The sequence below is a fragment of the Aquarana catesbeiana genome, linkage group LG04, assembly GCF_042186555.1.
Source record: "Aquarana catesbeiana isolate 2022-GZ linkage group LG04, ASM4218655v1, whole genome shotgun sequence".
Classification (NCBI taxonomy): domain Eukaryota; kingdom Metazoa; phylum Chordata; class Amphibia; order Anura; family Ranidae; genus Aquarana; species Aquarana catesbeiana.
Window position 1 is genome coordinate 231226005 of NC_133327.1, and position 72089 is coordinate 231298093.

The following is a 72089-nucleotide window of genomic DNA, read 5'->3' on the forward strand; positions in this document are numbered from 1 at the left end:
CTTTGGATCCAGTTCAGGTCCGAATTCAAGCAAAAGTTTTGACCTGAATCGCACCTGAACTGGTGAACAGGAATGCACCAGACCCCATTCTGGGAACTGCAGCCACACATATGAACCCGGCCTTCATCTCTGAGTATCACCAGAGACTATTCTGAAGGAAGCAAAGGAGAAATACAGGACCCCTCTAACATTACAGTGGCTTTGCTCACACTGCACACTTGACCAAACAATACGCCCCATTACCTGGCCATATGTCAGTGCAAAGATTGTGCTATTTTATTCATTCATTTTAAAAGTTGTTTTTATTGCACCATATTGTTTCACTCTGTCTTCATTTTTTTCTTCTTTAATATCCATTTTACATCTGTTTAAAAGATGTACATTCATTAGTTCCTTAGTTTTTCAATACTTTCTAAATCAATCATGCAGCCAGTGAAGTCAGAGCTCTGGATCTGCATGCTTCCCTAAGGTCAGCATCAAAGCTGTTGGATGAGTATAACAGCCAGGAAACTAACATACATGTCTCAGTGCATGTTCCCTTTAAAATAACCATGTCACTTTGTTTAAAAATATAGGCAGCTGCACCCTGCAGATAGAAGAGGATGCATGCTCTCATCTCCAGCAGGCAGCAAGTCCATTCTTCACCCTGGTGCAGAGCTAGCAGTACTACCGTTATTTGATGCGCCTGTGTTTGTCGGATAGATGTTCCCCATTGGTCGATATAGTTCCTTCCACTATCTTCTACATTATTACAGGAGCCAGTGGCCAGCAGTAAGAATCATTTTGCTCAGTGGGGGACACACTATCTGGCCCTTGGAGAAGTATTAGGTAGCAGTGATGCTGCTAGCATTGCAAGACAGCAAAGTATAGCCTTACCACCTGCTGGAGAGGTAAGCATTCATCCTTTTCTTTTACTAAGTGCACCCAGGGGCGGATCCAGGGAGGGGCAATTGCCCCCCCCCCCCGAGAAATTAGTGATGGCCAGGCAGGTGAGCCAGTCAGTGGGCCGGCGTGTGAGCAGGCGAATCAGTCAGCAGGCCTACGGTTGAGTGGGCGGGCCAGTCAGCGGGCCTGTGGGTGAGCGGGCGGGCCAGTCAGCGGGCCTGCAGGTGAGCGGGCCGGCAGGTGAGGGGCGGGCCAGTCAGCGGGCCAGCAGGTGAGCGGGCGGGCCAGTCAGCGGGCCAGCAGGTGAACGGGCTGGCCAGTCAGAGGGCCCGCGGGTGAGCAGCCGAACAGGCCAGTCGGCAAGTGAGCGAGCAGGTGGGGGAGCAGAGAGATTATTGATGACATCATCTCTCATCACCCGCCCTGCATCACAGTTCCATCCTCACTGTGCAGCCACGGGCAACAGAGAGATTACATCATCTCTCTGCCCGCCTTCACTCTAGGACACAGCAAGTGACAATCCGCACCTTGTAGCAGGCAAGTGACACAGCAAGTGACGATCCACAACATGTGGCAGGTGACGGGGCAAGTGACAATCTGTATCTGGTGGCAGGACGATGTGGCAAGTGACAATGCGCATCTTGTGGCAGGGGATGTGACAATCCGCAACTTGTGGCAGGTGATGTGGCAAGTGAAAATCTGTATCTGGTGGCGGGTGATGTGGCAAGTGATAATCTGCATCTGGTGGCATGTGACGTGGCAAGTGACAATCTACATCTGGTGGAAGGTGACGTGGCAAGTGACAATCTGCAACTTGTGGCAGGTGACGTGGCAAGTGACAATCTGCATCTGGTGGCAGGTGATGTGGCAAGCGACACACTCAGGGCTCCCACTAATTCTGCATTAGGGTGGGTTGAACTATTTAATTTTATATTCCAATGTAATAATAGAAATAATGCGCTTCAATCATCCTGACACCATATCAACCATGGAGCTGTGATGATTGAAGCACCAACACCAACTATTGCCCAGATAAATTGACTGCAAAAAAAAATATTTTCTGGCAGTGCCCCTCCCAAGACTAGACTCTGGATACGCCCCTGGGTGCACTTGGATGTTTTAGAAAGCAACAGGGTCACTTTAACTTTCTTTTGGTTACATAATAATATTTCATTATTTCTTCAGTTTGTACAATGCATATTTAGTAGATACAGTAATCTCAGTTAATGCATAGCAGAGGCATTGGGCACCCATAATGCCGCACAGGCATGCTTGAAAAGAAAGGAGTTCATGCTCTATAAAGAGAAAGCTACATATCAAAATGTTCACTTTGTACAGATACTTCCTTTCTCTTAATCTACACTGAGTTGTACTCTTTGAACCTATTATATTGTTATTAATGAATAGGGCAGCAGTTGCTTTTTACACTGAATAATTGTGATTTTAGAAAAATGAGCAGATTTTTCTAAAGTTTCCACAAGCCTGATGGATTGCTTATAACAAATGAAGCTTAGGAACAAAACACATTAAAAAGAAATGTTTAAAGATGTTCAAGCTGCAGGCATGCAAGAGGAATATATGATTATCTTTGAAATTTTTCATCATCATCCAGAACAGTGATATAATATTACTTTTGTGCCACATAAAATAATTCAGAAAAAAGTGTCAGACTGGCTGGTCTCATTTTCGACCCATTAGAAATTTACTGTTACCATATATGTGGTGCTGCAGGTGGTGTTTTATCTAGTTATGAATTCTATTCAGAAATCATATAATTGACTTCTTGCTTTACTGATTGCACCCTTTCAAATAAAAATGAAGGGCTGTGCGTTCCCTAGTATCCTTTCTAGCCTGGAGGTACAGCAACACATTCCTCTGAAATACATTAAAGTTCGTTCTTCAAGTAAATGCCTTAATTCCCAATTTCTTCATTTCCGTTGCTAATCCAACAGCTTCAGTTAATTCCTGTACAAAATCTAAATAAAGCTGAGGACAGAGTCTATATACAATTAAGAATACGATTTATCTTTTAACTAAACCTTCTAAGGTGCCATCCTTACCTTCTGAAAATGCTAGTTGCCTGGCTGGCATATTGATCCTTGTGCCTTAATATTGCAAGTATTTGCCTTTCCCAATCAGTATACTTGTGCTGGATCAATGACTCAGAAGGCACTGATGCCAGCGGGGTGGGTTTCCTGATGAAGTAGAAACTTTTTAATCAAGTTAGTGAACAAGATAAAACTATGTTCACTATCACTATCTGCTCTACAGGTCATTCCTCTGTGTTACTCAATACTGTGACCTGCATTTTGCAGCACATTTATGAAATTCATGAAGTAGGAGTCATTGAAGTTAGGGTTCCTCTCTGCTGCATAGCCAGTCACTTAGCATTTCCTTCATTCACTCAGACACAGAAATCAGTCCTTGGCTTGTTTTTGTTGTTTTATCAGGAGATGATAACTTGGATGGGGTAGGGAATTATGGGATACCAAACTTGAAAAATGTCCAGAACACCGTAAAAGGGACAACTTCCTCCCTATTTACACAGATCTTCTTCTTCCTTTCTCCTGCACAAACTTGGTTTCTTTGTACAGCACCTGCTGCTCAATCCTGAGGGAACTAACAGTTTTAGCTAGTTCAGCCTAGCCCCATTACAGGCAGGGACTCACAGCCTCCTTTTTACACAGCACAGCACACAAAATAGCAAACACACTTCCTTCTGCCTTCCCGTGGCCACTGATCCCAGCTCCACTTGCTCGTAGAAATGCTAGCCAACCTGACTGCCACCAGCCATGCCTGTCTGACTCCCCCCAAGTCCTCCTGACTGGCACACATGCATGGAGACATCCCAGGGCAAGGTTAGATGAGGACTTAGCACAACGCAGTCTTCAAGAAAGCACTATTACAGCTGACAGACTTTCCCCTTGTCTTGTCCCTGCACTGTACTGATCTGCTTACTGTCTCTGCTTGCTCCTTCCCGCTGCCTCTTCAGCATGAATCCTTCTACTGCCTACTGTGTTAGGATCCTTCCAGGCCAGTTTTCCTGAGCTCCCAGCCCGAGGCAACCCCCCTCCCAGTAAGGGGTCCCTCAAGGGCCGCTGACAACCTCTCCTTAGCACTGCTTCTCCATCTTCCACCTGACTCCCCTCCTGGCATGGACTCTTTAGTCCCCTGCCAGGCCCCCAACCTTGGGATTGGTTAAAGGCCTCTAAATATTCATAGCAGCCCCTCCTAGCCTCCGCTCACTAGCTCTAGAACATTCTCCAATGTCCCAGAAACAGGGGGAGGCACCAGAGAGCTGCTAGGATGAGTCATTCATTAAGCCCTGGCCTCTAATAACCCTGACCCAATTAGTTGACTCAGGTTTTAATCATAGAGCCAGGCAATGCTTTTTCCTACACTATTCTACTGGTAGCACACACTAGAGGGTACTACACCCAGATCACTGTATTGAAGCTGTGTTACTTTTCTTGGAGTGAATTATGCATAGTGCAGCTGAGAGAGCTTCATAATTGAAAGAGAGCCAACGATGTGACAGGGATCTCTTTTTCACTCTTTTGCAATTTTTTTTAATTAGAACTAAAGGCAAACTTTTTCCATTTTGGAGTAAGAAAGAGTTATAACAATGTGTTTTTGTTCATTCCATTAGGGAGATTTTCTTTCACTTCCTGTCTCATAGCCAAAACAAGAAGTGAGAGGAAATCCCTCCAAATGGAGGCTGTCACCAAAGTTACCAGAACTAGTGTCCCCATTGGAAGATCCCCCCTATATTCCTATTCTGGTGACAACCCAAAATTTGAAAAAATATAAAAAAAATTAAGGGCTCATTCACACTGGTTCTCTGGCCCATACAGTGTGAATAAGCTGTTTGTGCAGCTGAAGCTCATGTTACTCTATGAGGATGCAGTGGCTGTACAAGCACAGCTGCAGGTCCTAATTTGACAGGTATGCAGGTTTGTATTCGGGGCCGTACAACCTGCAAATTTACTGTGACTTGTAGCTCCTGAATAACAAACCATATCTGCAAAGATGAGGTGCAACTTTTGGATTGAAAAACATTCAGTTTCTTTCTTCACACCTTTTGACTTTTTTAGTTTGTTTTTCCATGGGAAATGCAGGCTGCACTGTACCCCCCAATATCAAACCTTACATTCCCCAAAGACAATAGGGATGAGCCCGATGTTCAAGTCGAACGTGAGTTCGAGTCAAACATCGGGTGTTCACATGTTCGCTGAACAGCAAACATTATGCGGTGTTCGCGGCAAATTCGAAAGCTGCGGAACACTGTTAAAGTCTATGGGACATTAACATGAAAAACCAAAACTGCTCATTTTAAAGACTTATATGCGAGTTATTACCATAAAAAAGTGTATGGGGACCCGGGTCCTGCCGCAGGGGACATGTATCAATGCAAAAAAAAGTTTTTAAAACGTTTTTTTCAGGAGCAGTGATTTTAACCACTTCAATACTAGCTACTTATGCACCTTCCCGCCCAGACCAATTTTCAGCTTTCAGCGCTCTCACACTTTGAATGACAATTACTCAGTTATGCTATACTGTATCCAAACTAAATTTTTATAATTTTCTTCTCACAAATAGAGCTTTCTTTTGGTGGTATTTAATCACCACTGGGTTTTTTATTTTCTGCGATATATAGCAAAACAACAGCGAATATTTTGAAAAAAAAACACACTTTTTTTTAGTTTCTCTTGTAAAATTTTGCAAATAAGTCATTTTTTTTCATAAATTTGTGCCAAAATATTTACTGTTACATATCTTTGGTAAAAATAACCCAAATTAGTGTATATTATTTGGTCTTTGTGAAAGTTATAGAGTCTACAAACTATGGTGCCAATCACTGAAAATTGATCACATCTGATTACACCTGATGTACTGAAGGCCTATCTCATTTCTTGAGACACTAACAAGCTGGGAAAGTACAAATACCCCCCAAATGACCCCTTTTTTTTTTTTACACAAACTGGTCATATTAACAGGTTATTTCTCTCACACAGCATATGCATAATTGCAACTACACCCCAAAATACATTCTGCTACTCCTCCTGAGTATGACGATACCACACGTGTGAGACTTTTACACAGCCTGGCCACATACAGAGGCCCACAATTGAAGTAGCACTTTCAGGCGTTCTACAAGCATAAATTGCACATATCCTTTCTCAACCACCTATTACACTTTTGAAGGGCCTGGAGCACCAGGACAATGGAATTGTCCAAAAAATGGCCCCATTTTGGAAAGTGCACACCCCAATGTATAATCTATGAGGCCTAATGAGTCTTTTGAATGGTTCATTTTTTTCCAGAAGGTTTTAGAAAATGTGGAAAAAAATGAAAATGCATTTTTTTTACACAAAGTTGTCCATTTATAAGATATTTCTAACACATAGCATGTACATAGCAAAAATGACACCCCGAAATGCATTCCACTACTCCTCCTGAGTATGGCGATACCACATGTGTGAGATTTTTACACAGTCTGGCCACATACAGAGGCCCAACATTGAAGTAGCACCTTCAGGCGTTCTACAAGCATAAATTGCACATCTCATTTCTCAACCACCTATTACATTTTTAAAGGCCCTGGAGCACCGGGACAATGGAATTGTCCACAAAATGACCCCATTTTGGAAAGCGCACACCCCAATGTATAATCTATGAGGCATAATGAGTCTTTTAAACGGTTCATTTTTTTCCAGAAGTTTTTGGAAAATGTGGGAAAAAAATGAAAATGCATTTTGTTTACACAAAGTTGTCCCTTTATAAGATATTTCTAACACATAGCATGTACATAGCAAAAATGACACCTCAAAATGCATTCTGCTACTCCTCCTGAGTATGGCGATACCACATGTTTGAGACTTTGACACAGCCTGGCCACATAGAGAGGCCCAACATCCAAGTAGCACCTCCAAGCATTCTAGCAGCATTAATTACACATATCATTTTCTGACTACCAATCACATTTTTGAAGGCCCTTCATATTTCTAACACATAGCAGGTACATACTAAATAACAAAAGATTACCTGTGGTTTTAGAAGTGCAGTGGTCCACAGAGGAGAGCATTGGTGAAAGCAGCAGGCAGGAATGAGGTCAGCGACAGCAAAAGCAATCATCTAGGCAGCAAGCAGGAATACTTCCATAGTTCGTACAGGCAGAGATACTGTCAGCACAGCCAGAGCACAGCCAGAGCACAGCCAAAGCACAGCCAAAGCACAGGTCCAGGTAGCAGAAATACTGTCCAAAGTCAGTAGAGGAAGCAGACAGATATATGGCCAACACAGCCAAAGTATTGCTCCAGGCAGCAGGAAGGACCATCAAGCTTAGGGCCAGGGGACATGGGTAGAGGCTTCTCCCACCCAAATCGGTTTGAAGCCTCTGGGCAACCAGACCCTTTTATGGGAGCACAGAAAATGAAAAACTGCTTTTCTCTACTCAGAATGCTATTCTGAAGCCCCTCACATATGTGAGACCCCTGTGTACTAAAGTAGATGGCCAAAAGATGAGTCCAAGTGGCAGGCAAAAACATGGTCGACTAACAGGCCAAGGTCGGTGCACGTGGAAGTCAGAAACGTAGTTTAAATCGGCAGGCAGAGGCATCGTTGGTAAACAGGCTGAGGTTGGCGCACGTGGAAGTCAGAAACGTGGTTTAAATTGGCAAGCAAAGACATCGTCGGTAAACAGGCCAGGGTCATTTGATTAACATGGAAGGTAGTAACATGGTAGCAGGCAAATGGGGAAATGGCAGTCTGTTAATAATAAGGGGAACTAATATTGGATGTATGTATGATAATTTTTGAAGCAATCTCCAATACACAGGCCAGGTTGGGAGGGACATTGGGGACAATAATAGCTGGTATCTCTTCTTACTCCTCCTCTGCTGCATACACGGCATTTCTTTTGGCGTCTTCTTCCAGATTCTGTGGGGGGAATGCTATAAGGAAAGTGTTGCTCGTGAAGTCGACTCACACCATCAGAGCGAATGCTTCCTGGGGCAGGACCTTGTTGGTAAATGACTATACTTGAGGTACGTGATTTGTTGGTTTTGAGTTGCTTTTTGGTAGCAGACAAACAAATTAAAAAGGGCCATGTGAAACAGGTGAAACGCAACTTTCTAGTACCAATAACTGGACTTTCTGGATGATAAAAAGGGCTGTAGCATCTGAATGTTTAAATCCACCCCCCCATGTATATCTTGTAGTCATGGAAACATTTGGGCTTTACAATGGGACCATGTCCTCTTTGGATCTCCATCACAGTGTCATTGTGGATGGTAGAGAGGATGTGGACATCTTTCTCATCCCTCCACTTCATGGCCAACACCTCCTCATTCCTCATGAATGCCAATTCTCCGTTTTGCAATTTTTTGCAAATGTAAAGGGACACTCTGATGACAGCACCTAATGTAAGGGGACACTGATGGGGACAAATGATGTAAGGGGGCACTCTGATGACGGCACCTAATGTAAGGGGACACTCTGATGGGGACAAATGATGTAAGGGGGCACATTGATGGGAGACACCAGATGTAAGGGAGCCTTCTGATGAATAAACCTGATGGGAATATCTGATATAAGGGTATACCCTAACGGTGGCAACTGATTTATGGGGGTAGTCTGATGGGGGCACCCAATGTAATGAACTACTCTGGTGGGGGCACCAGATGTATGGGGGGACACTATTGGGGACATTTACATTCACAGAGTATTACCAGAGCGTGTGGAGGAAACCGTAAGAAAAGCACCAGAGAGTGCGGCTTGTGCCAAAAAAGGTAAAGAGGACATGTACATTCTTTCAGGGCACAGACTTGTGATTCTGACCTCGGCCGGAAATTTTTTTTAGTGACCCAGACCTACTTGAATTTTAATTCACTACCCCTGTTATATAGTAAAGACAGATTTTAACCATGGATGCAGCTACAAACCTATAAACACTGCCATCTAATGTTGTTGCACAAAATACATGAACAATGTATTCCAACACTTTATTTGCAGCACATCACAGCAGGTGATACACTTCAGTGCACCAAGTCACCACATTGCTAAGTTCACCAAAGCACCACATCCTTTATAATGGCATGCAGGTCTTTTTACAAGATTTGCCTCCCATAGACTTTAATAGTATTTGGGGTTTGTGGACTTCCCACTGGGTTTATTGCACCTTCTGTGAAACAAACTTGGCCTGGAGCACTCATCCCTAAATAATGAGAAATTAGAAAAGAAAAAAAAAACACTTATTGCAAACGTTTGGATCTCTTCAACAGAACTTTTCTAAAGAGCATCAGTGGGGAAATAGTGTTTTATAAAACATTATAAATGCCATCAGAAAGCAATTTAAGATTTGCATGTCAGTTTAACACAATCATTAACCAATTATTCTCCCAGTGGAATTGAGAAAATGATTACCTGTATTGTTTTTCTGCTTCCCTTGTTAATTATACATGCTACATTGACGAATCAAGTGAAATATAAACTATGACCAGGGAGATGGTGTAAAATCTTACAAATGCAATTAGACTAATTTGTTTTCCACACATTACTGTCACTTGCAATAAACAGAATGCAAAATTACCTGTGTTCTAGATTTATATTTCAGCTTCCTGTTATCTCAAGACAACAAGCTTTCATGATTAGTCCTTTACATAGCAATTAAATGCTTGTTCACATTTCTGTGATACTGCATTACCACCCTTTGCAGAAGATTATCATACTTAAACTTTGTTACAAATAATCAGACATTCTTTGTGCTACCTCAAACATGGCAATTACTCCGTGGGTAAAAATGCTACAGTGATGCCTTTTTACTTATTATATTGAACTTGAAAAAGATGCTGAATTTGACATACAAATGTCCCTGGGAAAAGGCGACATGAGATTTTTTCTATTTTCCAAACCTTTGATTACAGTTCTGCCCCAATGAAGAAAGCAATATATTTTAATTTTAAGGGAAGAGATGGGTTCTGTCACTCAGTTGTTTTATCTGCCAGTCAGGGAGCATTGGTGGAATTTAATGCCTGAACCTTGGCAGCTCTACCAAAAATGCTCTTCTTACCCCCAAAAAAGGGTAGTGGTCTCCACTGAGTAATCCAAGGGTAACAGACAAAAAAGCACCAAAAAAGTAGTAGTAGCAGAGTAAAAGGGTCACTTACTGTCTGTATAGTGGAAATTGCCAGCAAGAAGAAATGTAATATTAGCATAGCTTTTAAATGCTTTTGATAGAGTAAGTTATCTTTTTTTATCTGCTTAGCTGTTTTAACAAGCCAACAGTTACAGTATTTAGTGTAACTTCAAATCTGCCAGTTTTCAAGGGTTAAATAATTAAACTAAATCTCCACACTATCAGAATACAATAGTGTAGAGATTTGAGTAATTTTGTTTTGTTCAACTTGCTGTATGTATTGCCAGCCTAAATACCCATTTTATTATTATTTATTTATTTATTTATCATTCTATTCTCCACAAAAAAAAAAAAACATATTTTTTTTTTAATCATGAGTGCCTGGATTCCTATATTGTGTGATTTTCCACAGGTAAGACATATCTATTTTTCCTGACGGCTCCATGTCAGCACAGCTGGGTGAGGCCCCACCCACCCCCTACGTAATCAGGACTTAACTATACATTTTTAGCTCTCCTCAACCTCAGTGTTTCTTTTTCTTCCTCCTAGGTCAGGACTAATGGTGTCTCCCCTTCTAGCTGGTATAAAGTGGTGGCTGTCCATCCGGATTTGTCTGCTGCTGGACGCGGTCCCTGCTTCCTAAGCTGCTAATAGCAACCTTGTCAGGGAGCCCTGATCCTCGAGGTGGCTTCATGCTGCCTTAAACAGTCAGCTTGTGGGATGTTGGGCGGCGTACTGTGTCTCTCTCCTCCAAAGCGGCGGATCGCTGTGCCTGTTAGGGGCTGTCTGTGTCTCCTGTGCCCCTCATGTATTCCTTGCAATTGCAAAGTTCATTCCTAAATATTGCCTGCTATGGGGTTTTTTGTTCTTGACATAACATGTTCTATGCTTTTAAAAGATTGAAATGCAGCACTAAAGTAAAACAAATTTATCAGGTGAATATAATAGTCCATAAAAAAATATTTTTTGAAGAGTAAAGATGACGTGAAGCCTCCACCAAACTTCAGTGTGCAAAAATAAAGCACACCACACCCACGTGCTGCCAATCTGCTTACCAGAAAAATATGTGTAGCACTAACTCACGGTGGAGCTGCTGGTTTAAAGCGGGCTGTTGCCGTCACCTTCGTTACCTCAATTTTACCAGAACCGGGTCTAGGGTCCCGTTGAGTTTAGTCCCAGACAGTGTAGACACCAGACACTTGAGTATCTTTTCCAATGCTTTAATAAAGAGTACCTGAAGGAAGTAGCAGGAAAGAGGTAGAAGAAGAGTTGCAGGGAAGTTCAAATACATTTTCTTGATGTAGTATTATGAATTAGAATCTTGTAGATGAATGTACTCTCCTTTTAGAGTTAAATCTTTCCCGGATAGGTTTCTCTCACTAACCTAGCAACCGGCACGCAGCACGAACAAAAGTCTCTGCCACAGACTTGAATGGAATAGAAACCCATACTATCCTCTGCCACAGGATGTAATGGTTTACGATGAACAGCACACACAGCACTAGAACCTTTAAGCCGACCTGGCATTACTATGCGGTAGGTTAACTTTAGGATGCGTCCTCCAACTGAGTCACCAGGCCCCTCTCCAGACCAGCACTCTGCATGATCCTTCCATGACGGGTCCTCCCCTGGGATCTTCTCAGTTGTCCAGCTTCTTCCCGCAGGACAGACAGCACAGGATCATTCCCTCGCGTCTGTGGCAGGCCCCAGACAGGCTTCTGGGCCTACCAACATGCTGCAGCAACATGGTCCTCCCGGTCGGAGGACCACGCGGTAGTACTCCTAACACATACCTGTCGGCCAGGAGGGCCAGCAGGTGGAACAAAAAAACCCCCTAAAACATGGCGTCTGTCCCATAAATACTCTCTCCCAGAATGCAACCCAGAGGACCACCTCCACCGAGTTATCTCCAGGACAGAAGAGCATCCATACGCTTCAGCGCGTTGCCTTTCCAACACCGGCCCATGGCGACAACGACACCCACAGGCACAGTGTGAAACTACATGCAACACAGCCAAACTGGAACAGAGGCTAAATCTGACTATGTATAAAACAGATAACCCACTAAATTCACCTATAAGCGGTAGATGAAAATCTACCAGCGCTATACATGAAAAACATGCAATGTAATCATATGATGCAAAGGCTCAACAGTAACTCCGAATGGCACACTCCATCACAGACAGCCAGAAAATGGGAAAAGCCAGGTAGTCACATATCATCAGGGCATCAAGATTCACATGATAAGATGAATGGATTATGCAGTCACCAGCAGGATAACCCAGTAGGGAGAAAGTAATAATAGCGAAGCCCATATAGGTAAAACATAGGCATTTATTGTAGTCTACTTACAGTTATAAAATGTACATCATCACAGAAAGCAAATAATCCGCGGCTCACAGCGTGCTTGCATCAGCCAGCCTGACATGTTTCGTCCTATGTGGATATCATCAGAGGCGCCTCTGATGATATCCACATAGGATGAAACATGATGTACATTTTATACCTGTAAGTAGACTATAATAAATGCCTATGTTTTACCTATAAAGGCTTCACTATTATTGCTTTCTCCCTACTGGGTTATCCTGCTGGTGACTGCATAATCCATTCATCTTCTCATGTGAATCTTGATGTCCTGATGATATGTGACTACCTGGCTTTTCCCATTTTCTGGCTGTCTGCGATGGAGTGTGCCATTCGGAGTTATTGTTGAGCCTTGGCATCATATGATTACATTGCATGTTTTTCATATTTTTCTGGTAAGCAGATTGGCAGCACGTGGGTGTGGTGTGCTTTCTTTTTGCACACTGAAGTTTGGTGGAGGCTTCACGTCATCTTTACTCTTCAAAAAATATTTTTTTATGGACTATTATATTCACCTGATAATTTTGTTTTACTTTAGCGCTGCATTTCGATCGTTTACATGTGTGTTTGATGAATCAACAAACTATGCTGGCTGCTAATCCTTTTTCTAGTTAGCGCAAATATTCGTTCACTTTTTTTATTATGTCCTATGCTTTATTCCAGCAGGATCCAGCAGGATCAGAATGCCTACCCCCTCTAAAGATCAATGCTCGCAAAGAAGGTAGGGGAGATACCAAGGAATATATTCATTTAAATTCTCCAATATTGGCAGACTAATTCCTCACACGTATTTCTGCTGCTCCAGCTCCTCAGGTCTCGGTCATGGCTCTTCTAGGTGATCAGAAGATAGAAGCTCGGGAAGGAATAGGAGACATTCATCCTCACGTGAAGATCGACGCTCCCACAGAAGGAGAGAGGCTTCTTGTTCCCGCTCCCCCTCAAGGTGTCGGCACTCTCCATCGCGTCAATGCAGGGATACGAATCATGAACAGCCCAGGCCAGGAGGTTGCTGGGCTTGCCCTAAAAACCTATGGCAGGTAAGATGGCTTGTGCGGATTGCTTTGAAACGATGAAAACCCAGGAACCTGATAAGACCGAGCTGGTATCATTAATGAAACAGGCGTTTGAGGAAACACTGAAGTCTTTTGCAACACAGACGCAGGCTTCAACTGCTCCAGTTCCTTCTACCTCTCGCTCCCTATCACCTCAAATACCTCCAGCCACTCAGTGAAACCCAGAGGCACAAGTGCCTTCAGCTTCAGACACATCTTCTTCCAGTATGATGGATTCGACTTCTCCTTAGTCCAACCTTTTGTGAACTAGATAAGGCAGGCCCTGCTGTGGGAAGATGTGGCGGAAGGACCACAGAAAAGCAAAGGAAGTACTTTACAAAAATGAGGAGGGAGGCAGTGAATTTTCCCTTCATGGAAGAGATGCAGGATGTGATCTATAATGAGTGGAAGCAATCAGATAAAAGGATTACATTCAAAAATCAGTTCGCAAAGCTGTATCCGTTTAAAACGAAGGTGGTGAAGGTTCTGGAGGAGCCTAGTAGACGCGGCACACATGCGTCTAGCCAGACACGTAATCCTGCCACTGGATGACGCAGTATCCTTCAAGGACATACTAGATAGGAGAGTGGATGTAGATCTCAAAAAGATCTACGTACTGGCTGGTGGGGCATGTAACCTGTCAATGGCATTGGCTGCCATTTCTAAAGCCAGGGAGGTCTGGATTCATAAATCCGAAGGGGCGGTGGAGAATGACCTGGGCAAAGCCAAGGTCCTGGCCTCGTTAGCAAGTTTGAAGCTAACAGCTTCATTTATAGCCAAGGCATCCATCCACTTGATCAAGATTCTGGCAAAAGTTATGCTAAACACAGTAACTGCCAGAAGAGCCCTGTGGCTGAGGCCCAGGGTGGCTGACCCTGCATCCAAGCAGGGATGGTGTAGGATAACATTCGAGGGTCACTCCCTGTTTGGAAATAAATTAGACACGGCCATCGCAAAGGCAACTGGTGGGAAATCTGGGTTTAAATCTTTATTTAATTTTTCAAGACTTCATATAAAAAACCAACCCCAGACAAATAGGGGGGATACAGTAAGATTTACAACAAAAAATTTCCAATTCTCTTAAACTTATGTCTTACATACTCCCCCAAATGTAATCTCTCCCTTGCCCCCCCCCCCCAAAAAAAATCCAAACCCCCTCTTGTGCTGCTATTTCTTGAAAAGTGCAAATTTTTCCTCGCTTAATAATACCCCTAACTTGTGCCTCTCTATCCAGTATCCAATTACCACCCACTTTCTCCATCCCCGGAGGGAAGAGTAAGTTCTCTTTTAGAAACATTAAAGGAGAATTGTATTCCCACTTGTTATTTATGTGTAACTGATCCCAAATTTTAAATGTGAGGTGTGTAATATAATGTGTATCCTTTCCCAACTTCCTGAAGTGTGGGGGTTCCAAATCAAGTGATTTAATTGTGTATTACTCAACCTTTTTTCTAGATTAACCCATCTTTTGTTTTCCCTACTATTTGCCCAATCCAGTGCCCGTGCTAAAACTACTGCTTTATGATACATCCTAAAATCTGATAGGGCCAGCCCTCCACTTGCTTTTTCTCTCCTCAACATCTTAAGGGCAATCCTTGGTTTTTTGTTGTCCCAAACATATTTATTTATAAGACTGGACAGTGTTCTAAAAAAATTGTCCGGAAGGGGGATCGGGAGCATCTGCATCTTATATAGGACCTTTGGGGCTAGCACCATCTTTACTAAGTTGATTCGCCCCATCCATGAGACGGGGCAATATTTAATTCTATTTATTTCCATTTTTATTTCATTTAATAGGGGAATAAAATTCTGCCTATACAACTTCTCTCTGTCGCCTATTAGATTAACCCCCAGGTACTTTAAACTGTCTTTCCATGGGAAATGGAACACTTCACCAAATCTATGCGCTTCCAGTTTTTTAATATTGATTTTTAAGGCTTCTGACTTTTCTATATTTATTTTAAAATTTAAGAGCTCACTGTAAATCCTCAGTATGGACAGCAAATTTGGCATCGTAATTCTAGGGTTGGAAACATAAAAGAGCACATCATCCACAAAAGCGGCCAGTTTGTGTTCCTCCTCTCCCACTGTACAGCCACTTATATCCGGATTTTTCCTGATCATAGCTAGGAGGGGTTCTAGGGCCAGGACAAACAATAGAGGAGACAGAGGACAGCCATGCCTCGTCCCATTTTTCATAATGAATTGTGCTGAGGGGATATTATTGACCTTTACAAATGCTGAAGGCTGATTATATAAGATTTTTATCCATTTTAGCATTGTGGGCCCTATTCCCATTACTTCGAGTGTACGAAACATGAATCCCCTGTCGAACGCTTTTTCAGTGTCAATCGACAGAAGTAGACTGGGGACCCCACTCGATTTAAATGCCTCCATTATCAGGAGGGACCGCACCCCGTTGTCCCTACCCTCCCTCCCAGGGACAAATCCCACCTGGTCTGGGTGGACCAAAAAGGACATTTTCTCTCTAAGCCATGTTGCCAACACCTTTGCATATAACTTGGTGTCCGCGTTTAAAAGCGCGATCGGTCTGTAACTCGTGCACGAAGTCCGGTCTCTCCCCTCCTTTGGAATAAGTGTTACTGCAGCCAACAAGGCATCTCTACACAATTCTCCCTGCTTCCCTAGACCATTTCATATTTGGCACAGCCGAGGGACCAGGGTACTGCTAAATTTCTTGTAGAAGCTGCTTGTAAAACCATCTGGCCCCGGGCTTTTGCCCGGGGGGGAAGACTTTAGTACCAAATAAATCTCCTCTTCCGTTATCGGGCGCTCTAGCTCTAATGTATCAGCTTCCGACAGTGTAGGAAGTCCTGCCCTTTTTATAAACTCTTTCATCTTCTCTTCCTTGTTTCCCCTATTTTTTCCTTCCTGGCCAACCGAGTAGAGCGATGCGTAAAACTGTCTGAATTCCTCTCCTATCTTTTGGTAGTGTACCTCATTTCCCCTTTGCGATTTTTGATCTTCTCTATGTAATTCTCATCCTTTTTTTTCCTAATGACTGATGCCAAATGTTTCCCTACCTTATTACCTTTCAGATGGAACCTTTTTAGCTGTTTGTTCTTAATTTTCGCCATCTCTTCTTCTAATAGCTCCCTGAGTTCTTCTCTTTTTAGTGCCAATTCTTTAAATGTGGCTTCTTCACTTCCCAGCGAGGCTTTATGGAGTTGTTCTAACTGGTAGATTTTAGTGACAAGACTTTCTTTCTTTTTTCCCCTTTCTCTCTTCTCACCTGAGCTTATAGAAATTATAACCCCCCTTATGTATGCCTTGAAGGCCTCCCATAGGACCGCCCCCGTTATCTCACTTGACTCATTATTAATAAAGAACTCATCAATTTCCCTCTAAATTTTCTAGACAACTGTATCTTTCATAAGAAGGACCTCATTAAACCTCCATGAGAACGGGACCCTTAGAAGGCCCCTGAGCTTTACCGTCATCAGAATTGGGGCGTGGTCTGACAGCGTCATAGCCTCAATGCCTACTATGCACTCCAGCAAGCTATGGTCGACCATCAAGTAATCTAGCCTTGAATAGGTCCTATGGACCGGGGAAAAAAAAGAGTAGTCCCTCACCTTGGGGTGCTGTACCCGCCAGACATCAATAAGATGGCTATCATGGAGCTTTCTCCCTAATCTCAGCAATGACCTCTTCCCCGTATCCCAGGTCCCAGAGGACCTATCCAAGGCTGGGTCCAAACAAAAGTTAAAATCACCTGCTAAAATTGTTTCCCCCTCCTTAAATGCATTCAAACGGGAAAGGGTCCGGGAGAGGTATTTTATCGGGTCTCTGTTCCGGCAATAAACATTAGCCAATGTGTACTTCCTATCCCCTAGGTTAATTTTTACAAACAAAAACCACCCCTCTTCATCCACCCTCTTCTCGATCAGTGTGAATTTGATCCTTTTCGAGAACCCGATAGCCACTCCCTTCGCCCTTTTAATTGGTGAATCACAGTACATCCAGACTGGAAAATTCTTTGAGTTCAGCTTGATGTTTTCCTCCTGCACCAGATGGGTCTCCTGCAGGAAGACCACATCTGCATCATACCTCTGTAATTCATTCAGAATTTTCTGCCTCTTTCCTGGTGAATTTAACCCCTTCACATTGTAGGACAAACACCTAACCTCTATCCCAACCTTCATCCACCTTACCAGTTATCGTGCATCTGCAAGGGCGACCCCCCCACCATTCCACCCCCCCACCCCCCCAACAACCCACCCCCCCTCCCCCCTCTCGTCCCCCCCGAACCAACCCCCCCACCACCCCCTCCCCCCTCTCCCCCTCCACCTCCCCCTCCTCCCCACCCCCCTCCCTCCCTCCCTCGGCCACTACTTGGCCTATGGGATGCAGTATCAAGAATAACATACTCCCGACCTGTTTCCCCTCGTGCTCTAGGGTGGAGCTCTGGTCATGGACAGCCATGGTGGCCCCACTCCCTGAGGTGGGGACATGCCCCTAGAGGTCCACTTTCTAACCACCCGTTCACTCCACTTCCCCCGCCTCCCCCACCCCCCCTCTCGACAACCCAACCCCCCGACCCACCCCCCAACCCCCCTCTCCATCACCCCCCCTTTCATTGTATTAGATATGATCTATGGCCCTTTTAACAAGGCATAACCCCATCTGGTATAATTGGAACTAAGATCTCTAAGTTCCTACAAAAGTCCTGCAGGTCCCCCATGTGTTTCATTTTAAACGTCCTGCCTTCCTTTGTCACACTCAGCGACAACGGGAAACCCCAACTATATTTTAAGTTGGCTCCCTTCAGTAAGTCCAGTAACGGTCTTAATTGGCGTCTTCCACCAGAGTTCCGGCCGAAAGATCTGAGAATATTTGGATCTCTTGATTATTAAATTTCACTGGTTGTACCCCTCTTAGATTTCTCCAAATCTTTGCTTTGTCCTCAAATTGGTGGAACTTTACTATAATGACCCTGGGCACATCTTCTCTGACATTAGGGGGTTTTCTTATCCTGTGGACTCTGTCGATTTTAAGTTCACCATCTGGACTCCTTCCCAGAAGTGGGTTGAAAAGTTCTTTCATCACTATAAACAAGTCTTCCCCTCTCTGCTCTGGTATGGATCTAATTCTTAAATTTTGCCGCCTGTTTTGGTTTTCTTGTTCCTCCAGTCTGTACTTCAAATCATATTGGTCCCCCTGGAGGGTTTTTACTTGTTTTTTAAGGGTCTCTATATCCTGGACCTGCTCTTCCACCACCCTCTCCGCCTCTTCTACTCGCTTTAGGAGATGTCCCAGATCTGTCCTGACATTAAGGATTTCTGCCTTAATTGAGTTTTCCAGCCTGATAAACATATCTTGTATCTCAAATTTAGTTGGAAGGGCTTCTGCTGCAGGATCAGCTTCCATACTTGGGCCTGGTTCAACTTCAGCTTGGGCCTCTATGTTGGGGGTCCCCCTTGCACACCTTTGTTCTTAGCTGTGGCCTTTTTTTGTTATCCGGTCCTGGGCTTTTTAAATATTTTTGGATTGTGCTGGAGTTCAAACTATCTCTGGGCTTGTTGAGCTCTGCTTGCTTTTGTGAGCATCCTCTCATGTTCCCCTCTTCCCAGCTCTCCGCTTCTTCACCTTTTACCCCAGCTTTTTACTTCTGTAGGGATAGCCCACCTCCCACTCACTTCTGCTGTAGTGGAAACTTAGCGTGCAGTGTCAGTCCACAAGGTTCGCCCTGGTGGCCCCTTTCAGCTTCAAATCGCTGTACAATTGTATATCTACACAGTTCTATTAGATTTGCCCTGGATCACTCCGATCCCTTAGACCACTCATCCCACCTCCTATATTTTGATGTTTATATCACGCCAGTAGACTGCAGGGGGGTCCGCTCTCCCTCCGATCTGTATGATATACACTTTATCTCTTGATTAAAAAGTGTGTGGTCATACGATACAATTCCACTGAGTATCCCCTAATCACCACTCCTTTAGATTTTTGATTTTACTTTGGGTGATCTCTTTCACAGTCCCACAGATCCAGTAGGTAGAAGTATTCTCAATACATTTTTCAAAAAGAGAAAAGATCATACCTGTGTCCTGTAGACCTCTTCGGACTTAGTCTGGGTTTTCAGTGGGGGTTGGTGAGGATTAAAGCGCTCTGCCGTGTCAAACCGCTGTCTGTACACAGGGGAGTCTTTCGTCAGCTGATCTTCACTGTTCCGCTTCTCATACACTAAGACCGCTGATGGCTGCTTTCTCCCTTCACAATCGCTTTCCTGGTGTAAGTAGATCAGCCACGCCAACTGGGGGGATGGATCGGGGGGTGTGCAGGAGGCCCCAGGGACCGAGCCGGAGATGCCGGAGCTGGGGATGGATGCGGGAGATGCTGTGGCGGCGAGCGACCTGACAGCTGGCCGTCCTGTCCTGTTCGCTGTGAGGTATGCCCTTGGTCTTCTGTGTGACCCGCTGCCTGGCGTACACCCTCGCCACCTCGGAAGGGGGTTTAAGCGGCTGGCCCCGGGCTCTCACCCCGTGCCTTCAGAATAGCCGCCATCATTCAAACCTCCGACCTCCGCCTTCCACCGCCCCACTACCAGGCCCCTCCCCCACACACAGCACGTCACATCACGTCTGCCTCAGCTGAGGCCCCTACCTTCCAGAAATCTGGGTTTATCCCGCAGGATCAGAGGTTGCTTCATAAGAAAAACACAACCTTCAGAAACACAGCAAGACCTAGAGGCAGAAAAGCCAGGTCCTACAGGCTAGGAAGGGAGTTTCGCTGGCATTGGCAAACTCTGCGGCAAACTGCAAATCTAGTAGACCAACCTCTTCTCTGGAGCAAGAGCCTCAAAAGTCTTTTTGACTATCCACAGGCTCACACTTGCCAGGTAGGAGCCAGGTTAATCAGGTTCCGTCAAGTGTGGGCAAAGAGGATAAAGGAGCCGTGGGTGATATCGACCATCAGGTATGGTCACAGCTGGAGATTCCTCAAACAGCCCCACAGAGCCTTTGTCTCAACAAAAATGCCTGCAGAAAATGAAAAACAGAATGTCTTTTGGAAATACATAAAGACCCTCCTGGAGCAAAAAGCGATAGTCGCAGTTCCTCAACAGGAGCGTTTTTCTGGAATCTACTCGTCTCTGTTCTTGGTTCAAAAAAAAGTCGGGGACTTGGAGGCCAGTAATAGACCCTGGGGACCTCAACAGGTTCATCAAGAAGGATTGATTCAGGATGGAGTCGTTTCAAACAATCCTGAAGGTCATTCAACGGGAGATTAGCTACTGTCGGTGGATCTCAGGGGTGCGTACTTCCACATGCCCGTGGCTCCGTTCTACCAGAGATTTCTTCTGTTCGCAGTGGGACAACATCACTATCAGTTTGTATGCCTGACCTTTGGGCTGGCCACATCTCCCAGAGTGTTCACGAAGATCTCGGTGGCCCTGGTGGCACACCTACGATTGTAGGGAATCAGAATACATCCCTATTTGGATGACATTTTGCTCCTAAGCCAAGACAAGGACACACTCCTGGCACACCATAAGACAACCTTGTTGACATTGGAGAGCTTTGGTTGGCTGACCAATCAAGAAAAGAGTCACCTTGTGCCTACTCAATCTCTGGTGTACTTAGGTGCAAAAATAGATACTCGGATAGCATCAGTGGCCAAAGACAAGATGTCCAGTATCCTGAAGACGATGTCGGAAGCTCGAAAGAAGTTGTACCTACCAACAATAGACTGCATGCGACTTCTCTGTATAATGATCTCAACCATTCCGGTGGTCAAATGGGTTCAATGGAACTCGTGCCTCTTCCAAGTGGGTCTCCTAGATCAATGGAGATCAGAGGATCTTGGTCGGAGAATCCAGATCACAGCCCAGATGAGGGTCAATTTGGACCAGTGGTCGAAGCAGCAGAATCTTCTTCGGTGCCACTCCTTATTCACAACGAGGTGGCAAATAGTCCAGTCAGATGCCAGCGGAATGGGCTGGGGAGCTCTATACAAGGATCACTGGGCCCAAGGCCATTGGACATTTCAGACTGCCAATGTGGTTTCCAAAATACTGGAATTGAGGGCAGCGTTCCAGGCTCTCCTGGCTTTCAAGAGGCAGATTCAAGGAGCACCCATCCTTTTGAAGCTAGACAATGTGACGGCAGTGACTTACATCCACAGGCAGGGAGGCACTCGCAGCAGTGCTCTCCTGACTGAGGTGACCCTGATTATGGATTGGGCTTAAGCCAATTTACAGCTATATGTGCCCGGTCATCTGAACACTCAAGCAGACTACCTATCCAGAGCAGACTTGGACAACAACAAGTGGGCTCTGTTACCACAAGTCTTTCGTAACCTGGTGGCATGGGCCTTCCTTCCAGAGATGAACCTGTTTGCCTCTTCAGGCAATACCAAGCTACCACTTTTTTTTCCAAGTCCAGTCACCCGCATGCAATGGGGGTAGATGCACTAACAGTGGAATGGGATTTCAAGACAGCGTATGCCTTCCCTCCAATCCCAGTGATCCTCTGTTTTCTGCGCAGATTGTGACAGGAGAGGGTGTCCATTCTTGCAGTAGTACTGGACTGGCCAAAAGAGACCTTGGTATCCTCTGCTCCTCTGGCTGAGTATTAGAGAACCACATCCTCTACCAGTAACACTGGACCTGCTGATGTAGGGGCCAATCTGCCACCCGGCCGTAGAGAGTCTGAAGTTGATGGCCTGGGTCTTGAAAGGCGAAGGGTAATCGGTCCGTGATGCTCAACCAGGGTCACGAATACCCTAATGAAAGCCAGAAAAGACAGTACCAACAATGCCTATACCAGAATTTGGAACAAGTTTGTGGAACTTGCATGCAGACATGACTTTTTGCCAGATTCACCAAGGGTCAGCCACATATTGGAATTTCTCCAGGCAGGATAGGAACTAGGCCTCTCCACAAGTACTTTAAAGGCCCACGTGTCTACCATTTCATCTTTCACTGGTACCCAGTGGGCCGTAGATAAGTTGATGATCTGATTCTTCAGAGCGGCCATCCGCCTAAGACCGCTGAGGTCTCTAAGATTTCTGGACACCTTCATTTCCCCTGTCTCACTATGGCATCTCTCATTGAAGACCGCCTTTCTCGTGGCAATAACTTCAGCCAAAAAGGTGTCTGAGATAGCGGCCTTGGGGTTTAAAGAGCCCTTCCTCTCTTTCTTCCCAGATAGAGTGGTGCTCAGGCCAATGCTGGGATTTTCTTCCGATGGTACCCTCTAGATTTCATACTGTATGACACAAGAAATTACGCTCCCAATGTTTCTCGCAGAGAACTCTCAGAATCCAAATCCATCGGATGTGGGGTCTTCACTGAAAACCTGGACGTGATGACCGAACTCAGGAAGTCAGACCATCTCTTCGCCATCCCTAATGGTGCTCGGAAGGGCCTGAGGGTTTCTGGTAGAGTAATTGCCTTGTGGCTAGTCAAGACTATATTGTTGGCCTACAAAGCGAAGGGTTTGCCTGTGCCTGAGGCGGTCACAGTGCATTCCACTACAGGAGTCTCAACCTCCTGGGCAACGCAGGGGAAATGATGGAAATGATTTGCAAGGCAGCCACATGGACATCCATACATACCTTCATGGTGCACTATTGCATAGAGCCGGCAGCTCTGACTACTGTAGATTTTGGCAGGAGTGTTCTGGCTTCCGCCTCCAGTGTAGATTAAAAAAAATTCTCAAGCCTTACCCTCCTGTGTGTGGCTTGTTAATTCCCATCTGTGCTGACATGGAGCCATCAGGAAAATTGAATTCAAATACTTAATAGTAATTTTCCTTTCCTGACGAGCTCCATGGCAGCACAATGCCCGCCCAGTTAAGTAGTACGAGTTAAGGAATGCTGAGGCTGAGATGAGCTAAAAATTTATAGTTAAGTCCTGATTACGTAGGGGGTGGGCAGGGCCTCACCCAGCTGTGCTGCCATGGAGTACACCAGGAAAGGAAAATTGAGGTAAGTATTTGAATTAAATTTTTAATTTTTTGTTATTTAGGTTTGCTGACAAAAGATCTTAAAGGGTAAGTTCACTTTTACAGAAAAATCTGTAAGGTGATCTTACACAGGACCCCACCCCAGTCCCACTAACCTGCATGGTGGCGATCGCTCATTCTGAGCCCTCTCAGCCCTTTCTAGCTGCCGCACGGCTCTGGCACTTAGAAATCCCCAGAGCTTAATTTCCTGAACGTACCCCGTCAGCAGGTACATTTAGGAGCTTTCTAATTGGTTGGTGCCAACACATGGGCAGCATCGCGTAGCCCGTCCTTTCAGCGGGGAAGAAGAAGAGAGAAAGCTGAGAGGATTTATAAGTGCCGGAGCCATGAGGCGGATATCCCGGGGCTCAGAATGGGCGATTGCCGCCATGCAGGTCAGTGGGACGGGGGGGGGGGCGAGATGGGGGTCCTGTGTAAGTTCACCTTACAGATTTTTCCGTGAACTTACACTTTAAGGAAACTTTCCTTCAAGATTTAAAGTGTGCCCCCCCCCCCCAATTGCTATAGTTCCCAAGATCTCACTGCCAGGCCTGCAGCATTGTTACATTCTTCTTGATTCCAATGTCTGCATGTGTGTACTCCTATAGACTTTTATGTAAGAAAGGGACAGGTTAGGTAGAAGATGGGGACAGGTGTTCCTTTCTGTCAAGGGAAATTTGATAGTAAATATGAGGGATGATATTGATAACAGGGCTAGTGATGAAATGGAGTTCATAATCGATATAGAGGTTGGAATAAATAGTTCAGCCTCAGTGTTTCTGATGACACAAGGCTTAGCAGAGCAATAACTTCACAACAGGATATAACAACTTTACAAGAAGACCTAGTTAAAATAGGCAGCTATATTGCAGATGATGTTTAATATAAAAAAAAATGCATTTGGTAGTTAAAAATATGCATGCAAGTTAATCGCTAGGGGAAGAACCTTGAATTGAGAATTAAAAGAATCTGGGGTACCTAATAGAGCACAGACTGAGCAATAGCATGCAATGCCAAGCTGCAGCAAGCAAGACTAGTAGACTCTTATGCCGCCTACACACGATCGGACTTTCCGACAACAAAACCGTGGAATTTTGCTCGAAGGGCGTTGGCTCCAACTTGTCTTGCTTACACACAGTCACACAAATGTTGGCCAACAATTACGAACGTAGTGACGTACAAGACGTATGATGAGCTACTAAAAAGGAAGTTCAATAGTCATGCACCACCCTTTGGGCTCCTTCTACTAATCTCGTGTTTATCTTATGTTAGTAGAAGTTTGGTGAGTGACGATTCACGTTTTATAGCCTCGTGCTTTTCAGTTCGTTGTGCTTGTCGGTTCGTATCTGTTTTTCAGTGTGTGCTTGTCAGGTTGTTTGTTTTTCAGTGCGTTCCATTTATAGTTCGCTTCTGAGTTTCAGTGCGTGCTTTTCTGGATGTTTCTGATTTTCGGGTCGTGCTCGTCAGGTCCTTTCTGATTTTCAGTGCGTTCTGTCAGTTCGTTCTGAGCAGCCATTCGTTTACTAGCCATGTGGCGTTCTCGTCTGAGAGATTGTGCTATTCTTGAGCTTGGAGTTATTGCTATAATCCAAGTCCAGTCCAGGAACAGGGGGAGGAGGAGTTCTTGGACCAAGAATTGATACCTAAAACTATGTACCATTTTTATAAGCAGGAAAGTCTCAGCCTCAGCCAAGAGGAGGCCGTGGCAAGCAGGCTGACAGAATCGCAGGTTCCTCCCCTCCGCCCTGCAACCAAAAGGGCCAGGAAGTCCAGGAACCTGGAGGAGGCCACAGCTGCTTTTCTTCGCCATGCTACAGCTGCAATTAGCATGCCTCCTGATGGCCAGGAGGCATTTGGATGCCTGAATGGCAATAAATTAAAACAGATGGAGGTGGACCAGCGCACTATATGCAAGGAAATTCTTCAGGCCCTAAACAAGGGGACGAGGGGCAAAATCCCCCGTAAAACGCACCTCTGCGAGTTGGACCATATTCCTCCACCACCTCCACCAACACAGCCACCACAGCAGCATGGAAGGAAGTGTTGAGAGTGATGGCCTGGGTTCGGTGTGGTCTGGCAAAAAACGCAGGCTGTTGTAAGACCACAGCCTCGGGACATATATGTCCTCTGCTGCTGCTCCCGATCTCTAGGAGTCCTGGACCATATTGTGCTCCCTATTAAATGGACTCCTCAGGTTACCAATTTAGACAGTCAAATAATTGATGTCTGCCCTGGGGTACAAAGGCTTCACCAATTCCAACTGTTTCTCCATCATTGCCTTCCTCTTTATTTTGATATGACCTTGTGCTCCTTATTGAAATAAACATTTTTGTTTTGACAAATACTTGGTGTTAGAGAAATTATACTTTAAATGTCAGTTATGAAAGACGCCATTTTGTTTATCGTGGCTTAGAAATAATCTATAGTGATAATATAGACTCAGCAATATAAGATGCTTAGATTTGCAGTTTTTTTAATATATCCTGTATTTTTGTGTTGGCTTGGGGAGTTTTCAAGTCAGTATCCTGTAACCATTGTTAGATGAAGATAAAGTCTGTAACAGACACTTCCACCTTTCCTGTCGTGTCCAGAATAAAGTTTAAAATACATGAGACTGGGCATGTTTTAAGACAGGAAAGGGGAGTGTCCAGGGCTTATAAAAAAGACACGTACCACAGTATTTTCCTTAGAAATGACGATGACTGCATGAACATTTAATGCTATTCATTTCTCTTGCATATGCAATAAATATTACCTTGATTCCCGAGGACGGTCTGAGATGGTGATTTCTGTAACAATTTGGTCCTCCAAGCCGGAAGTCCAAGTTCCGAGACGCACTGGACCAACTCAGTGACCGATGACCGTACGGCAAAACTGTAAGTCCTCCGTCTTAAATTAGATGTTAAAGAGAGGCCGGTCCGCTGAACTAGTGCCTCCCGGGCAGCAACTTAGCGGATCAGCACAAGAGACCGCTCTCGGGACAAGGTAAGATTTTTATTTTTATTTTATTATTAACCTTTTATGTTAGACTTGATTAGGAATTTGATGAATAAGGGATTTGAATACATACATACAATATAGAGATTGATCGAATGTTTATCTGTTTCTATCCTATCTGCTTTACTCTTGTTGAGGGGAAATAAGTGGTCACGTATTCCCCGTATAGATCCGTCTGTGGCCATCCTGGATGGGGAGACCTAGTGACTAGCCCGCGTTTTGGGAAGACGCGCTCAGGGCGACCTGGCGGCAGTCGAGCACTGCGGGTGTTCTCTCTCTTGTGTGTTCTTGTTTGTTTCTCCTGGTTAATTGTCATTTGATATAGGGGTATGGTCCCATACTAATATCCGGGTGCAGATAAAGGAAATTTGTCGATTGGATCTTAGATCCAGACAGCCTTGTAAACTGCAGAAATTCCCATGGGGACACATAAATACTCCTAGATCAAAACCTAAAGAACCCCCGTTGATACAAGGGTGTGGCCTGGTAGATTTCCAGGCATATAAATACCCTTGGATCAAAAATACTTCCAGATAAAGAACTCCCCGTTGATACAAGGGTGTGGCCTGATAGATTTCCAGGTAACAAACAGAGGACATTTGGCGGACCCGCAGTGTTCATGCCAGCCTCATATGTTGTATTAATCCTGAGCAGGCACATAAATACCCTTGGATCAAGGACTGAAATATTAAATGTTTTGATAAAGTGAAAGAACAGTCAGGAGAACTTAGTCTCCTTGTAATTCTGTAAATGCTCTCTACAAGTTAGTGAAGTATTAAGTAATGATGAAAGAACAGTCAGGAGAACTCAGTCTCCTTGTAATTCTGTAATTCTCTAAGACACCAGTGTTTTAGCAATACACAAGATCAGTAATCTAGAAGTGATATATCACGACTAGAAAGTCTGTGAGTGATTGCAAGTGATAAGATACTGTGTGCGTGTGTTGTGTCATTGTGAGAAGACATTAACAAAAAAAGAGCTCCGTGTGCACGATAAACAAAATGGGTATGATCCATGGAAAATCTGTTGGTATGAATGAAGATGTTAAGTATATGTGTAGTCTAGACAAAGAGAATGTGAAATTTCTTAAAATGTGGAAAACAAAGTATGATTTTGATGCATCTTTAAATAAGGATTGTTGTGTAAAACTGTGTAGAAAGCTTAAAAATTATGCCGGCACGAAAATAAGGAAACAGAAGAAATTAGGTCTTCCCCAGGCAAAGAAATGGCTTGAGGAGGCTAACCGTAGGTTAAATTCAGAAAACCATAAAAATACTATGTTTTTGGACAAAGAGGAGGACAATAATATGACCATCCCCTGAAGTTTAGCAAGTATTGACTGAACAAAACGTAACAAATCAAATGCACTCGACAGCCCCCGCACATACTTTGGAGAACTCTCCAACCTCACTGACAGTCGCTGCTCCCCCTCCGACTTCAACACCCGCTCCCAATTCCCTATATCCTATTGCAGACCTGCAGTCCCCACCACCATATGGGACAGAGGCATGCAATAAGTCACCCCCACTGACCTCCTGACTATCGACGAATAACCCTTTTACCATGCAACCTGACTCTCCACTGTTTGTTGTTCCCCCGTGGTCACCTGGGTCACCCACAGATGCAACCAATTCTCCTATGGCTGCAGCTAAACCCCTTCTCAAGATGACTCTTGCTGTCCAGAGGAGTCCACAAGGGACACACCTTACAGCAACGGTTACAAAATTTTTCGGGGACCTGGTGAACAAATTGATACCCCCCTCAGCAGGGGAACAAACAGAATGTGGAGAGGAAGAGTTTCCACTAATTGAAGTTCCCAACCCTAGGGCAGGACAAAATGTAGGAGGTATAGTAGTCCCCAACACTATGATGGTCTATCGTCCCTGGACCCCTGAGGATGTTAAAAAAGCTACTGAAGGGATACCACATCCCAAGGTCAACATAGCTCAATTCAGAGATGGTATCATGGGAATGATTGCTAGCTATCATCTCAATGGGAGGGAAATAGAGCAGGTCATCAGACAGATCCTGGGTTCCGACTGGCATAATGTAGTGGGAGATTGGAGTGGATTAAACAACCAGGGAGTTGTGTTGCCTCATGATGATGCAGCATTAGAAAACAGGAAAAAAGCTCTTATAGCAAGGATAGAGAATAGATGGATACGTCGAGCCGACTGGTCCATTATAAATCAGTGTGTGCAGGGAGAAGAGGAAACAGTGGACAATTTCATTGTTAGGATGAGAGAGATTTTCAATAATCACTCTGGAATAGAGGTCCCAGTAAATCAAGTAAACGATAGCCCATATGAGCAACAGTTAAAGAATGCAATCTTGAAGGGGCTGCTTGCCCCTATATCAAGTTTTGTTACCAATAACATGATCAACCATAGAATCTGCAGACTTCAGGAGCTGATTGAGTATGCGAGGCATGCTGAGTGGCACTTCCAATCAAAAAAGAAAGTAAAGAAAGGGAAAGTGCTTATGGTAGGTGAAGATAATGATGTGTATGTCATTGAGAAGGAGAACAGAAGGATGGGAAACACTCGAACAAGGCCCCGCATTCAGGACTATGAGGGGAAAAAGAAGAGGGGGGAGTGTTTCCTGTGTGGTAAAAGAGGGCATTTGGCAAAAGAATGCAGGTCAAACAGAGAGGAAGAAGCATGACTAGATGTTGGTATGTCTGCAGAGAGAGATACAGAGGGAAATGATGAGAAAGAATCTGAAATTTTGGATGTGTGCACTGTTGAAACTTGTTTGCATGCTGAAGTCAAACCCGAAATAACCTTGGTTTTGAAGGGTAGATGGGTAACATTTCTCTGTGATACTGGGGCTTGTAGGACCCTAATACACCCACTGGATATGCCCCCAGGGGTAAAGAAAAAAGGTGTAGTATATGTGAAATCTGCAAATGGGTTGATGCACCAGGAGGCCGTGTCTGAAGGCCTTACTGTGGAAGATCCACAGACAGGTAAAAAGGCTCAGTGTAAAATTGTAATTTCAACTAAATGTCCTGTTAATTTGTTGGGTAGAGACATGTTGCACGCTCTTGATTAGGGATGAGCTTCGAGTTCGAGTCGAACTCATGTTCGACTCGAACATTGGCTGTTCGCAAGTTCACCGAACAGCGAACAATTTGGGGTGTTCGCGGCAAATTCGAATGCCGCGGAACACCCTTTAAAAGTCTATGGGAGAAATCAAAAGTGCTAATTTTAAAGGCTAATATGCAAGTTATTGTCATAAAAAGTGTTTGGGGACCTGGGTCCTGCCCCAGGGGACATGGATCAATGCAAAAAAAAGTTTTAAAAACGGCCGTTTTTTCAGGAGCAGTGATTTTAATAATGCTTAAAGTCAATCAATAAAAGTGTAATATCCCTTTAAATTTCGTACCTGGGGGGTGTCTATAGTGTGCCTGTAAAGGGGCGCATGTTTCCTGTGTTTAGAACAGTCTGACAGCAAAATGACATTTTGAAGGAAAAAACTCATTTAAAACTACTCGCGGCTATTGCATTGCCGACAATACACATAGAAGTTCATTGATAAAAACGGCATGGGAATTCCCCAAAGGGGAACCCCGAACCAAAATTAAAAAAAAAAAATGACGTGGGAGTCCCCCTAAATTCCATACCAGGCCCTTCAGGTCTGGTATGGATATTAAGGGGAACCCCGGCCAAAATTAAAAAAAAAAAATGACGTGGGGTTCCCCCTAAATTCCATACCAGACCCTTCAGGTCTGGTATGGATTTTAAGGGGAACCCCGCGCCAAAAAAAAAATAAAACGGCGTGGGGTCCCCTCAAAAATCCATACCAGACCCTTATCCGAGCACGCAACCTGGCAGGCCGCAGGAAAAGAGGGGGGGACGAGAGTGCGGCCCCCCCTCCCTCCTGAACCGTACCAGGCCACATGCCCTCAACATTGGGAGGGTGCTTTGGGGTAGCCCCCCAAAACACCTTGTCCCCATGTTGATGAGGACAAGGGCCTCATCCCCACAACCCTGGCCAGTGGTTGTGGGGGTCTGCGGGCGGAGGGCTTATCGGAATCTGGAAGCCCCCTTTAACAAGGTGACCCCCAGATCCCGGCCCCCCCCCTGTGTGAAATGGTAAGGGGGTACATAAGTACCCCTACCATTTCACGAAGAAAGTGTCAAAAATGTTAAAAATGACAAGAGACAGTTTTTGACAATTCCTTTATTTAAATGCTTCTTCTTTCTTCTATCTTCCTTCATCTTCTGGTTCTTCTGGTTCTTCTGGCTCTTCTGGTTCTTCCTCCGGCGTTCTCGTCCAGCATCTCCTCCGCGGCGTCTTCTATCTTCTTCTCCTCGGGCCGCTCCGCACCCATGGCATGGGGGGGAGGCTCCCGCTCTTCTCTTCTTCTTTTCTTCTCTTCTTCTCTTCTTCTTTTCTTCTTTTCTTCTCCGGGCCGCTCCGCAATCCATGCTGGCATGGAGGGAGGCTCCCGCTGTGTGACGGCGCTCCTCGTCTGACAGTTCTTAAATAACGGGGGGGCGGGGCCACCCGGTGACCCCGCCCCCCTCTGACGCACGGTGACTTGACGGGACTTCCCTGTGACGTCACGGGGAATGCCACAGGGAAGTCCCGTCAAGTCACCGTGCGTCAGAGGGGGGCGGGGTCACCGGGTGGCCCCGCCCCCCCCCGTTATTTAAGAACTGTCAGACGAGGAGCGCCGTCACACAGCGGGAGCCTCCCTCCATGCCAGCATGGATTGCGGAGCGGCCCGGAGAAGAAAATGAAGAAGAGAAGAAGAGAAGAAAAGAAGAAGAGAAGAGCGGGAGCCTCCCCCCCATGCCATGGGTGCGGAGCGGCCCGAGGAGAAGAAGATAGAAGACGCCGCGGAGGAGATGCTGGACGAGAACGCCGGAGGAAGAACCAGAAGAGCCAGAAGAACCAGAAGATGAAGGAAGATAGAAGAAAGAAGAAGCATTTAAATAAAGGAATTGTCAAAAACTGTCTCTTGTCATTTTTAACATTTTTGACACTTTCTTCGTGAAATGGTAGGGGTACTTATGTACCCCCTTACCATTTCACACGGGGGGGGCCGGGATCTGGGGGTCACCTTGTTAAAGGGGGCTTCCAGATTCCGATAAGCCCCCCGCCCGCAGACCCCCACAACCACCGGCCAGGGTTGTGGGGATGAGGCCCTTGTCCTCATCAACATGGGGACAAGGTGTTTTGGGGGGCCACCCCAAAGCACCCTCCCAATGTTGAGGGCATGTGGCCTGGTACGGTTCAGGAGGGAGGGGGGGCCGCACTCTCGTCCCCCCCTCTTTTCCTGCGGCCTGCCAGGTTGCGTGCTCGGATAAGGGTCTGGTATGGATTTTTAGGGGGACCCCACGCCGTTTTTTTTTTTTAATTTTGGCCGGGGTTCCCCTTAAAATCCATACCAGACCTGAAGGGTCTGGTATGGAATTTAGGGGGAACCCCACGTCATTTTTTTTTTTTAATTTTGGCCGGGGTTCCCCTTAACATCCATACCAGACCTGAAGGGCCTGGTATGGAATTTAGGAGGACTCCCACGTCATTTTTTTTTTTTTAATTTTGGTTCGGGGTTCCCCTTTGGGGAATTCCCATGCCGTTTTTATCAATGAACTTCTATGTGTATTGTCGGCAATGCAATAGCCGCGAGTAGTTTTAAATGAGTTTTTTCCTTCAAAATGTCATTTTGCTGTCAGACTGTTCTAAACACAGGAAACATGCGCCCCTTTACAGGCATACTATAGACACCCCCCAGGTATGAAATTTAAAGGGATATTACACTTTTATTGTTTGACTTTAAGCATTATTAAAATCACTGCTCCTGAAAAAACGGCCGTTTTTAAAACTTTTTTTTGCATTGATCCATGTCACCTGGGGCAGGACCCAGGTCCCCAAACACTTTTTATGACAATAACTTTCATATAAGCCTTTAAAATTAGCACTTTTGATTATTCATGTTCGTGTCCCATAGACTTTAACGGTGTTCGCATGTTCGAACGAACTTTTTTCCTGTTCGCATGTTCTGGTGCGAACCGAACAGGGGGGTGTTCGGCTCATCCCTACTCTTGATATATCTGTCGTACCAGTGGAGGGAGGTCTCAAAGCCCATCGGCTGTGTGAAAAACAAATCACAGCCGTGGATAATGAGCCCCGATACTGGTACAGCCTGGATTTGCAAACTGAGGGCTTAAATATACCCAAAACCCTGACAGAAATAATTGAAGAAGAGCCTGAGAGGAAAGGGTATAAGGTCCAGACAAACCTCTATTGCACCATGTACTACAAAAAGACCTCTGGGCCCGATAAGTCCTATGAAAAACAGTTAATGAGTCTCACTAACACTGAAGTTCTCTTAAAATACCTGTACTGTGATAAGGAAGGAAATAGCGTGGCTACTTGTCTCCTACCACAGCCTATTCTGCAAATATACAGGCAGGATACTGTACCTCATGTTTCGGTCACCCAGAACCCCAAGGTATCATGGCATGAGCTAGGAGAACTTATCACAGACTGGGTCCAATTGACAGACAAGGAACTAAAATCTAGAGGGATTTGGTGGTACAAATTGGCGTGGTTTGTTAAGTGTACACCCAGAACTCACATGATTAAAATTTGTGACAAAAGACAGTGACTGACACTTTTGACCCAAGAGGAAGAGGATGCCCTAAAAGACGTCCCTGATATCTTGTGGTCAAGAGGAAAGACAGACGTGGGCCTAATTAAAACAGCCAGTGAAGTCCAAATAACCCCTAAGAGTACAATGAGGCCTCATCAAAAACAATATCCACTGAGGAAAGATGCTGAAGAGGGTGTAGATCCCTTGATAAAGGAATTATTAGCAAAAGGTGTCATCATTGAATGCCCAGATTCACCATGCAATACCCCCTTGTTCCCAGTTAGGAAGCAGAAGGGAGGGGAAGATGGGTGGAGACTCGTGCAGGACTTACAGGCAGTCAATAGGGCCGTATTACCGAGGGCCCCGGTGGTCCCAGACCCGCATGTCCTCCTGAACGACCTCCACCCAGAGAATAAGGTATTTTCTGTCATCTATATCAGTAACGCTTTCTTTTCCATTCCCTTACACAAAGATAGTCAGTTCTGGTTTGCATTTACGTACAAAAAAAAAAATACACATACACCAGGTTACCCCAGGGATATTGTGAAAGTCCAACTATATTCTCACAAGAAATGTCCAATAATTTGTCTCGGTTTGTACCTCCCAGTGGGAGCCAAATTCTCTTGTATGTGGATTACATTCTGGTAGCGGCTCCTACAGAGCAACAATGTAAAATTGACACCTTGGCCCTGATGCATTTCCTCGCAGACCAAGGTCACAAGGTCAGCAAAGACAAATTGCAATTGTGGAAAGAAAAGGTGAAATACCTGGGTTATATTTTATCTCAAGAAGGCAGACATTTGGATGAGATCCGAAAAGAGGCAATCCTTCAAGCCCCCAAACCACGTACCAAAAAAGAAATGATGTAATTTCTTGGCATGGCAAATTTCTGTAGAGCATGGATAGCAAATTATGCTACAGAGGTGGCGCCTCTTTTTGATCTCATCTATGGTACACTAATGTCCACAAAAGATTCCATTCAGTGGAATGTGCAAGCAGAGGATGCATTTACGAAGGTAAAGCACCTCATTGTGGGTTCCTCTGTGCTTGGCCTTCCCAATTACAGTAAAACCTTTTTTCAGACTGTAGATTGTAAGGAAGGGTACATGACTTCTGTTCTTACACAGGTTTATGGGGACAAGCACAAACCAATTGCATTCTATTCAACTAAATTAGATCCAGTAGCCCGGAGTTTGCCCCACTGTGTACAAGCTGTAGTAGCAGCCTCATTGGCCATACAGTCCTTTGCACTGATAGTACTGTTCCACCCCCTGGTACTTAAAGTCCCACATGCCATTTCAGTAATCTTACTACAAGACAAAATCTCCTATTTATCTCCTGCCAGGCATCTATCATGTATGACTACTCTTCTGGGACAGCCGCACATTACAATTGAGCGGTGTACCACATTGAACCCAGCCACACTGTTACCAACACCTAGTGATGGGGATCCACATGATTGTATAGCTCAAATTGATGAACGGGTATTCCCTAGGAAGGATCTCACTGATATTCCCTTTCCAGAAGCTGAAATTATTGCCCTATCCAGGGCCTGTAGTCTAGGGGAAGGGAAGAAAATAAATATTTATACAGACAGCCAATACGCTTTTTCTACTATACACATATTTGCCCAGCAATGGAAAAATAGGGGTATGATTACTTCCACAGGTAAACCAATCTCACATAGAGATCTTATCCTTGCCCTTCTAGAAAATGTACAGAAACCAACACAAGTGGCTATTTGTAAATGTACAGCACACAGAAAGGGAACAGATCCAATTACTCTAGGGAATGCACTAGCAGACAAGACCGCAAGGGAAGCTGCTACAGGACAGCAAAAAACACACGTATACTATACAGGTCCCCAAGAAAATGGTGAGATACGGAAAGCTATTGATAAAACATGGTTATCAGAAATGCAGAAAACATCACCAGCAGGTGAAAAACAAAAGTGGTTATCTAAAGGGGCAACGCTGGTCAATGGTATATACATAAGTACAGAAGGTAAACCCATCTTACCTACATCACTGTTTAGATATGCTGCATTATTGAGCCATGGGCAAGCCCATATCTCAAAAGGAGGGATGGTACAGGTGATCAACAAGGTGTTCACAACATATGGGTTTACGAACTATTCTAGAAATTTTTGCCTCACATGTCCGCTTTGTAACAGATACCATGCTCAAGGTGCCCTAAGACCCTTAAGGGGCCATTTCCCACAACCCCCTTATCCATTTCACACGATATGCATGTTTTTTTTTTTAAATGAACAAATGTGAGAATAAAAAGTTCTGTCTGATTATTGTTGACATGTTTACGAAATGGGTGGAAGCTTTTCCTATGACACACCCAGATGGGCAGTCAGTGGCCAAAGTACTAATCAAAGAGGTGATTCCACATCAAGGAATCCCCTCTGTGATTTACAGTGACAACGGCTCCCATTTTGTAAACCGAACAATACAACAAATTGGTAAATGGTACAATATTGACCTAAAGAACCACTGTGTCTACCCCCCACAATCTGCAGGCACAGTGGAGAGACACAATGGTACCTTAAAGAGTAAACTAAGAAAATTGATAGAGGAGACAGGAAAAAACTGGGTTCAGTGTTTGCTAATGGCATTGTTGAGTACAAGAATTACCCCTACTGCTAAAGGACTAACACCGTATGAAATGCTGTATGGTAAACCTTATTATATTCCACAACTTAGAGCATTTACTCGAGATGACAAGGAAATGGACTATGAACTGGCGAATTATATGAGGAAGTTGCTAACAACTAAAGAACTCCTATGCCCAAATTCTCTTACAGGTCAAGAGACTAAATCAGAACAGGAAGATCTTGTACAACCTGGAGATTGGGTCTGGATAAAAATAATAAAGAGAAAGACTTGGTCTGACCCCAGTTGGGAAGGACCCTATCAAGTATTGTTGTCTACCCATACTGCAGTAAAAATTGTGGAACGGATACCTTGGATACATCTCACCCACTGCAAGAAGGCACACTATTTGAGTAAAAAAAAGACTAAGAATTAACTACCACACAACAGAGGAAGAACATGGTGCAATATGGACTCATAGGGGTGGAGGGAAGACCCAGAGATAGACTTATGTTCGAGCCAGGGTATTTTACCAAGACATGGAGTGGGAGAATACTTTTTGCCATATTGATAATAGTGGGCATAGTTGTGGGAATTTATGTGCTTCTTGACCTTATCCCGATATTAAGAATAATGGGTCAAAGGGGGAAAGACAGATGACGAAGGGACCAGATGGTGCCACCATAACTGTTACACAGGGTAAGACCACCACCATACGATTTGATCTCAGTCAGGTCATAGACATTGGGCATCAAACGTATGTCTTTGATGGCAAATATCTATGCTCTACTCCAGAATGCAGTACATGGGCTGATGTATGATGACGATGGCTTGCTAGTTCTGCCATGATCCCTGAACAGAGGAAGGATCAGGTAGAACGTATATCAATGTACAGCCACAGAGGGTGGACTGGGAGCTGCCAGTCCCATACTGTACGTGGGAAATGTAATCCCATTTCAATAAAACAATAAAAAATCCACAGATATCAGATGCTGGAGTTTATGGACTAGGAGTATATAGGGCAAGTCAGGGTGATCTACTAGGGAGAATTACTATTAAAGTTGTAACCCCTGGTCAGACCACCCCAGCCCCAGAACCAACACAGTTTAAACTTAATCCTTCTTTGGTCAAAACAGATTTTACCTATAAAGAACAATTAAGTATAGAAACAAGATTTGGAGACAAAAATGAGTGGATAGAGTGGATCAGATACACAACCCAATCTAAGGGGTTAGGTGATTGTATTTCTTGTGCAAACCCAAGACCACAACTAGCCACCGTTCCTCTCCCTGAAGAGGAAACTGACTTGACTTGTATAATAAGAATGTTTTCAGAAAATATTACTGGGTCGGAATGTGCAAATGAGAAAAAGAGCTACCCTAAGACTAAAATGCAAAGTATACCCCCATCAGTACAAGCATTACCAGGAAATTTTACTTGTTTCTCTAACAATGACAGTAATGGTACAAATGTTGGCACCCTATCCCCTGAATACTGTGCAACTACAACCCTTACTACAGACATTAGGTACCGACTAAAATGGTTTCAGGAACAGAAACGGCAATTGGCTGATGTTTGGTGGCTGTGTGGAGATAAGAGACTAAGGCCCAGACTACCACCTAGATGGGAGGGTAGTTGTGCCCTTACCCAATTGCTGCTTCCCTTTTATATAGTTCCTATGAGTGATAAATCAATGAAACTACCAGGTAAATACTTTTTTAAACGAATTAAGCGAGAAACACCACAAGGCTCATTTGACAACCGAGTGTATATAGACGAAATAGGTGTTCCACGAGGAGTTCCAGATGAATTTAAAGCGCAGAATCAAATAACAGCAGGACTCACCTCACTCTTCATATGGGTCCAGCCCAACAAGAAGGTCGACTGGATAAACTACATCTACTACAACCAGCAGAGGTTTGTGAATTACACCAGAGATGCTATCAAAGGTATAGCAGCACAATTGGACGCCACCTCTCTGACAGCGTGGCAGAACCGTGTAGCGTTGGATATGTTGCTGGCAGAAAGGGGCGGGGTATGCAAAATGTTCGGCACCTTCTGCTGCACTTTTATTCCAAACAATACGGCACCTGATGGAAGTATCACCAAGGCCTTACAAGGCTTACAAATGCTATCCGAAGAATTAGCTGAGAACTCTGGTGTAGAGAACCCGCTGACAGGACTTTTCGAAAAAAGGTTTGGTAAATGGGGTGATCTTGCAAAAAGTTTGCTTATCTCTATTGTCATGGCAGCCGCAGTTCTTACATTGTGTGGATGTTGCTGCATTCCCTGTATTAGGGGAATTCTTCAAAGACTGATTGACACATCTTTAACAAAAACTATGCTCCTCCAGAGCAAAACGGAACTATACTCGGAACCTGATGATGAATTTACAACTCTCGCTAAGGACTCATCTGTCTAAATGATAATACCTGGTAAAATAAAAGAACCTGGATATTTGAATTATTGACATTATGAGTATAAAAGGGGGGAGATGTTAGAGAAATTATACTTTAAATGTCAGTTATGAAAGACGCCATTTTGTTTATCATGGCTTAGAAATAATCTATAGTGATAATATAGACTCAGCAATATAAGATGCTTAGATTTGCAGTTTTTTGAATATATCCTGTATTTTTGTGTTGGCTTGGGGAGTTTTTAAGTCAGTATCCTGTAACCATTGTTAGATAAAGATAAAGTCTGTAACAGACACTTCCACCTTTCCTGTCGTGTCCAGAATAAAGTTGAAAATACATGAGACTGGGCATGTTTTAAGACAGGAAAGGAGGGTGTCCAGGGCTTATAAAAAAGACATTTACCACAGTATTTTCCTTAGAAATGACGATGACTGCATGAACATGTAATGCTATTCATTTCTCTTGCATATGCAATAAATATTACCTTGATTCCCGAGGACGGTCTGAGAAGGTGATTTCTGTAACACTTGGCTATATGTTTTACTTCAAAAAAGACAGTTTGTTTGTGAGTATGCAGGTACATTACAAAAATACAATGTCAAATTAACAAGGGACACCAACATAGTTGTGTCTTTGAGGTTAAAAAATACAAGGTAATAATGGTGTTGCGGTAACTTAACAGACAAAACTAAAAAACATATTATTCTGGAGATCACTAGAAAAAAAAAAGAAAAACATATTATTCTGGAGATCACTAAAAAAAAAAAAGAAATACGTTTGTCAGAACTCTGTGAATATCACCAGCAAAGCAGCTTCATTATTATACCATTATAAAGAAGAAGAGAATGCGCAGCATTGAGAGATTTCATAATTTGCTGTGTCACGAATGTGATATCTCCATTACGAACGCTAGTTTTACAAGACCGAGCACTTTGGCTCGTCCTTGATTCTGAGCATGCGTGTTTGTACTTTGGACTTTTGTCCGACGGACTTGTGTACACACGATTGGAAAGTCCAACAACACACATTTGTTGACGGAAAATCTGAGAACATGCTAGCCAACATTTGTTGGCAGAAAGTCCGACAACAATTGTCCGATGGAGCATATACACGGTCAGATTTTCCATCAACAGCCTGACAGCCAACATTTCCCGTCGGAAAATCTGATTGTGTGTACAGGGCTTTAGAATTCATTAAAAAGGGTATTTACTCAAGAGATAAAGATATAATTCTACCACTTTACAAAGTTCTGGTTAGGCCACATCTTGGAGTATGCCGTTCAGTTTTGGTCACCATGACATGCGGTCACACAATAAAGTTAAACAAGAAGCGACTCAATCCTTCAATGTAAACTGAATAAAGGGTTCTTTACTGTTATGCCGCGTACACACGATCGCACATTCCGACAACAAAATCCATGTTTTTTTTCCGACGGATGTTGGCTAAAACTTGTCTTGCATACACACAATCACACAAAGTTGGTCATAAATTCTGAACGTCAAGAACGTGGTGATGTACAACACATACGATGGTACTAGAAAGAGAAAGTTCAATACCAAGTGTGCCACCCTTTGGTCTCCTTCTGCTAATCTCATGTTAGTAGAAGTTTGGTGAGAGACGATTCGCGCTTTTCAGACTCGTGCTTTTCCTATCGTTACTGCTCTGCAGTTTGTGCTTGTGGGTTTGTATCTGTTTTTCAGCGCATGTAGTCAGTTCGCATTTGTTTTTCAGTGCGTATTTTATAGTACGTATTTGAACTTGCAGTGCGTTCTTGTCTGCTCATTTCTGATTTTCAGCTTGCTCTTCTCAGGCCTTTCTGTTTTTCAGTGCGTTCTGTTAGTTCGTTCTGACCAGCCGATCGTTTTGAAGCCATGTTGCGGTTACATACTCGTCATAGAGTTCGTGCTATGCAGAGGCTTGGTGTTGGGGTTCTTGCTTTGACCCAAGCCCAGTCCATGAACAGGGTGAGGAGGAGTTCATGGACGAAGAATTGGTTGCTCCAGCGTCACCAATTCTCGCACACGCCTTTGTTGTGGGAGATCCGTGAGAATAATCCTGATGATTTCAGGAATTATCTCAGAATGACGGACCCCGTTTTTCACTGTCTGTTGGCTTTGCTGTCCCCTTATTTTAGCAGGCAGGAAACCTGCATGCGGCAAACTATCACTCCCGAGGCTCGTCGCCACCTTGCGGTACTTGGCGATGGGGAGAAGTCTGCAGGACATCAAGTTCTCGACAGACATCTCCCCCCAGGCTATGGGGATCATTTATCCAGAGACCTGTTCTGCTGTTATACAGGTCCTGCAGAAGGACTATATTAAATAAAGATTTCTCCTTTAACATCACATTATATATGTATTTAAAGCTAATGTATTGTATTTCTTTCATCATTCCCTAATTACCATGATTGTAATATGCTGTGAATGTCCCCTTTGTTCTCATGCATGCTTGAATTTTTTAAACTTCCTTTTTGTCCTTCATGCATATTTGCCTTCACTAACCTTCCCAGCATGCTATCCTGGGCCCATACACGCCTAGCCTAGTCACTTAACAATGTAGTTTGTCAGCTCCATAGTAGTGCTTTACCCTAAACACCCCCTAAAATGTGTTCTTAAATTCATGCAGAGTGCCAGAGGCTTTTTTTTGGGGTCCCAAAATTCTTTTCCCACCCCCCCAACCGCTAAGTCAACTGATACCAATCCTCTATCTGCTGACTTTGCCAAACCCATACACACTATATACCTACCTCTTTTGTGGTCAGATTTCTGTATGAATTCCCCAAAGCATGTAGTGAAAGGGCCTGCCTGAATACTTTCAAATGGTACTGTTTAAAGTTTTGTTCTCCTATTATTTTGATAGGTAATTGCAGAATGTAAAAAAGTGCTTCAATTTGTACAGTGTGTATTCATATTTTTGTATTATGACATTTCTTACCTGTCCAGTGGACTGCCAATAGTGTAAGTAAGGAGGGGCTGGCCAAAGTAACACACATTATTTATGCATTCAGCTCTCAATGAAGTGGAGAAGGTTACCTGTCCAAAACATCTCCCCCCCTAAAATGTTAACAATGGCCCATCAGAGGGGGTGAGGAATATGATAAGTGTACTTTATATATTTGTCTTTAAATACTCCTTCAAATAAATGTTATACTGATGTTGGCCAAGAATGTTTGTGTCTAATCTGCTTGCAATGTTATGTGCAAAATGACAAATAATTTTTTTCTTGTTTGACTCCACAGTTTCTTTCAAAGCCTCAGGAATGGCAGACTGTGGCTTCCCAATTTGCCCAACGTTGGGATTTTCCCAACTGCAGAGGGGCTATAGATGTGAAACATGTCCACATAGTCCAACCTCCCAACTCGTGGTCATACTATTATAATTACAAGGGGTTTAATAGTATAGTGATGTTATCGGTAGTGTTGGCGACATATGATTTTCTCTATGTGGACGTAGGGAAAAATGGCCGGATGTCAGATGGTGGAGTCATCGCCCAGACAGAGTTTTACCGACGGCTCCAGAATGGCAGCTTGGGCTTGCCACCTCCAGAAGACAATGTGGAGGGACTCCCGTTTGTCTTCATCGCAGATGAAGCATTTGCACTGGGTAACCATCTTATGTGGCCATTCCCTATGAGGACCCTCACCCCGGACCAGAGGGTTTTTAATTACCGGCTGTCCAGAGCCAGAAGAGTGGTGGAGAATGCTTTCGGGATAATTGCCGTCCGGTTCCACCTATTTCTGACACCAATCAACATGGCGGAATATAAACTCAACCATATTGTGCTTGCCTGCTGCATTCTGCACAATAAATGCAACAAACTATGTGGCCTCAGTTGGGACTTTCCTGATCCTTTCCTGATCCTTCAACCCTGACGGCACTTGAAGCTGGCCGTCCTGGCTTGCCCCCCCAAAGCGTCCGCGAAGTAAGACAAAAATATCTGGAGTACTTTGCGGGTAGGGGGGCCATTGATATGCCACACAATAGGGTCTGATATGCCTGTTTTGCCACGATTGAATAAGCGCTTTTTTATTGATTTTATATACTTTTTTACCTTGGCCTCTGTTGTTGTCTATGGGTTATTGTACCTTCATCATACCTGGCCTCTGTTGAGCCAGTGTAATCTTTTATCGCTAAACTGTTATTAAAGTTTTTGGAAGCAGTTTCACGCTATGTGGAGTTTTTTCTCTGACTTCTTCACCCGAGGATTTGTTTGATATACCGAGCATTAAGCGTGGGAGGCCGCTCTGTGAGGATTTCCATCGTCCGGTGTCTCTACTAGCAGATGAAGCAGCATCTCAACCGCTACTGTTCGTTCAGTCACAAGCTTGCCCTGACTCCGAAGCCGCTGGCTGGTGAGTCCACCATCTCTGGTAAGAGTATTTTATACCTACCCATATCCACAGTTACAGTCTGACCATCTGATTACACGGGAACCATCCTGACTGTCCAAGGAAAGCCCCAATGGCCAAGTCCTTAGTTGCACTTCTATGGGACTAGTATTTGGACTCACACCTGATTTTTAATTGAGTTTGTGAATGGACATTATTTATATATATAGCTGCACTTGCATTGACAAAAGTTTTTTCAATTTTTGCACATATTGAATTTATACACATGTACTTGCATGTTGCCAGTTATCAGCAGGCAAACACATTTGCTTATCAGCATAATAGATGAGGATCCTTAAATTTCAGGGTTCCATACACTTGATATAATTTAAACACTAACTTTTCTTTCTTTTTTGTTCTTTCTCACTTTTTGAATATCACATTTATTGAACCTCACAGAGATATTTCTTTGGGGGTAACACAACCAATTTTCTATTTGGCTGTTCCTGATTGGATTGTATTTAGTATACACCTGATGTGTGGGATTATAAAGGTGACCACCTTGTACATTTACTTTTCTCCCATTACTCTTTATATATAGGATTTGAGAAAGTCCCATCCTCATTAAACACCTTATTGGGCTAGATTCGGCCCTCAGATTGCTATTCTGGTAGGTCCGGCCTAGTAAGGAACAAGTCTGTTTTAGCGCCACACTTTATTCCTTATACACAATCATGAAACACTTTAAAAATAAATATTTTTTTGATAAACGGAAATAATATTTCCTTGTATTTACTGCTTGTGTTTCTTTCTTTTGTGATTTTTTGGTAGTCACGAAAATGGCGTGATTGTGGCAAATTATAAAGCACTGTGGGAGTTATTTACTAAAGGAAAATCCACTTTGCACTCCAAGTGCACAGCAAAAGTGCACTTGAAACTGCAATGAAAGTGCACTTGTAGTGCAAAGTGGATTTGCCTTTAGTAAATAACCTTCATTGCCACTGTAAACATCAACTTACTACAAAAACTGCTTTTGAGCATTGAAAGGAGAAGCCACACATTGTTGAGTAGAAAACATTTTACTCAAAGCACATTCACATGTGCATTAGAAAAGGGTTTTTGAACAAACCAACATCTTTGGTGTATTACATTTTTTTTGGTCACATTAGAAATATCCTTTTTTTTGGGTCAACAGGCATGTTTCCAAACATAACATATACAACTCAGGAACTTACAATGTTCAACTTTGATAAAGTGTAGGCAATATCAGTCGTTAGTATGTCCAAACTGTATTGCTATTTCCTTCATCAGATGGGGTGATGTACCCCCTGTAAAAGCCAAATTTTGAAGATGCACACAATTTGGGATTCAAAATGGGGATTTCCCTCCTGATCCCATGCCTAATGTCAACATGTGCTAGCTCCAATCATGGGGGATCAATGGACGTGTTTTGGGGATGGAACCCCTTCCTCTCACCTACTTCAGTTTGCGAGGAAGGGGTTGCACCCACAAAATACGTACCTTGATATCCCGTGATGGCAGATAGCACATGTTGACCGACCGTGTGCATCTTCAAAATTTGGCTTTTAAAATACTTTAAAAATTTTTTAAAAAAGCAAAAATACACAATAAAACGTAAAAAAAAAAATTGTGTGTTTTGTATTCTGCCTAAAACATCAATGATGTTCTTCATTTTTTGTTTAAGATCATTGATGTTTTCCTTTATCTTTTCTAAATCATGATTGCACCCCATTATCTCCCCGATGAAGATCTGGGCACTTTCATTGGTGAATTGAGATTCTTCTTCCACAACATCCACATCACCTAAAAAAAAAAAAAAAAAACACACCATGTATTATAGATATGCAGGCATCCATCTATTACCTGAAGCTGTGGTCTCAGACACTCACCTGTTGTGGTGACACTTCATAAACTTCTCCCTCCACATCCTCTGCTTGTGGTATTGGGATTTCCCCTTCTTTAGGAGGTGTGGGGTCCCTGGTGTCCTCAGATGTCCCAAGTCCTTTCTCCCCTATGTGAATAAAAAAAAGGTGTACTTAGCACACAGATATTTGAGGGCAGAAATAGGAAGATGAAACATTGCTTGGAAGTGTCATCCAATTGTCTGTTTTGGCAGAGTTCCAAGCTTAAGAAATTTTAGTTCCTTTCTAAAGCTGGGATACTTCACTTTTTTGTTAAAGTATCACACATGGAGACACCCCTAGTATCCACTGGAGCACCTGTGTGGGACACCCTAAAAAGTTTGTTCTGGTGTCCCACACTAGTGCTCCTGCGTCCAGATGTGTAAACAGCTGCTGAGTGTCCTCTCCTTACACTGAATCAAGTTTGCATTTCATTCTAGTACAAACCCATCTAGACAACAAACTTCTTTTAATACAAATAGGCCTGAACAAATGTAGTTAACCTGCATCTGCCCAAAACATCTTATAAGTGGGCGAACGAACGATGTTTCCTACGACCGATTACTGTGCCCATGAACATGAAAGTTGCCATTTTAAACTGTACAGCAGTAAAGAAAAGCACATGGAGCAGCACGAACGTAAGAAGAATAAGAACACACAACAACTACTTACTTTTTTGAAGAACCTTCTTCATTCTTCTGTACTGATCATGCTCCCTCAATTTGAGGTCTGACCATTATTTCCTCAGTTGATCCTTGGATCGCCTTACCCCAAAATTCCGGCGCAGACTCTTCACAACTTTAGCCATGATCTTGGCCTGACATTTGGGTTGGGGTAAGGTCCATACTTCCCATCATAGTCTACACTCTTCAAGATGTCCACCATCTCTACAAAGGACATATTTGAGGCTTTAAATCTACTCCGGGATCAGGACATTCCTGGCTCCGGGCTTTCGTCACTGCAGCTCTCCTCTGCATGCACCTGCTGTGTCTCTGCCATGCGCTGAAAGAGAAAGGGTGGGGAATATACTAGAAAGAACGTCAGGGGCAGGCGGAGTTTCACGCATGTGCAGTGTATTTAAAGTCTAACACGCGTGCGTCGTACGTACGATCTGTGAGCGGAGGATGGAGTATCAGAAGCGGCGATCGTTATAACAAAGGTACAATTTGAACTTTGTGCATCAGTGGCCTATACTGCTTCTAGATTGAGGCCTATATTGGGACAAGATTATGAGAGTTTAGCCTGACATTAGGGTTTGTCTTATGTTGTGTCTTGCAGAGAAAATGGATGGGTTCAAAGACCACAGCTTTCTTCCAATCTTCATAGACAAGTACAGGGAGCTGTCCTGTCTGTGGCAGGTCAAACATCCACATTATAATAATAAAATAAAGAGGCAGGCAGCGATGGAAAAACTGCTGGAGTTGGTGAAGCCACAGATCCCCACGGCAGACATCAACTATTTAAAAAAAAAATTGGTGGCCTGAGGAGCACATATAATCATGAGCGTACTAAGGTCCAGAAATCCATGAGATCAGCAGCAGCAGCAGACGATGTTTATGTCCCCAGGCTGTGGTATTATGACAGACTTAATTTTCTGGCAGACCAGACTGAAGTCAGGGAATCCCTCTCAACCCTACCCTCCATGCTTCCTTCCACCCCAGCTGAGGCTTCCGACGCCCACCCTGGGCCTTCCAGCCAGGAAGATGTGGAGGAGCCCAGGTTGAGCCAGGTATACCATTGTTCAACATATTTCTTGTCGTAAAATAAATGATGGTAACTAGATGTTATTATTGATCACTAATTGCTGATTTAATAGTGTTTTACATATCAATAGACAGTAGTGGCCAAAAATTTTTGGGACAAGAATGAAAAATGCTGGGGTCAGAATGATAGTCTTTTCTATTTATTAATATTCAATTTGCAACAGCCATGAGCTAAAAATTGTGTGTGATTGATGAACCAAAAACTAAAACCCTTTTTCATACACAGGAAAGCCTCAGCCAGGAGGAGGGTGTGGAATGTGGCAGCCAGGAGGTGGCTGTAGAATGTGACAGCCAGGAGGTGGCTGTTTAATGTGGCAGCCAGGTGGTGGTGGGCGGAAGTGGCAGCCAGGAGGTGGCGGGGGAAATGGCAGCCAGGAGGTGGTGGGGGGAAGTGGCAGCCAGGTGGTGGCTGTGCCCAGTAGGAGCCTCACACAATCTCAGGTCCCTCCCCTCCACCTTCAAACCAAAAGGGCCAGGAGGGGGGTAATGTGGAGGAGGCAGCGCTCAGGCTGATTAAGGATGCTAATGAGGCTCTCAGAACCACCCCCACTCTCCAAGAGGCCTTTGCGTGCATGACTGCATACACAATGCAGCAAAAAGAGGAGGGCCAATACCTCTTGTGTGAGGAAATTATGGTCATCACCCAAAATAAGGGGTTGAGGGGCCAACTCACACCCAAAACCCACCTGTGTGAGCTGGACCATCCTCCTCCTCCTGCCACACCTCCAATACCACAGCCTGGAAGGAAGCATGTAAGGAAGATAAAAAAGTGATGGCCTGGGTTCATTCTGGTAAAAGACGCAGGCTGTTGTATGACCACAGCCTAGGGACATAGATGTCATCTGCTGCTGTTCCTGATCTCTTGGAGTCCTGGACCGGATTGTGCTCACTATTATATGGACTCCTCAGGCCACCAATTTTGGCTAGCAAATAATTGATGCATGCCCTGGGGTACAAAGGCTTCGCCAATTTCAGCAGTTTCTCCAGCATTGCCTTCCTCTTTATTTTGTTATGACCCATAATACATTTTTTTTTACAGAAATACTTGCCTATGTGTTTAACTTCAAAAAGGACAGTTTGTTTGTGAGTAGGCAAGTACATTTCAAAGTCAAATTAAAAAGGGACACCAACACAAACCAACCTCCTTGAGGTTAAAAAATACAAGATAATAATGGTGTTGTGGTAACTTGACACACAAAATGAGAAAAAATATTAGGGAGATCACTATATAAAGAAAAAAAAATAGATCTTGATAAAAAAACAAAAAAAAAAAAAATTATAAATATTATTATGGAGATCTGACGAAAAAAATATTAATATTATTCAGGAGATGACGAGAAATAATAAAGAAATCCGTTTGTGAGAACTCTGTGTGAATATCAGCAGCAAAACAACTTCATTCTTCTAGCGCAAGGATATGCAATTAGTGGACCTCCAGCTGTTGCAGAACTACAAGTCCCATGAGGCATAGCAAGACTCTGACAGCCACAAGCATGACACCCAGAGGCAGAGCATGATGGGACTTGTAGTTTTGCAACAGCTGGAGGTCCGCTAATTGCATATCCCTGTTCTAGCATTATAAAGAAGAAGAGAATGCGCTACATTAAACTATTTTAAAAATTGCAGCGTGACGAATGTGCTATCTCCATTACGAGAGGTAGTTTTACCAGACCAAGCGCTTCCGTCTTGTAATTTATTCTGAGCATGCGTGACACTTTACGCGTCGGAATTGTGTACACATGATCAGAATTCATGTGAACGGATTTTGTTGTCGGAAAATTTGAGAACCAGATCTCAAATTTTGTGCGACGGAAGTTCCGATGGAAAATGTCCGATGGAGCCTACACACGGTCAGGATTTCCGACAAAAGGCTCCCATCGAACATTTTCCATTGGAAAATCCGACTGTGTGTACGGGGCATTAGAGTGTCAGTGTGGAGTGTAGATATATTCAAAAACTTTTTAGATGTGTTTTTTTTTAGTGAATGCAATGTACAGAGATATGGAAAATGGTAGTGACATAGACACATAGGGGATTATTTACTAAAGTCAAATCCACATTGCACTACAAGTGCACTGCAAGTGCACTTGGAAGTGGACTTGGAAGTGCAGTCACTGTAGATCTGAGGGGAACATACAAGGAAAATAAAAAACAGCATTCTTGCTTGTACATGATTGGATGATATAATCAGCAGAGCTTCCCCTCTTTTCAGATCTTCCCCTCAGATCTAAAGCGACTGCACTTCCAAGTGGTTTTACCTTTAGTGAATCCACCCCATAGGCTATTTTCAAACTGGGGCCGCCCAAACGTTAGCGCTAAAGCGCTGCTCATTTTAGCTGCGCTTTAGCTCTGTATAAGCAGCGCTTTTCGGCCGCTAGCTGGCAGTTTTAACCTTTCGAAAGCGCTGCCTATTCATTTTAATGCACAGAGCCTTTTGGGAGTGCTGTATACAAAGATACTGCTTGCAGGACATTTTCTAAAGTCCTACAAGCGCACCGCCCCAGTGTGAAAGCACTCGGGCTTTCATATTCGGGCAGCGTGTGAAAAGGGTCATACACACACACACACACGTTGTGTGTAATCCTGTGCAGCTGTGAAATTCTTTATGGAGCATGAGACTAAAATTTGATTTTTTATTTCCACAGTAGTCATGTAGAACTGAGAAATTGAGGAAATATCTCACCAACAGTTGGCCTTCAAATAAGATTTACCTAAAGTTTGATTGAACTTTCAGTTTACCTTAGCTAAATACATTCCAAGTACATCACAACACTGGCTTTTCTACAGCCACAGCTTAAATAGAACAGCCTGACCCCTGCCAGCAGGGATGGTTAAAATTTCTTTGGTTTCAGTTCAAGCGGGAATCAGCAAACTTCAAAGGTGTTCAGATGCCGAATCTGAGCTCCATTGAAATCAATGGGAGCCAAAACTATCAAACTAAAAATGAAAAATTTCTGAGAAAATAGGAAAGGGGGGGGGGGTAAAAAATAAGGGGCAGGGTAGAGGTAGACACTATCTCACTGGAAATATGTGCCAATGACCTTTACAAAGGAAAATAAAGTGTTTAAAATTGCTGGCAAATGACTTTTCAATGCATATCGGCTCCCCAAAATACATATCAGGCCTTTTAAGTCTGATATGGATTTTAAGGGGGTTCTGCGTGTAAAAACAAAAAAAGCATCAGGTCCCCCAGAAAATCCCTTTAGGGTCTGGTACAGATTTTAAGGGGGACCCCACACACAAAAAAAAAAACATTAGGTCCCCCTAAAAATCCACATCAGACCTTTAATCGAATTTGATAAGGCTAAGAGCCTTTTCCCCTCAACCCTGATCAATGGCTGTGAGGGTCTGGGTTGGTGGGGGACTTATCTGAATTGGAAAGACCCATTTAATAAAATGAAGGCCCCCAGATATCGCCCCTCCATGTGAATGAGTAAGGGGTATGCAGTTCTGCTACTCATTAAAAAAAAAATAAATAAAATTAATCTAATCTAGAAATAAAGACACCCAGTCCTTCATTCAAAAAAATAAAATCCCCCAAAAATTCATCATGCAGCATCAATCAGGATGTGTGTTGCCCACCACCGAATTCCCCCCCCCCCCCCCCAAAAAAAAAAATTGATCACCCTCTGCACATGGCCATTCCCAACAGTACGACTAGCCAAATTACTGCTCCATGAGCTGACATCAGCTATATAGGGGAAGGGGCTGGGATAGTGATACCACTGTCCAAATATGGCCATATTATATTTGGGCAATGTTATTGTCCAAATATCGTCATGTAGTCATATTTTGGCAATGGAGCCTAAAAAAACAATGATCTCTTTGCAGAGATCCAACATGCCCCCTGTTAAGTAATTTCCTAAGCCCTCTAATCAACAGGGAGCATGAGCGTTGTTGATTGCAGAGCTATAAGTTTGTCTCAGTTGGGGGTATGTTGAACCTTTTAGACCACTGCTTCCCCACAAAGAGCAAGGGTCCCACTCTGAACACGCTTTTCTACTCAGGCTAGTTATGGCTACTTTAGAAAGAATTAAACTGTAAGGGCTTGTTTATACATGCAGTAGCCCTCTGAAGAGCAATCAGTGGTGGATCACTTTGATAGGGTTTTTGACAGTCAGTGAGGAGGGCTTGCTGTGCAGTTCCATTTATTTTAATGGTTTGTGTTTGGCGGGCAAAATTGCCCGCCAAAAACGACTGGGGGGATCATTTTTGCTACACCACAATGCAAAGAATCATGGCTATGGCTTGTGTATAACCCAGATGGCTGCCTTTGCAGCTTAGGGGGGCAGTTGGCATGGTGGTAAAAATGCAGCTCAACCACCTGTTTTTACTATCTCTCAACTGCAAGTGTAATCTAAGCTTAAGACATTAAACACCTGGAATGTATTTTATGTATGTTATTGATGTAAACTAAAGGTTCTTTAATGAATGGAAGCAATTTTTACATTTCCACTATGGGCTTGTTTATTCGCCACTAACTTTTCTCATTACTTGAAGCGGTATTAAACACAAAAATGAAAATGTAATACATTGCATCTTACCAATTCTTAAATGTGGTGGCTGCATTCGTTTGCTTTATTTAGGATTTTTTCTTTATTTTCCCCTGGTTGACCAACCAGTAAGTCTATTATTTTTCAACTTTTTTTTTTTTTTTCAAACATAAGCAGGAGGATCTTCTAGTCCCATGATCAAAAAGAAAAAATAAACCCTTTGGGATACAGAGCAAAAATACATAATATTAATAAAGTGCTTTAAACATCATATAAATCTATATTTAAAATCAAATCTTTAATATTTTTGGCAATAATATGGTGTGGGTGGATTTCTGCCAGTCAAAGGCTTGTCACGGCCCTCCAGCTTGTATCTTAGAATAACAGGGAGGAGAAGCCTCTATCAATCAAGATGTACTGTTCCACCCCCATTGTGTTTAGCTTATTAGTGGGCGTGGAGGAGGCAGCAGGGAGTCGGCTGTCATTTACCACTGTATATACGCCCACATGTGTTACTCTATAGTCACATGGGCAGCTCAGAAGTGATGGGGAGGAAATGCTCAGCATAAAAACTCACTGAAAACTGTGCAAGTGCACTAGCTACACTAGTACAGAAAACAAATCCAAAAGTAAATGAGTGAGTATGAACAACACGTAATACAGCATTTATTGATAGTTTTTTTATGATGTGGGTTTAGTGACACTTTAACTCCATATATTTCTGCTAGAAAAAAACTAACCTCTTCCCAGACTGACAATGCTGCTTTACTACTTTATGCAGAATTCAGACACCCTAAGACAGGAAGTGTGTTACTGGCTGAATCATCAGGTGAAATAAAGGAAAAAGCCCCCAAAAAAATTAATGCAGCCACCACATCTATAGATTCGTAAGCTTCAATACGTTTAATACTGCATTAATAAAACAAAGTTATACATACTGTATACTGTTTTTTGGGGACAAACTAGGCTTTTTTTTGGCAACATTGCATAAATTATTTTATTTTCTATGTTTCAATAGAAAAAATACATACATAATAAAAAATGTGTTTGTTTTTTCTAGATCGATCACTGTTAGTTTTAAAAGAGTAATTTTACTGTAAATAAAAAAGTATAGATTTTATTCTATAAATGTCCCAATTAACCGCTTGCAGAGAGCCCCACATACACTTACTGCGGCGGGGTGGCCTCTCTGTGCCAGATCATGTACCTAGTACGTGATCTGACACTTCCGGGCCTAGGGCGTGTGCACACACCGTCGGTGATCCACACCCACTGTTGTTGGACACAGTGGGAGCCAATCAGTGGGTTCGGCGGACTTGCTGTCCACTGGGACAGACCGATCATTCAGGACATAAGCAGAACAAGGCAGATTGTTGTTCTGTCAGTGGGGAATGTACCGATCCTGTGTTTCTGCTAATCAGGAACACGGATCTTGCCTTCCCCTAATCAAAGCACCTCCCCCACCTAGTACGTGATCTGACACTTTCGGGCCTAGGGCACATGCGTGCGCCATCGGCAACCTGCTCCCGCTGTGATTGGACTCATTGTCCACCGGGACCTGCCAAATGGTCGGGACACAAGCAGAATGGCAGTCTACCTAAGTAAACAAGGTAGATATCTGTTCTGTCAGAATGGAAGGTACTGATCCTGTGTTTATGCTAAGCAGAAACACAGATCTTGCCTTCCCCTAGTCAAAGCACCTCCCCCCACAGTTAGTAAGCACAACTTAGGCATACAATTAGCCCTTTGATGGACCCTGATCTTTACCCCTTCCCTGTCAGTGTCATTAGTACAATGACAGTGCATATTTTTTAGCACTGATCACTGTATTAGTGTCACTGGCCCCAAAAAAAGTGTCCCGCTATAAGTCGCTGATCGCCTCCATTACTAGTAAAAAAAAAAGGCCCATAGTTTGTAGATGCTATAAGTTTTGCGCAAACCAATCAATATACGCTTATTGGGATTTTTTTTACCAAACATATGTAGTAGAATACATATTGGCCTAAATTGATGAAGAAATTTTATTTTTATTTTTTTTATTGGGTATGTTTTACAGCAGAAAGTAGAAAACATTGTGTTGTTTTTTTTTTTAATTGTCAGTCTTTTTTTGCTTATAGCGCAAAAAATAAAAACCGCAGAGGTGATAAAATACCACCAAAAGAAACCCGGGAAATATAATGGGGAAAAAATATAGTGGGAAAAGAAGGACACAAATTTTATTTGGGTACAGTGTCGCACAACCGTGCAATTGTCAGTTAAAGTAACACAGTGCCGTATCGCAAAAAAATGGCCTAGTCATGAAGAGGGTAAACTTTCCGGAGCTGAAATTGTTAAAAGGACACTAAAATTATGTTTTTGGTACAAAGTATGGCAAAGTTATTATCACATGAGAAAAAAACATTTCTATTTTGAAATTTTTTTATGTGACACATTAAAATATAAACAAAATGAATGAAAACAAAAAACTGTTGAAATACTAATGGTTAAAAAAGAACTAAATCAGCAGAAAGATAATATCTCTGAGATGCAGATGAAAGAGTTATTTAGGACTGAGTAGGTTCAACTAGGGGTTAATAAGGGTTCAAATAGGAATACTTTTTTTTTTTAAGTTTTTTTTTTTTTTTTTTTTTTTTTTTAACTGATGTCATATGCAGATCAAAGATCATGCATTTGATCAACAGATGAATTAAATAGTGAATACATTGTTACTCTATATTACTCAATGGCCCTTGTAGACAGATGCAGCTGCAATTTGACAGCTGCTCCTGTTATGTGATACATAGAAATTCACAGCTGTCATTTTGGCAGGCAGTAATTGCTGATATAACAATAAGAGAGCAGTGACCTGGGAATAGGAGCTGAACTTAGAAGGTATGCCCTAGAAACTTTGCTGATGTTTTTTTGTGCATAACTACTACATTTGAGGTCCTCGAGAGGTGAAGGAGATATTAATCTTTACTAAAAAAAAGTGTGAAAATTCACTTCTATTATGCAGTCATGTGAAAAGATAAGCTTTTCACATGTTTGAATCAGCAAAGTGAATATTCACACAATTTTGTAAATTGAGTTTCTCAACTCCTTTCTTTAGTAAATCAGACTAAAAGTTTACCATTTTAATTCAGATTTCTGGATTCTGAGAATTGAGGCTGAGCAGCATGAAAGAGAATGCTGCACACTTTTTTGTTTTCTTTTTGGAAACAGGGCAGATACATAAGCGCCATTCTATTCTAAAATGCAGAGGCATAAGTAGAAACTTCAGGGTCCCAGTTCAAGGAACCATGAAGGGCCTCCTTGACCTCTGGTCCCGGGACCTTTCCCTCTCAGCACGGGATGTCCTACCCTCCAGGCCCATGGCTAGGGTTGCAACCCTTTTCTTCAAGCCAAACCCAAACACTTTAGTGGCTAATTAGTAGTACTTGTACCTCTATAGTCCAGAAGGGATTGTATTTATATACAGTAGAGAGAAAAAATAGTAAGTTAGTAATCCTTGTATTTCTATAGTCCACATGTGATTGTCTTTATATATATAGCCCCCTGAGTGTAGATTAGTATAGCAGAGTTTTAGCCCAGTCTGGAGTTCTGGCGAGTGGACTGAGAGAAAGGGGTGCAGGTGGAAAGGGGTGACCTAGATCCCTCCACACACACAGACTTCACAGCCCGGACTATGATGCTGCTGCCAGACTTATCCACCTTACCAGTGTCTGCCAATCTTTTACTCCAATCCCTACACTGGCTCCCAATCACCCAGCAAATTAAATTCAAAATACTAACCACAACATGCAAAGCCATTCACAACTCTGCCCCGAGCTACATCACCAATCTTGTCTCCAAATATCACCCAAATCGACCTCTCCGCTCTTCTCCTCCTGCTTTCAAGCGCTCTCATCTCCTCCTCCCATGCTCATCTCCAGGATTTCTCCAGAGCCTCTCCCATCCTCTGGAACTCGCTACCTCCACCTGTCCGGCTATCCCCTACTCTTGCTACCTTCAGGCGATCCCTGAAAACTCATCTCTTCAGGAAAGCCTATCACGTCTCCAACTAATCTCCTACCACTTCCAACAGCTCATTCCCCACAGTTACAACCTTTTGTACCACCTGCCTCACCCTATTAGATTGTAAGCTCTTCTGAGCAGGGCCCTCTTAATCCTCTTGTATTTTATTGTATTATAACTGTATTGTCCCTCTTTTATATTGTAAAGCGTAAACTGTTGGCGCTATATAAATCCTGTATAATAATAATAATAATAATAGCAGAGTTTTAGCCCAGTCTGGAGTTCTGGCGAATGGATTGAGATAAAGGGGTGTAGGTGGAAAGGTGTGACCTAGATCCCTCCACACACACAAACTTCACAGCCCGGACTATGATCCTACAGCAGAGCCACAGATGACAAGTGCCTTGCTGTTTGGCAGTAGTTGGCAGCAGAGCGGCAGAGAAGCTGCCTTGGCCAAGTGAGTCAATTTCACACTGGAAAGCAGTCTTTGCATTTACCAGATATGGGGAGGGAGAGCCCAGCTTGGTGATTACAGTGGGGGGGAGCCACACAAAAGGAGTGATGGGTGGGGGTGAAGTCAGGATCCCTGATCACAAGTCTCATGCAAACCTTCGCCTCTAGGAGCTCTGCTGATGCCATCTTGGGGCCATCCCCATGGTGGTGGAATGCCAGGGCCTGGTCACAAGTGCAAACTTTGTAACCCTGGTAGAATGTAAGTACTGACACGTATGCTGGTGGATCTCCCAGTCTGGTTAACCTTATCTTCAGTCTATTGTCTCTAAACTCACACATTAACAAAAAGTTAAAACAAACAACAAAAATGATCGTGGCTTGGCCATTCAAGTGGCTGCAGCCCGTGAACCCGGAAGGAAGACAGGGTGAAGATGGAAGCCTCTGCAGAGATGACAGCACTCTACTGGAGGGTAGGGATGAGCCGAACACCCCCCTGTTCGGTTCGCACCAGAACATGCGAACAGGAAAAAAGTTCGTTCGAACATGCGAACACCGTTAAAGTCTATGGGACACGAACATGAATAATCAAAAGTGCTAATTTTAAAGGCTAATATGCAAGTTATTGTCATAAAAAGTGTTTGGGGACCTGGGTCCTGCCCCAGGGGACATGGATCAATGCAAAAAAAAGTTTTAAAAACGGCCGTTTTTTCAGGAGCAGTGATTTTAATAATGCCAAGAGACAGTTTTTGACAATTCCTTTATTTAAATACTTCTTCTTTCTTCTATCTTCCTTCATCTTCTGGTTCTTCTGGTTCTTCTGGCTCTTCTGGTTCTTCCTCCGGCGTTCTCGTCCAGCATCTCCTCCGCGGCATCTTCTATCTTCTTCTCCTCGGGCCGCTCCGCACCCATGGCATGGGGGGAGGCTCCCGCTCTTCTCTTCATCTTCTTCATCTTCTTCTCTTCTTCTTTTCTTCTCTTCTTCTCTTCTTCATTTTCTTCTCCGGGCCGCTCCGCACCCATGCTGGCATGGAGGGAGGCTCCCGCTGTGTGACGGCGCTCCTCGTCTGACAGTTCTTAAATAACGGGGGGCGGGGCCACCCGGTGACCCCGCCCCCCTCTGACGCACGGGACATGACGGGACTTCCCTGTGGCATTCCCCGTGACATCACAGGGAAGTCCCGTCAAGTCACCGTGCGTCAGAGGGGGGCCCGCCCCCCGTTATTTAAGAACTGTCAGACGAGGAGCACCGTCACACAGCGGGAGCCTCCCTCCATGCCAGCATGGGTGCGGAGCGGCCCGGAGAAGAAAATGAAGAAGAGAAGAAAAGAAGAAGAGAAGAAGAGAAGAAGATGAAGAAGAAGAGAAGAGCGGGAGCCTCCCCCCATGCCATGGGTGCGGAGCGGCCCGAGGAGAAGAAGATAGAAGATGCCGCGGAGGAGATGCTGGACGAGAACGCCGGAGGAAGAACCAGAAGTGCCAGAAGAACCAGAAGAACCAGAAGATGAAGGAAGATGGAAGAAAGAAGAAGTATTTAAATAAAGGAATTGTCAAAAACTGTCTCTTGTCATTTTTAACATTTTTGACAGTTTTTTAGTGAAATGGTAGGGGTACTTTTGTACCCCCTTACCATTTCACACAGGGGGGGGCCGGGATCTGGGGGTCCCCTTGTTAAAGGGGGCTTCCAGATTCCGATAAGCCCCCCGCCCGCAGACCCCCACAACCACCGGCCAGGGTTGTGGGGATGAGGCCCTTGTCCTCATCAACATGGGGACAAGGTGTTTTGGGGGGCTACCCCAAAGCACCCTCCCAATGTTGAGGGCATGTGGACTGGTACGGTTCAGGGGGGGGCGCACTCTCATCCCCCCCTCTTTTCCTGCGGCCTGCCAGGTTGCGTGCTCGGATAAGGGTCTGGTATGGATTTTTGGGGGGACCCCACGCCGTTTTTTGTTTTTTTTTGGCGCGGGGTTCCCCTTAAAATCTCTGGTATGGAATTTAGGGTGAACCCCACGTCATTTTTTTTTTAAATTTTGGCTGGGGTTCCCCTTAATATCCATATCAGACTTGAAGGGCCTGGTATGGAATTTAGGGGGACTCCCACGTCATTTTTTTTTTTTTATTTTGGTTCGGGGTTCCCCTTTGGGGAATTCCCATGCCGTTTTTATCAATGAACTTCTATGTGTATTGTCGGCAATGCAATAGCCGCGGGTAGTTTTAAATGAGTTTTTCTTCAAAATGTCATTTTGCTGTCAGACTGTTCTAAACACAGGAAACATGCGCCCCTTTACAGGCATACTATAGACACCCCCCAGGTACGAAATTTAAAGGGATATTACACTTTTATTGTTTGACTTTAAGCATTATTAAAATCACTGCTCCTGAAAAAACTGCCGTTTTTAAAACTTTTTTTTGCATTGATCCATGTCCCCTGGGGCAGGACCTGGGCCCCCAAACACTTTTTATGACAATAACTTGCATATTAGCCTTTAAAATTAGCACTTTTGATTTCTCCCATAGACTTTTAAAGGGTGTTCCGCGGCATTCGAATTTGCCGTGAACACCCCAAATTGTTCGCTGTTCGGCGAACTTGCAAACAGCCAATGTTCGAGTTGAACATGAGTTCGACTCGAACTCGAAGCTCATCCCTACTGGAGGGCTTCATTTCAAGGTAAGTTTTTCATAATGCGCTAGTATTTGATGCATACTAGCACATTATGCTTTTAACTTTCAGAAAGAAAGCTGTTTTTTTTTTCTTTAATGTTTACTACTGCTTTAACTAAACAGGATGCCTGATTTATGTAGCAAAATATTGCCACCATGAAAACAGCTTAACATCTATTAATCAGCTTTGATACATTTAGGGAGCACATATTTCTGGATTTTTTTATTGATAAGTGTTTTGATAAGTCCAGTATCTATTCGCCTGCTGAAACATAATGTTTGGAAAAGCATATCACTGCTGTAATCCTGTTGTTGGGGCAAAATACAATATTACAATATATATGAATTATTACAAGACTTGCCTTTTACATTTTTAATTTGTTAACTTTCAGATTCTGGTTTGGAGACACTTTCCAAATGGACTGGCAAAATTTTCAGAATTCAAAAAAGTTATGCAGGCAGGACATTATGCATGCAGAGCTTGTTAATCGGTGTTGCACACCAGGTACATGCTTTTTTCAATTATGACATTTCTACCTAGTCCAGGTGGGGGGAATATATTGACTACAGTGAGTTTTGTTTGCAGTCTGTGATAAGTACTTTTTGAAAGATAAAGAAAGATAAAGAAAGATTTCTTTACTCTCAGCAGCAAATACGCCATAAGTTGGAGAATTTATTTGCAGGCATCAATTGCAAGTCCATGTTTTCTAACAATCTTCACCTAGATATAGAATAGGGTCTCAGAGTGTTTACCTTATCAATATTTTTTTTACAAGACATAAGGTTTAATTCACTGAGATGGATACATCCATTGAAATGATTCTAATTTTAGCTCATGATAGTCTTCATTTAAACAGTTCAATACAGGGCATTTTCACCCCCTTCCTTCCCAGGCCAATTTTTAGTTTTCAGCGCTGTCGCACTTTAACGACAATTACGCGGTCGTGCGACGTTGTACCCCAAAAAAATTGACGTCCCTTTTTCCCCACAAATAGAGCTTTCTTTTGGTGGTATCTGAGCACCTCTGCGGTTTTTATTTTTTGCGCTATAAACAAAAGAAGAGCGACAATTTTGAAAAAAACACAATATTTTTTACTTTTTGCTATAATAAATATCCCAATTTAAAAAAAAAAAAAACACATTTTTTCCTCAGTTTCAGCCGATATGTATTCTTCTACATATTTTTGGTAAAAAAAATTGCAATAAGCGTATATTGATTGGTTTGCGCAAAAGTTATAGCGTCTACAAAATACGGGATAGATTTATGGCATTTTTTAAAAAAATTGTTTATTTATTTTTTTTAGCAGCGATCGCGATTTTTTTTCATGACTGCGACATTATGGCGGACACATCGGACACTTTTGACACATTTTTGGGACCATTCACATTTATACAGTGATCAATGCTATAAAATTGCATTGATTACTGTGTATATGTGACAGGCAGTGAAGGGGTTAACCACTAGGGGGACACAAGGGGTTAAATGTTTCCTAAGGGAGTGTTTCTAACTGTAGGGGGCGGGGACGTACAAGGGGAGGAGACCGATCAGTGTTCCGCTGTACTAGGAACACAGATCGCTCTCCTCTCAACTGACAGGACGTGGATCTGTGTGTTTACACACACAGATCCACGGTCCGGCCCGGTTAACGGGCAATCGCGGGTGCCCGGCGGACATCGCGGCCGGGAATCCCAGGCCGTCATATGACGTCCACCCAGGATGGGAGATCCCATCTGTGGACGTCATATGTCTATGGCTGGGTAGGGAAGTGGTTAATAATATACATAAAATTACTGTAGTGTGTAATCACTTTTTTTTTATTTATAAATTGAAAGCCTTATTTGTCCCCAAACTAAACTGAAGGTAGTATTAAAGTGATATTAAAGGCTAGTTTTTTTCATTTAAAAATAACAAACATGTTATACTTGCCTGCTCTGTGTAATGGTTTTGCACAGAGCAGCCCGGATCCTCCTCTTCTTGGGTTCCTCGCCGGTGCTCCTGGCCCCTCTCTCCCCTCATTGGCTCACTGACTTTGATTGACATCAGCGGGAGCCAATGGCACTCTGCTGCTGACTCAGCCAATGAGGAGGGGAGTCTCGGACAGCCAAGACTCTTGTGCAATATTGTTGGATCAAGATGGGGCTCATGTAAGAAAAAGGGAGGGCTTGGGGGCTATTGCACACAAAAGGTTTTACATCTTAATGCATAGAATGCATTAAGAAAAAAAAAACTTTTGACTTTAGAACCACTTTAAAAAGAGAAAACATTTGCAGTCATTTTTGTGAACTAACTTTTACCTTGATTTTATCATAACAGCCATTATTATGATGCTGAGAGTGTCATAATAGCACATTACTTACATAGAAGGATAAATAAAATATTTTATGCACCTTTATAAATGAAACCTTTAGGAATATCATCTATGTAAGGCATGCAATCAAGAAAATGGCCAAAAAAGAGAGAAACAGCTTTTTGAGTTTAACCTAAATTGACTTTATGCACATTAAAAATACTGTATATATCTAAAACAATAACTCAAGGCAATGTGTTTGTCATTTTATAAAGACAATAGACCTTTGTAGTATTATTGGCAGACCTGGAGCTGTTCTTTGTCAATGTTATACATAAAGCTAAAGCATGACGGAGAGCTTACTATGCAGGGTACACGGTGCCTATATGTAGAAATTAAGTTAGACAACCTCTGGAACCTGCAGTCATTACCCATATCATTAGACCACAAATTGCATGTCATATTCATTGATGAAGTCATGAAAATGAATTGTGAATGTCATTTGTGAGAAAATGATGAAGAAGGCTTGGTTATGATTTTCAGGGGAACTTAATTACAGTTTAGTGCTTCTATATTTTAAATTACTACCTTGCATAACCAAGATCTTCAGATCAAGACAGAGAATATAAACTTGCTGCTTTCAAGTTTGCATGTCAAGATTCTAAAGTTATATATGTTAAAGAAAATTCTACCATTTTTTTTTTTAATTGTGCTATATTTGTTATCTGCTTGTTGTATAGCCCTTGCAGTTCCTTACTGAATTGCACATCAAAAAATAGAATTTTTTTTTTTAACTGAATACCTTTAAAAACGTAAACTGTAACACACATGCACGCTATAATTACCTTTCATTTTCTAATGCTACTTAATGAAAAGTTACAGCAAGGTAGAGCCTGAGAAGAAGAGGTGGTAAAAGAACAATCTAAAAACTTTTCCAGAAATGTGCACCACTGAGACCTGCAGCAGTTCTCTTCCCAACTTGTCCAAACTGATGATGCAGGTAACTTAAGGCAAAGTGTTTGTTCCTTTTTTCTCTTGAAAAAAGGTGAAAATCTTCAGTTGTCATACATTCTCAGCATGCATTTACAAACATTAACACTTGAGAGCATTAATCTAACTTACCAAAGCTATGATACTCCTGAAAACGCCAATATGGTCAAGTTGTTACTAGAGATGAGCCGAACACCCCCCGGTTTGATTCGCACCAGAACATGCGAACTGGCAAAATATTTGTGCGAACATGCGAGCATGTTAAAGTCTATGGGACGCGAACATGAAATATCAAAAGTTCTAATTTTAAAGGTTTATATTCAAGTTATTGCCATAAAAAGTGTATGGGGGCCAGGGTACTGCCCCAGGGGACATGTATCAATGCAAAAAAAGTTTTAAAAACTACAGTTTTTTCAGGAGCAGTTTTTTTAAGAATGTTTAAAGTGAAACAATAAAAATGAAATATTCCTTTAAATATAGTGTCTTGGGGGGGGGGGGTCCCCTTAGTCTGCCTGTAAAGTAGAGCATCTGTCTGATGTGTTTTACAGTCCCACAGCAAAATGACATTTCTAAAGGAAAAAAATGTCATGTAAACTTGCTTGCGGCTCTAATGTATTTCTGGCTCCCGGTAATATAGATAAAAATTAAGAAAAATAAATACATTTTAAAAAAAATTGGCTTAGGGGTCCCCCATCAAAATCCATACCAGACCCTTATCCGAGCATGCAGCCTGGAGGACAAGATGGGGGGGTGAGAGAGCACTCCCCCTCCTGAACCATACCAGGCCACATGACCACAACATGGGAAGGGGGTGCTTTGGGATCCCACAAACCTTGCCTGGTGGTTGTGGGGGTCTGTGGGTGGGGGGCTTATCGGAATGTTACAGCCACCTTTAACAAGGGGGCCCCCAGATCCCGCTCCTCCCCCTATGTGAATGAGTATCAGGTACATTGTACTCCTACCCATTCACCACAAAAAGTATCAAAAAGTAAAAAACAGAAAGGACAGTTTTTGGCAATTCCTTTATTAAAAAAAAAGAAAGAAAAAAGTATCCCGCGGTGTCCATACTTCTTCAGTCACAGCGCAGATGGATCCGAAAAATAGAGAAAAAAAAAAGCTCTGCCTCGATGGCATCCCGCCAACTGCTGTCTTTTCACTGGGACAGCTGTTATAAAGGCAAGGGCGGGGCCTCCCGCTGACATAACTAGATGACCCCGCCCCTCTCTGATGGCACATGATGTCAGAAGGGGCGGGGTCAAATTTACACTGTTATACAAGCTATACACTCATTACTTTACATTGTAGCAAAGTGTCATTTCTTCAGTGTTGTCACATTAAAAAATATAATAAAATATTTACAAAAATGTGAGGGGTGTACTCTGAGATACTGAATATATTAAATACACTGCCTGCCTGCCGCCACTATCTAACCTGCCTGCCTAATCTAGCTCAATCTTTCTCTGTCCTCACACTATACACGGCCGCTATGTAAGCAGCCTCATATAGTGTGGGGCGTGGACAATTATGGCTCAAGCAGCAGAGCGCGCTGTGATTGGCCAAAGTGCCAATTGGTCAGGTGCATGCTTTGGCCAATCATCAGACGTTAATGCAATCTCACAGTGCATTATGGGGAGTTTTTCGGAGCTTTAATTTCCTGCGAACGTCCCATATGTTTGGTTCATTTGCGAGCAAATGAACACCCGATGTCCGAGTTGAACTTATGTTTGACTCGAACCGTGGGCTCATCCCTAGTTGTTACAAGTAGTGTTAGATTATTTTGCATCACTTGGTTTTATAGAGCCATGCACGGTAAATGGTAAATAACTTTTCAGCAAATAGATTAAAAAAATAATCATTGAGTGCACTGAATATAGCTCACAATGCAAAGTAACCATGCTAATTAGAGTTTGATTGCTGTACATGAGTTAGGCCAGCAAAAGGCCAGGGCCTGTTCCAATATCTTGTTATCAGAAGCATTACTACAGATCATTGGGACTCCATTTAAATTTTTTTATATTTTATATTTATAATAAATTTCTTTTATATTACTTCTTCCCCCTCCCCCCTCCCTGATTATCTCTTTCAGTGAAACACAATAGTGATCGATTGTCACTATAGTGTGATACTAAAAAAAGTATGTCTATGTTGAAGGCAAGTAACAAGAGAGCTGTCATCATGCAATACTAGGTATCAATGCTGTGTACAGAAGTTGCCAGGGAAAGAGGGTGTATCATTTTTAACATTATTTTCCAGCTAATTACTCTGTCCACACTAGTCTTTTGCATCTCAGATCTCAGGGCCTTAGTGTAAATTTAAGTAAGTCCCCCCTTCAACTCGCAGAGCAGCAAGTGTTGAAAGAAGTAGTCTAGAAGGCAGCAAAAAAAAAATTAAAAGTAATGTAGCGGATGCAGCTTGGCCCCCCTTCTCTTCTTCACTCTACTGTATGCGAGTGCGCTCGCACAAGCAGCCACCCACTCTGTTCCCTCCCCTGCTTCTCATTGGCAGGGGCAGGGAGCCAATCACCAGCCAGAGCTGCAGGAACAGCTGAGCATCTTGGAACATGTAGTCCCCAACATAGGCAGCCCCATAGTAATCCCTGGGGGGCAGAACTACACAGCCCAGCATGCCCTGGAGGCAAAGAAGGGAAGGACACTAAGAGGCTGCCTGGGAGCTAGGTAGAGACCACGAGGCAAGGGAGAAGACTGGACCCAGGGGAGAGTCATTGCCTACTTGGGTCAGTGTGCCCTTTTCTCCCACAGATCCACGGCCGGTTGGGGACATCCTGCCTGAGGGGGGATCCCAGGTGCATCTCCAGGCACACCTGTACCGAGGCCATGAAGCGTTCTGTTCATGAAGAGCCTGCCTGCTAGGATATCTCTTTTGGACCTTGTTTGCAGGATTGTTGAGTGGGCCCATCCTACAGAGACACAGAGATAACTGCATGCAGACAACATTGCCTGTTTTTGCCTACAGCAGTAGAACACTACGCTGCACTCATCCTCTGCCAAGCAGTAAAAGTGTTCTTTCTGCTTCAGGAGTTCCACAGTACACTGTACACCACTCCTGCCAAACAGGACACCTAAGTGCACCGACTAAAGCAGCTAGCTCAAGATCAAAGGTTTTTTTTGTCCAAAGGACTACAACCCATTTCCCCTCAAGGAACTGAAGTCACTGGTGCCATATGGGCACACACATACACCCAAGGCTCAGGATATGTTGTGAATGATATGTTGCAATACGTTGCAGGGTAATCTGACTTGGCAGTTACACTATTGAACACTGAAGTAGGTACAGTGTTTACAGTTGTTTGAGACTGTGATGTTTGGGGACAGAAAGGAGAGGTCTGACATAAGGAAGGGTCATTCATCTGCCCTCCTCCTGCCTGGACTCTTAAAGCTCAATTCGAGTAGAGTTGGTGGTCAGTATGTTAAAGTGTTTGCTATTATGTGATTTGTCATTTTTACAGTGGTTGATTCTGCTTTCGGGGTTATTCACCTTGAGGAGTCCCCTGAAAGCAGCCAGATAACGTTGTTGAGTTCTATCGCTTTTAAACTTCAGCCATTATCGCACAGTGGATTTACTTGAGTTATATTTGTTTATTATTCAGTTATACTGCTACTGTTTGTTCCATTCCTAAGAAATTTCACAGTAAAGATAATTTCTGTGTTTACTAAAATGTGTGTCCTTTTACTGTGATGTTCACACTAACATTATTGCCAGGTGTGCCAGAGGGGCTGAGACTGTTCTTGAGGATGAAAGGCAGAGTACAGAACCAAATATACATAATACCCTGCAGGGGTGGTGCTAAAGTAATAATAAATGCCCTAATGCAAACTTCTAAAAGTAGTAGCTGTTTTTTGCAGAACTACAAATCTCACCTGACTTACATGGTAAGTTTTAGTGTTCTCCAGATAACCAGAAGCTCTGATAGCAATAAATCTACACTACAAAGATAGTTAAACTATATGTAAACTCTCACCTTGTGAGAAATGAAAGGCAAAATATTTGCGTATATAGTATATGTATATACACTATATTACCAAAAGTATTGGGAGGCCTGCCTTTACACGCACATGAACTTTAATGGCACCCCAGTCTTAGTCCATAGGGTTCAATATTGAGTTGGCCCATACTTTGCAGCTATAACAGCTTCAACTCTTCTGGAAAGGCTGTCCACAAGGTTTAGGAGTATAATGTTTGACCATTCTTCCAGAAATGCTTTTGTGCGGTCAGGCACTGATGTGGACTGCAGGCCTGGCTCACAGTCTCCTTTCTAATTCATCCCAAAAGTATTCTATGGGGGTGAGGTCAGGATCCTCTGTGCAGGCCAGTCAAGTTCCTCCATCCCAAACTCGCACATCCATGTCTTTATGGACCTTGTTTTGTGCACTGGTGGCAAGTCATGTTGGAACAGGAAGGGGCCATTCCCAAACTGTTCCCACAAAGTTGGGATCATGAAATTATCCAAAATGTCTGAACTCCATATTGAACCCTATGGACTAAGACTGGGATGCTATTAAAGTTCATGTGCTTGTAAAGTCAGACCTCCCAATACTTTTGGTAATATAGTGTATATACATATACTGTTTATATGCAAATATTTTGCCTTTCATTTCTATTTGGAACTGAATGGGTTGTTTTACAAGGTGAGGGTTTACATATACGTTAACTATTTTGGTAGTGTAGATTTATTGCTATCAGAGCTTCTGGTTATCTCGAGAACACTAAAATTAACTATGTAAGTCAGGTGAGATTTGTAGCTCTGGTAAAAAAAGCTACTATTCTCAGAAGTTTGCATTAGGGTAATTATTATTACTTTAGAGCTACCCCCACAGGGGAGGTGTAGGCCAATCAAGTTCCTCCCCTCCAAACATGCTCATCCATGTCCTTATGGACCTTGCTTTGTGCATTGGTCTAAATCAGTTGGTGGAGGGTGGATTATGGTGTGGGATTGTTTTTCAGGTGTTGGGTTGGCACCCTTAGTTCCAGTGAAGGGCGTCAGCATACCAAGACATTTTGGACAATTTCATGCTCCCAACTTTGTGGGAATAGTTTGGGGATAGCTCCTTCCTGTTCCAACATGACTACGCACCAGTGCACAAGGCAAGGTCCATAAAGATATGGATGAGTTTGGGGTGACCTGCACAGAGTCCTGACCTCAACCCGATAGAACACCTTTGGGATGAATTAGAGCGGAGACTGCGAGCCAGGCCTTCTCGTCCAACAACGGTGCCTGACCTCACAAATGCGCTTCTGGAAGAGTGGTCAAAAATTCCCATAGATACACTCATTAACCTAGTGGACAGCCTTCCCAGAAAAGTTGAAGCTGTTATAGCTGCAAAGGGTGTGCCAACTCAACATTGGACCCTATGGACTGACAAGGATCATGGAGATTCCTAAGAAAATGTAAACAGCATCAGCTATGTCAATGCAACCGTTAAAGAGCTGTGGTGTGGCAGTAAGTCATTATACTGACCTGAACACTTTATTGCAGAGCTTGAAATGCAGAATCAGTACAGTAGAATATAGATTAGACAAGTCTCACTCTAAAAGTTGATTCAATGTTTCAAATGCAAAATAACATTTGTGGTTGTATATTTTATCACTTTGGATCGGCAACTATCTCAAAGAAAATACTTATCATGACTTGTTTATGTAACATTGCCACCTAGGGGACACATTCAAGGACACACAATGCACGCTTAATATTTTTCCATCATTCTCAATGATCAAGCACTAAGCTGTCGATTATGAAATATGTATGCATTTTGTTTTAATCTCCATAAATGACAAGCATTGTAGCTAAAGGCCATGAAGAACTCAACAACTAGATAATATTGACGGTATAAATACAAGTGAGTTTAAGTCAATACCAGGAAAATACAAATTAGGAAACCATGAAAATAACATCTAATCGTAAAAAGTATGAATGGCTATACAGTCATAATATTGGCAAGTTTTACTGATGAATACTTAGGGGTATTTCTTGCAATGTATGCAGAGTCATTAACATGATTTGTTGTGAAATAACGTGTAATAAGCAGACTGTATCAAGGCATGTGGGGAAAACTGTCTTAATTACAACTTTCCCTATTGAAGATTTACTGTGCAACTGCTTTTCCAGTAAAGATTATTACTGTTGAGGGCCTATGTGACTATTGGGTCTGAAGCAATGTGCTGTAATGTTCTTAACGTTTATATGTTTATATATATATATATATATATATATATATATATATATATATATGTTTATATTTATTATACACATATAGTTACATTTGTCTCTGTTACTTTATTCGGCTTTTAAACCTGTAATACTGACTTATGAATTTCAGTTTTCAATGTTTTCTTAACCACTTTAGTATTAGGACTTAACAATTCTGCCTAGATTTAATTTACCGAGGGTTTGGCAAATTTTCTTTGAAATTCAGTGAATCCAAACTTAGCTGGGAAACTAATTTAAGGGGTTGTAAACCCTCATTTTTGCTTTTTTTTTTTAACAACAAACATGTTATACTTATCTCCACTGTGCAGTTCGTTTTGCACAGAGTGGCCCCGAACCTCCTCTTCTGGGGTCCCCTGGCGGCGCTGGTGGCTCCTCCCCGCATCTAGTGTCCATGTCAGAGAAGTGCTCTCCTTGGTGGACACCCGTGCGGGCACACTGCCGAGTCCTGCATCTGTGTCTATTCACACAAAATGCAGGACTCAGACCCGCCCCCCCGGCGCCATGGCATTGAATTTGATTGGCAGCAGCGAGAACCAATGGCTGCTGCTGCTATCAATCTTTCCAATTGGGACACGAGACACCAGCTACAGATGGTGTGCTCGTTCCCGGACAGAGGATGACAGTGTCCAGGTAAGTAAAATGGGGGGGCTGCAGCACTAAAAAATGTTTTTCACCTTAATGCATAGAATGCATTAGGGTGAAAAACCATGAGGGTTTACAACCCCTTTAAAGTAAGAGGCAAATCTTTTTAGCAACATCTGCCTATTAAAGGTCTAATAGGAAAACAAAGGGTCAACAAAAAGCATGATTTTTTTTTTTAATGCCAATGGGAAAGAGTATTTTCAAAGGGCAACATTGAACATACAAATCCTTTAACCCTTTCACTGCCCAAGCTTTTGCACACATTTAAAAAAAATAATGTAAGCCTAAAGATTGGTTAAAAACACCAAAAACATTATATACTTTCGGTTTCAATATTTTTATTGAAGTTTCAAGAATCATAGCAAGCCATGGTTTGCCCGCGCAGGGGCAACAACGGACAGGCACATGAAGAGACAGCGTATGAATGTGTAATGCGTAACATAACAAAAAACTGTTAACAGGACCATAGAGGACCAAGTTATTTATTAGGCAGATATCACAGTCTATAATACTCTATTCCTTGGAGAACAGCAATCTGTAATGATAGTGTTTATATCTGGAATGAAGGTAGAAAAGGCAGGAACAGAGAAAGAGGAGAGCAGCCCCAGGAGAGGGCGAGTGCCACAGACACGGGACCCATGTAAGCAAGTTTTTAAAGTCGACCACAGCTAGTTGGGAGCAGGGACGGGAAAGAATAACTTATCCACGGTTCCCAGATTTTCAAACATTTTGCATGTGAATCCCTCATTATACTAGAAATCTGCTCATTGACCATCAGAGCGGTCATTCTGATTTTGTTTCAATAGTTTTTTATTGTTTGTGCATTAAATTCACAATGTGCACATTGTACAGTGATTTACATTGAGACGTACATAGAAGTACAGATATAAGGTAAAATGTCTGGTTGTCAAGATAACAGAAAACTTGGAACTGTCATACTTGTAACTGGAGTAACTAAATGTTAACCATAACCTGAGTGTCCCTCTCCCAGGAACCCCATTGGGAACTCTTTTGTTACCCGGGGGAGGGACCCCTCAGGAGGGCATTATCTAACTTATAAAGGTTAAAGATCATAAAGCGTTAACAGCTGAAAGTGTTAATATCGACTCATTGCCACATCAAGAGAAGTTATCTGGTTCCTACGTATTAAAGAAATGTCACAGCCCCAGACCACAGCTCCCAAGGATCCCATTTTTTCAGTTCTTTGTTTAGAAGGCCTACGCTGGAAGCCATCATTGTTTTGAAGCTAAAGTGGAGGTTCACCATGTCAAGAGTGTATTCTATGGATAGGGGTTGGTCAGCTTTCCACAGTCTCGCTATACATAGTCTTGCAGCCAGCAAAATGTGGGTCATCACGTGTCTATACGGCGGGGGTACAGAGTCAATGTTTAGGTTCAATATCGCTAGATCAGGTGATGGAGGCATGTCTTGGTGCGAAATGTCTGATAGTATTTGAAAAATTTTGGTCCAGTACTTCTGTATGCGTGGGCATGTCCAGAAGATGTGGAATATATCTCCCTTGGCTGAATTGCATCGCCAGCATTGGTCACATGTGGAGGAGTTAAAATTAGTGAGCTTTGACGGGGTCAGATACCATCTAAGGGATAATTTTTGGATGGTTTCCCACAGTGCGAAGCATTTTGTGGCTTTGTAAATCGAATGAAGTGCCCATTTCCATTGGTGTTCTGTGTAGGTCTGTCCCAAGTCGCGTTCCCAGTGGATGTGGGGGGACTTTTTAGGAACTTAAAGCTTTTGGTGTAGGATATTATAGAATAAAGAAATCCCTTTCGTTTTGGGGGAAGAGGACGTTAGATAATCCCATGCTTTGGAGTGTACTGTGTAGAGAGGAAGGTGTATTTCCTTAAGGCAATGTGTGACACGCATGTAGGTGAAGAGGTCTGTGTGGGGTAGATTGAACTTGTGTTGAAGGAGGGAGAAGGGTTTTGGTCTGTCATTTTGGAGAACATCTTGGATGTTATGGATACCCTTTTTGGACCACTGGGCCATATTTAAGTCAGGTGAGAGGTAATGAAGAGATTTGATCGGGATTGGAATGGGAGGGGTGTTAGGTGTCAAAACTGTTGTGGAGTAGCCTTTTCCATGCCGTGACTGACGCTACCATGGTGGGAGGTGTTGCTGGTGATAATTTTGGGCCCCAGGGTGAGCTCATCATCCACAATTTTAGATTTGGATGTAGTGGAGTTTTTGATTGAGCTCCAGAGCTTACTAGGGCTTGGCTGGAACCACTCAGTGAGTTGATCCAGTATTGACACTGTGTGGTAGTCTTCGAAGTCTATCGTTCCTGAAATGCCCGCCGATCTATGGTATCTAAGTGACGAATGTGCACATATAGGTTTGGTTCTATTCCATATGGCTTTGTTAAACATAGTTTGTAGAGATTTGAAGTAGTGTTTGGGTATAGGGATGGGAAGAGTTCTGAACAGGTACTTGAGGCAAATGGAGCATTTTAAATGTTGCGAGTCTGCCGGACCATGAGAGGTTGTGTTTGGTTAAGGCTTGTGTTTCTATTTTTAATTTGGCAAGGAGAGGTTTGAAGTTGGCTGTGAAGAGCGTTATGCCCTGTACACACAGTCGGATTTTCCGATGGAAAATGTGTGATAGGACCTTGTTGTCGGAAATTCCGACCATGTGTAGGCTCCATCACACATTTTCCATCGGAATTTCCGACACACAAGAGCTTGCTATAAAATTTTCCGACAACAAAATCCGTTGTCGGAAATTCCGATCGTGTGTACACAAATCCAACGCACAAAGTGCGACACATGTTCAGAATAAATTAGGAGATGAAAGCTATTGGCTACTGCCCCGTTTATAGTCCTGGCGTACGTGTTTTACGTCACCGCGTTCAGAACGATCGGATTTTCCAACAACTTTGTGTGACCGTGTGTATGCAAGACAAGTTTGAGTCAACATCCGTCGGAAAAAATCCATGGATTTTGTTGTCGGAATGTCCGATCAATGTCTGACCGTGTGTACAGGGCATAAGTGTTTGATTGATTTTGTGAGATGTACTCCCAGATAGGAGATGCTATCGTCTGCCCAGGCGAAGGGGAATTGGGCCTGTAGTAGGTTTCTGGTAGTGGCGTCAAGTTTAATGTCCAAGATTTGTGACTTAGATACGTTCAGTTTGTAGTATGATATTTGTCCAAACCAGTCAAGTGTTTTTTGGGCTTCCATTAGAGAAGAAGTTGGGTTAGTGAGTATCAGTATGACATCGTCTGCAAAAAGACTAATCTTGTGTGAGACTTTGCCTATCGTCAGACCTGAGATTAGGGGGTTTGAGCATATGTGTTCTGCCAATCGTTCCATCAGCATGTTGAAAATCAGTGGGGATAACGGGCACCCCTGTCGAGTGCCATTCGTTATGTATTATGGTTGTGACAGCATATCTGTCTGTCTGAGTAGACTCGTGCTGATGGGGTAGTATATAGTGCCAGTGTAGCATTGTAGATGTGATCTTTGAAACCGAACTTGGTCATCACCTCCTGTAAGTATGTACAGTGGACCCTGTTGAACGCCTTCTCTGAGTCCAGAGAGAGAAGCAGAGAAGGCGTTCCGCTAGATTCAATATGGTGTATCAGGTTGATCATCTGTCTTGTGGGGTCGGGTGCTTGTCTACCCTTAATAAACCCTGATTGGTCCTTATGAATGAGATCAGGCATAACTGTCATCAGGCATCTGGCAATCGTTTTGGCATATATTTTCAAGTCAAGGTTCAGTAGGGAGATAGGGCAGAAGTTTTGAGGGGAGGTTGGATCTTTCCCTGGCTTTGGGATGGTAATTATAAGGGCATTTAATGATTCATCAGTGAACTTTGAATAGGAGGCAGCAATATTGAAAAATTCCGTCAGATGGGGAAGTAATTGGTTTGAAAAATGTTTATAGTATTCTCCCGTTAGGCCATCTGGACCGGGAGCTTTGCTTGTGGGCATTGTTGAGATTGTGTCTAGGATTTCTTGTTCAGAGAATGGTTTGTTTAAGGAGGACAGTTAAGTGTCTATCAATGTTGGAAGTTTAATTTGGTGGAGAAAGTCAGTAATGTCATCAGATGACGGTTGGTAGGTATTAGGGTCATGTTTGATGTTGTGCAGGTTGCTATAGTATTCACTAAAGGCATTCGCTATGTCCTGGGGGTTAGTTAACTTGCCATTGGAATGGGCGAGAAATAGGTGGGGTATTCTAGATTTGATTCTTTGCCCTTTAAGGCGTTGCACTAGTCTCTTACTGGCTTTGTTGGATATGGAGTAGGTGCTGGCTTTGATTTTGCATTGGATTAGTTTGTATGAA